We start from the raw sequence: 72,089 nt of genomic DNA, 5'->3' as shown, positions 1-72,089 counted from the left end.
CAAAAACATAAATATACTGTAGTTAAAATAGAAATTAATACTCCAAGCTGATTCTCGTGAACTTACGTTCAAAATGAATAGACTTGGTACCCGTTTATTTACCAAGTCATTCGTATCTTTACGAAGATATAGGTACGTCGATGATTTGTAACCGATGATCTTCGAAAATTTAAGGTGACACATGTTAACATTCTACAGATACTGTGGAAACTCATGGGTGTGATGTCTAGCCTGGATAACGTTGAAATCACGTGAAAATAAACGTGGCAAATGCATTAGATTTGATTACCCCATCCCCCCATACTTATGCGCTCTGACATGAACGCTGCTCCAATCCTGTTAGAGCCACCAGCGCGCCTTTCAATTCCTGATTGCACAAAGTCCACTCCGCACGAACTGCTCCGAAGCACTTCGCATATGGTTTAATGTTATCACTCAATACTATTTTTTTAACGCTCTGACGCAGAGTTTTAAAATAAAGTCTATCCTTACGTACAATGTCATTTAAAATAATGTTTATGTTTTTTCGCCCACCAGTACAAATTTTAATATGTAGATATTTAGTATGATGTTGAACGTAATCTCATAATTAGCAGGTGAGAAAATACGAGTTGTTGACAAACATTTTGTTATTAAATGCTTTTGTTAAAGACTTGAAGACCATGTTATTTTTTTTTAAGTTTATTCGTCATTACGTTTATTTGAGGGCAGTTTTTAAAATTTAAAACTCGATGCCTCCAATGCATTTATTGTTCTGACCCAAATACTTTCACTTAGCGTAATATCATACGTGTAAACAGGTGCGCAAGAATGTGTGATTATCATCATTTGCACGCCTTTTTAACACCAGTGATATTACAGTAAGTGAATAAAATATGTGTGGCAGAACAACAAATGCAAATGAGGCATCGAGTTAAAATTTTATAAATAGCCCTTTAAAAAAAACAAAACAAGATGAACAGACGAAAAAGAAAAATCTACATGCCGTGTAAAACTTCAGAAGTATGGAACGGGCTTGGATCGTTGCCACCCGACACACAAGCGCGACTTGTAAGCAGGAAAATCTGTTCCTGTGGGGCTTAACCTCACGCGGTTTTGGCAGATACTTAAACTTCTGTTTCATTCCCCATGATAGATTTTTTGCTAACGAAACATATTTACAAAGCATTATTTAGAAAGTAGAATACTAGGAAAAAAAAACGTATGGAACTATGACGCACTTATGCAGAATTTCAGGGATTTTTTTTACGAAAAGCGTCTAACGAGTAGGCTACAATACATAAAAGACTAAAGGGTCTATGAAGAATTCACGTGAAGTGTTCCCCATCGGGATCTAAAAATTAACTTAGGAAGTCACAACATAGAACACTCGCAAAAAATTAATATAATTTAGAACTGTCATAAGTAAGTACTATCATAACTAAAAAAACACAAGGTAGAACCAACATAACGTAGATGATCACATCTTAAAAATATTATAACTTATAAAACCTTACACTCAAAATATAACTTATAAGCACTTATAATAAGCTGTTATAACTTACAAACACTCACTGCCGAGCCATAGGCTACATATTATAAAATTCATAATCTATAAAATCATTAGTTATCATAACTTAGAAGTATCACAGTGCTTCTAGGCGGCATGTTGTCTAGTCGTCACAGCACGCCACGCCTGGCCTAGGAGACAGGGGGAAGAGCTGGCACTCGGGCCACTCTTGCACGCGGAGCTCACCCCGCTCGGACCCAAGGAGATTGGCGTGCGCCAGGAGCGAAGAAGCAGAAAATGCCGGGGCGAAGAGGAAGGAAAAAGGAGCTAGAAGGATGCGACCGAGCGGGAGGGAGAGGGGAACAACGCAAGAGGGAGGGACGAGAAAAGATCCGAAATCACGTTTCATTTTTCTGAATAATCTAGCAGTATTGCAAGCTGGCTGGTCGGGAGGAGTGATGCGCAGAGGGAGGAGGGCGTGAGCTTATCATAACTCGGAGGGAGCGGGGTGGGGGTGAAGGAGGGGTGGGAGGAAGACTCCGGGGCAAAGTGGGCGCTTAGCAGTCCGGGCCGGTCGCGGGCAATCTCCCGGAAAAATAGCTGCGGGGAGAGTCGGGAGCCGCCCCCGGGTCTTCCTTCCGCCCCGGGACACCCCCCATCCCCCCCCAGACATCGGCCTCCAAGGCGTTGCAGTCTCCGGGTGGATGCGCCCGAGTGCCTCGCGGGCGCTGAACCAGGAGTCCGTCGTCTGCCACCCCCGCGCGCCGTCCAGCACGGACGACTCCACGTCTCTGGTCTCCGGAACACCTCGATCAGCTCCCTCCGAAGGGGAGGTTCCTTACACCATCACGTGGTCCATCACCTCGCAGTCGAGTCCGCAGACCCTTCTGGACCGCACGTTCTCGGTCCATCAGCAAAGACTTTCTGAGGCCGAATACCAAAGATGTGTACACGTCAAAAAACTCTACCCCTTCCTGTAATCTAGGGACCTGCATGGTTCGCCTTATTATTCGGAAACCTCTAGAATGTACATATAGCATTAAATGTTTGCTTGGTATTTTACATTAAGCCACAGCTCCGAAGGACCAGAAACAAGAAAGAAAATACCCATTCTCACACGATCCAATCTGGACAGCAATTATGTGACAGTAGCTTGTGTACAAGTCCATAGCGTGGTACAAGAAAATAATACGAATTTTGTAGGTATCTATTTAAAGTTTAAACTTCATTCCCTAGATTCTTTTACAGTCATGAGAGTCTTATCTGTTCACATCACACAATTTTGAACTTGCTCTTGCTATAATTTCGAATAGTTACTGTTCGAATGTCTACAAGCCAAACATCTTAGGCGTACTTAAAAACGGAGTTACATTTGCTGGCAGGTCATTGGCCAACTGAAAAAAAAAGTAACTCTCAAATGTTCAACGAATTGAAATAAGTTTTTCCAGCTGTCAACTGCCAAATGATCGCTTCTTGGATTTTGAAAGGAACGGTATATTCCAAACTGGTATAAAATTGTAACGTGAAATGACAGCACATAGAAAGCTTGACCCCAACAGGTATGTACAAAGTTTACTTTTTGCCGACACCAAAATTCAACGTGGGATAATCGACATGCAGGCTAGATATCACAGTATACTCTGTTCACTCAGGCAGACGGTATTTGTTCGTTGGCCGCTGTGATGTTGGGAAATATTTAGTCACTTTGACTTGTTTACTGGTGGTATAACTCTTCAAATGCTACGCATGCGTTGTTTACTAAGATTCCTCTAGGGTGTGTTGAATAACATCAAGTCTGATACATACGATCTTAATAATACCCAAAACTTTAAGAGAATTAGTTGGTGGGGAGAGTCGGTTGTAACACTGTGAAATATATCCAATCTTAATGGTGTTTCCCACTAATCCTCCGTGACTGAAAACATAATCGGGCCGCCAGATCACGTGGTTGACACTGTCGGTGGCCGCGAGCTGAACAGCAGCAAGTCATAGCGAGGCCAGCTCCCGCAGCCCGTGACTCGCCACTCTAAACATTAAAATCGTTGACCCCCAGGCCACCCGGGGGGTGACGTCACTTGGCTCAACTGTCTGTCTCTCTCTCATCCCCCCTCGCGCGGCCAATCTGCAGTGGGTATCAGCGGCGGGACGCTTCAAACCCCCTTCCTTGCAGCGAGCGAGGCTGGAAAGAAGGAGGGGTCAAAGCCTCGCCCCCATTCGGGGCAAACCCTCCTCTCCCTCGACGCAGCATTTTCAAACTTGCGGAGCGCGGAGGGGGCGCTGCAATGGCGCGGAAGTTACGGCGACCGACGGCCCCCGGACTGCGCGGCAGATAAATTGGGCTTGTTTACCAGCGGAGAGCGGAGGGCGTGCGCCGTAACGAACTGTTATGGGCCGGTTCGGCTCCTCCTGGTAGCCGTGCTCGGCGGTAAGACGGCCCCTCCGCCTTTCTGCGCCCTCACTCGGGCGAACACTCGCCCGCGGAACAAGGAGGGAGACTGACTCTCTTACACTGTCTCGCGCGCATGTGACGCTATCTGTCGGCCGGGCCCATCACTAGAGACCGGAAAAAATTCGCGGATTCATTTCGCGATGGGCTGAAATTCAAACATGTGTACAATTCTGCTGGTTCTGCTATTGGCTCGCGGTTTAGCTGGAGCTATCCGGGCCAATGAGAGACTATCGACCAAAGAAGCGTCGAATCACAAGCTACCCAGTGGAGACGACTCACAATTTAGTAACCAATGAACACGCGTGTTTACTTGAGAAGTGCAGAGGATAATGGAGGCTGTCCTAGAGGTCATTGAATCCGCGAATTTTTCCGGTCCCTGCCAATTATACTACTTGCAAACCAAAACACGAGCAGGAGATTTAAATCCAAAGTGTTAGCCCTATAATTATAACTAGCAGAACCCAAGAGATGTTGTCCTGCCAGTGTTTAATAATTTACCTCTATATATCTAAAATTAATGGTTTTTATGTAATCTAGAATATATAGGTAGGCCTAACTCTTTTGAAATCGTATTCCATTTATTTTAAACTCACTCACCAAATACTTATCACAGTCACAATTGCTATTTGTTGTTACGAAGGATTAAGGACAGTAAATATCACAACATACCAATTTGCAAGGCGATCGGTTGAACGGAATAGAAGTCGACGCGCAGCAGCGCCACCTAGTGGCGAGTTATAGCAAAATATATATCTCGAAAATATTCTCCGTGTTGAAAAGTTTATGCATACCAATTTTTAATGGCGATCGGTTGAACGGTTTGGAAGTTGATGCGCTGCAGCGCCATCTAGCGGCGAGTTACCAAAAAATTGACAGCATAAAAACCTTCTCCATGAATAAACACTTCGATGTGCCAACTTTAATGGCAAACGGTGTCGGAGTTTATCGTTTCATACATACATACCAACATCCCATTATATATATAAACCAAATACAATATAGACTAAAACCAGACAACTCCAAGATTTTGGTGTGAAAACCTAGAGCTGTTTTTACGTCAACCGATAGATGGCAGACGATATGCCCAGTATCAACAATATAATACATATGGTACCAACATTATGACAAGGAAATAACTTTTTTTAACTCTAAAATATATATTTTTTAAAAAATTATACGGATTATTGGGAGGAAACAAACCTCCAGTGTTTCAATACAGATGTCGTCACTGAACAAATATGGCAGATTATGGGGATGTACAATAGACTACAGTAATATTTCAAACTAGTTTTTTTTTTTACCTGGAACGAAAAAAGTTGACTTACAAAATATTATGTTGATGTAATTGCAGCTATAATTATATATCCTTCCGCAAATCACTGTATTTACCACATAAAATAGAGTTTTCTCGTTCAGAAACACTAAGACTTTTCTAGACTAGTAAGGCAACATTTTATTGGAATATACAGCTTCATTCCGATGCTAGTTAATGAGATTTAGTTGCCGTTTCTCGCAAAACTGGTGGCATAACAGTCATGTAAATTTTACTTAGTAAATTTTTCTCCGTGCGTATATCATTGTTTTCCTAAAAGTGAAGATTTACTACGTTAGCAGAACTAATAATTTTACATCATGACACAGTATAACCAAACCGAACCAAGACCTTCACTTAACCAGTCAAATACTATCTGCGATTACATTAAACATCGTAGACTGTTTCCTTCCGGTGCACTTATATGATTTGTGTAAACGTAACCACATTCCAACATTTGAGTTGATGAACCACAGAGAAATCTTCCCGCCAACTGTGTACACGTTTATTTGTGCGATATAAGAACAAGTGGGGTTTTACATAAAACTTTATGGACATAGTGAACGCGGCCACCGAGAATAATTCTTAAAACGTATGATATGTGTCTAAAATTAATCATTTGTTTAGGCAATTATGTCTTTCCTAATAACGATAGTTTAGAAACTCTCAGGAAACGCGCTGATGTGGGGTGATTTGCCCGTAAGTTGGATTGTACCCCAGTCATCGCTCAACCATGGCGGGCTTGGGGCGAACTAGGCGAGGTGAAACTGCAGTGGCTCGCCACTGCCTTCTGCGGTATGGACACGGAGGGACAACGCAGCAGTCAGACTTAGACCCGGGCAGGAAATTACCCACGGAGGAAAAATTCCCAACCGGGCTGGGAATCGAATCCTTACACTATTCAACAAAGAATTAACGAGGAGTTCTTAATTTTAACTAGCGAGATCTTGGTAGAAACTTCGCTGGAGTCTTACTTCCATTTATGTGTTTCTTTGCAAGGAAACGTGAAACAGATAGGCTATATGTATTTTTCTGTAGACCTAACAATTTTCTCTAATGTTTTTTTAACATCCCAATATTATTCTTGGGGACTCTAAAAGTAATGGAATTTAAATTACTTTAGGAAGAGGATACTCGTTGCACAGTAAAATGAATGTTTTGCGATCTTTAATACTTATGGACATTACATAAGAACTAGGTGCTTCACACATGACCTTCAATTTAACATTTATTGTGGTTATTTTACCTTTACAAAGTCTTTCAACGTTGTTTTAAAGATTTCTTGTTACAGAAATGCAAGCACGATTCAGATTGGCTGGTTCCATCACAAAACCTACGTGTTATAAAACAAAACCTTAGTACATAATATTTGATGTAAACCAAAGTCATTCAACTTGTCAAGCAAAAATGGTTCCGTTAGTGAGGTGTTCGGTGTGTAGTCTCCAACATACAACATTATTCGAACAACTTTATTGGGACGTATTGGAAGCGAGAGCTTTGACAGCGTGGCGGGACACAATACACGTAAGTGGAGACGGATCACGTAAACGGAGACGTATCTCACGGAACAAAGAATCTACAATAGTACGCATACAGACACGGACCCACCTGGATTAACTCTTCCGTTTACGTTACTACGAGCGAACAATAGCATCCTAGTATTTGGTCGCGGTGGTAGACTTTTTTTTTTTTACGTTTTAAATACGTGAAAAATTGTTTCAAATACAAAAATAGCTATTTTTATATAATTACTTTATGGTTTATTTTTATTGAATATATAAATCCAGCCCGTGTTTTGTTTAAATTTGATTTAATTCTTCGTAACCTTGGAGTTCAATCTCATTGGTGGCCGTCTGTTTACGTTTCCGTGCATTGTTACGTTCCCGAATACTTGTAGAACGAGGCCTCGAGCGTTCCAGAACTGAGTCGTGTATTTCCAAATCTGGCCATCTCCCTCAGAACAATTTTGCGAGAAATCGAGGAAAACTGTTTACTCAATTTCATGGTGTGGCATTCAAGACGGTTTATTAAATGAATATGGCCGCTTTTGTAATTAACTGCTCCTTATTCACTGTGGGTTACCATGTAATTTGATTTTCTAGAACAAAACCATTTATTTTTATTTTGTGGAGATGGCCGGTTTTGTAAATACACGACTCAACTCGACTCGCGACACGAATGGCTTGTTTAGGAGGTTAGAAATGCAATGAAAATCTCCGGAACTGAACAAGCGGTCTCGCGCTGAACCGCTCGTGACGAACAACGTTGCCAAGTCTACCCTGGTAATGCGAGGCCCTACGTTACACGCATTCTCCGGAGGGATGTGTTGGTGGAGGGGTGGGCCATGACGGTGATGGAGGGAGGGAGGGAGGGAGGGCGAAGGGCTGCAAGGGTTTAGGGTCGGATATTTGAATACGCCGCGCCCCGGGCCCAACCGGAGGGATTAGCAACTGTTCGGTCCTTCGGCTACAGGGTGTGCGAGCACTCTCGGCTACAGGGTGTGCGAGAACTCTCGGCAGCCAGAAGGACCGTGCTGCGCAGTGGACGACCAGGCGCCGAGATACCGTTGTCTCGGCCCGTTCTACAATGAGCAGGAAACGGAGTCGGATCACGTAAACGGAGACGGATCTCATGGAACGGAATTTCTACAATAGCACGGAGACGGATCCGTACAGGTTAGCTCGGCAATGCTGAGCTCTTCCGTTTGTGTCCTAAATATGTTAAAAATGGTTTCAAGTACAAGAATATCTAGTGTTTTGTTTTTTGTTGTTTATTTTTATTATACTTGTAAATTCTGCCTGTGCTATGATCACGAAGCTTACTTTCTATATATATATATATATATTTAAAAAAAAATTACATTATTATTTCGCAACCTTGAAATACAATCTCATTGGTTGCCATTTGTTACGTTTCCGTGCACTGTGGAAGCAGCAGAGAGGCGCTATAGATATATTCCGGGAGATCCTTCTCAGTTTCTGTGCCATTGTCCAACGGGCTTTATACTTTTATATAGTCTTGTAGGTTATATGGCCAGAGAAAATATTTCTGAATGCTGCACTCGAGTGGGTTTCTGGAATGTCCAACAGATATCATGCAGTGTAATATTCAACGTTGGTGGTCGTTCAGCAGGCGCCATTTCATTGTCCGTTGATTTTTGTACTTTTAGGAAAGAAATATTTTAACCTCCTCATTTGTAGAAAAGGAAATGGAAGCGAATTGTTTTTAAGCCTTATTGAATGTTTGACCATTAAAATAAAAGGCCAATTAATAAAACATTCGTTATTTTTCCCAGTGCGTAGTTTTTGTTTCTGGCATTCACTACAATGTAGTTTGAGTATAAGCATGTGTTGCTACCTGCTTACAAGTTATGCAGTTCTCAAGCATGCAGTGTCTTGTAAAACGGCTATGCAGGATGTTGTGCAGATTTTTCCCCAGATGCCAAAAGGCTACCATTATTACAAAACCAAAATATGTTCATAATATGTAGTAGAATAAGGACAACAACATAATAGTTCTCTAAAACGGAGTATCCATCTCAAAACGTAAAGGGGATGGGATATATTTTTTTCGGACTCCCACCTTCAGTTGTAAGTAGGAGGGGGGAGGGGATATGTTTCCTCTCACACATGACACTTTTTCAAAGTATTGAAATACCAACAACCAACCTGTTATTTTTTTTTCAAACATTGGTTGATTGTATATTTTTTCTGTTATACTTTTCTTGCCATTTCGGAAGGGAGGTAGTTGTTTTCCCTGTGCCCCATTGATAATCAACTTGGTGTGTAAAAGGTCTACTTCATTAGCAGTGGTAGAATTATTAGTGTTCTAAATTATGATTTATGTACAACTGTTAAATGTGTTGCGGGAACAGTTCTCAGTTACGTCCAAAAGGAGGATTAGTTAAGCGGTTATGGCATTCGTCTCCCACCGAGGCGGACAGGGTTAGATTCCCCGGCCTAGTTAAAACTCGTACTTCTCGCCAGTGGGAAACATGGCGGATGTTGCCGTGAATCGGTGCATTCTCTCAGTGTGTTCCCACCGCATACTCGCCGCGCGTCCTTACTAGTGACCCCCATAAGATACGCCAATCCCTATGCATTTAGTCATTCAGAAATGTTTCCTCGAACCCAGCTAATAATTAATACTGAATATATATTATTTATTGTTATAATAATAATTTAAGTTTATTATATTAAACTGTATTATAGTTGGTATTATTCAAGATATAGCTGATCTACGAAAGTTCTTTACCGATTGCTTTGAAATTTTGACACAACGTTGTATTTGTATACGCGTGTGTTTTTATATACCTATGTCACGTCTGTGACTGGTAAAAAAAATATAGATAGGTAAAAACATATATATGTGTGTGTTTGTTTGTGTGCTCATCTTCTATATTTGTTAATATATATTTAGGAAGATATAGGCATAGAAAGATATATAGAGAGGAAGATATACCTATATATGTAGAGATATACAGAGATAGATTGAGGGATATATGTAGACATATAGGGAATGTAGAGAAATATAGATAGATATATGTAGAGATATACAGAGATAGATTGAGGGATATATGTAGACATATAGGGAATGTAGAGACATATAGATAGGGAGATAGATGGTGATATAAAAACCTAGACACATAGAGGGATAGAGTGATATTGAGAAATCTGGATAGAGATATAAATATATATAGATATGTATAGAAAGAGATAGTGAGATATTCTTTTTATATGTATACTTTAAACAATAAAAAAAAATAGTGCCTTTTCTTAGATTTCTTTTCACTTTAACCAAGCTAAGCCACAGCAACGCGTGGCCGGCACAGCTAGTAATATAATAAATACTTATTAGTACACAGAGGATAGACCTTTATTATGTAATTATTACCTAATATAATATCTTCGTATAGTATAAATAATTAATATTATATTTTTAATAAATATGTTGTTATTTTAATTAAATGTGAATTATAATAATTATCTATAATATATTTACAATATTTAAAAATCATTTGTATTAATTTAAATCATATTAATATATAAATAAGAGCCTGTAATAAAAGCCTGAAAGAATGACGTGTAGAGTATTTTTGTATCATAGAACCATTAAATTCACTGTTCACGCGAAAATAGTACTAATAAAAGGGTGCGTGGCCGCAATGTGCGAGTGAAACTACGCACTTCAATAATCCACTTGAACGACATTACAATATACTCAATAATAACTAAACTATAAAATACAGAACGGAGTTTTATACAAACAGGTTCACAACTGTTGCAAAAATGGTGACGAAAAACCTGCAAAAAAGAATCTTAACAGTTGCCAAACTCACAACTTTATTCTCAATTGTTTCTCCCTACACGGTCGGAACGGCCGATCCACGAGCGTTGCACTTTTCGTTACTCTCTGATGGGTCATCGCCTCGAATTCCGTGAAGAAGTTTCACTTACAAAATAGGAAATAAGTTAGAAAAAAGGTTGCTAGCTACACGAAGTAAGCGCAAGGTAGAATTAAGACATCGGAGATTCCCGCTGTGGACAGAAACAGGATCCTTTCTTACTGTTGAACAATATTTTTTTGTGTGTGGTCTAGGGAGGTGTCGCCGGGCCACAAAAGGGCGAGAAAGGGCGGCGGGGTCTCGGGACACTTCCGCCGACGCCAATTCCGGCCCGACACCTTGCCCCAAGAAGTGGGGCGCGCAACGCCCCTCCCCCCCCCCACAACCCCCCGCACACACCTTTTCCCTTTATCATCCCCCCCTCACATGGTCCTCGACCGTAATTGGGTCGGCGAGGAGGGGGAGGGGGGAGGTCGGAGGACCACCTCATCTGCATCTGCTCTCCTCCCATGACCCCCCTCCTCCTCCCCATCACGGAAGGGTTGCGCAGCTGCGAAGGGCGCGACTAGCGGCCGCCACGGGTCCCATCCCTCGGTCTGCTGGCGGCCTCGTCTTGCGTCCGCTCCGACACGACAGCCATGTGACGACTGCTGGGCTGCAGAGCAGACTTGTGAAGCACGTAGCCTATACGCATCTTCCTTTACGTCGGCGATTCGACTACAGCGCTATCGACGCGCTCTCGATGACCCCGGACCAGTTACAAACAAGGAGAAGTAACCACTAGAGACCTGTAAAATTCGCGGATTCATTTCGCGATAGGGTAGAGTCCAAATACTTTTGACATTATTTTGCTTCAGTGATCGGGCCACAGTTTACCTGAAGGACTCTGGGCCAATGGAAAATCTTTAACAGAAGAATCAGCGAATCACGATCATTCCAGTCAACAGGTGTTACGGGTCGGTAACCAATCAGCAGATGTAATTTGCACGAGTGCATGGAGGATCATGGAGTCTATCCTTTAGGGATTTTAAATCGCGAATTTCACAGGTCTCTAGTAATCAAGTGTAACCCGGAAAAGAGTGTGTGACCTTGTTGTCGGCCAATAAGCATATTAAAAAGACTTGACACAGGCAAGTTGTGTCTAGCCTGCAGCTAAATGGATCCGGGGAAAAAAAATCCTGGCTTGGCAAATAACATACAGACTAGAGTGCGAAAACAAAATTTTAAAAAAGTTATTTGGCCGATGAAAAAAAAAAATATTTTGTGGTGAAAAATAATTTTTTTAGAATAAAGAAAACCAAAAGCGCAACCAAAATTTTTTTGACACTATCAAGACACTTCGTGTACACTACAAACATAATATTGTTGTTAGTGGCTACATAACTGTTTCAAGTGAAAGCTTTTACACCCGGTAGAGTAATGTCAGTATCACTAGGTAACGGAAGTTAGTAGGTAAAGTTGGCGTGTGTAACGTACGTAAAACGAATATTGCTCGATGTGGCGAGGTTTAAAACAAAGTTTTCAATTGAAACATCATTACAGCAGATTACAGATGGCAGCGGTAGAGCGTGATTTCGTATTTTTCCGAAGCGTTTGTAAATGTTCACATACTTTCTCATTCTTAAACATACTTTTGCAGAGCACGATTTCGTTTACTCTCCAATATTTACGTAAACGTTACAAACTTTCTCATACGTTCTTTAAATGATTCATGCAGTGGGGAATTTTGATTTTATGCATTTTTTTGGACATACGCCATTGCAGTTTTGCACTGTTTTTAACGGAAAAATTTCCGAAAAAAAAAAAAAATATTCACAGAAAACAAGACTGTAACAGCCGATGTCGGACAAACGGAACCAACGATGAAACTAAACAAGTATTACGAACAACACAACGACGACAGCGCAGACGAACACTATCGTCGTTGTGTTATCCATAGAATTCGAAACAAAACTATTGGAAAGTTTTAAAAAAAAATTTCATCACTAATTGTGGTCGATTTAAAACATTATTCCTGTCATTAAAAAACCAATTGTTACGGCAAGTGTATATATTATTATTATTATATTATTTTTAAAAAATGACTAAAATATCGTTTAGTAATCATCAAATGATAAAATTAGTGACGGAACAAACGCGCATCGTGAGTAGCAATGCCGAGGAAACGAGACGAGAGACGACCAACTCCGCGGACAGAGACGGAGCCCGGACAGGGCAATTACCCGCCAGGTAGCGCAGGGTTGCCAATGCTCCGCGCGGGGCGGGGCGCGTCACGCCGTGCTCGGGCGGCCGTATTTCTCCCGCCGCAGTTGCCTGCCTGGCCGGAGAGGAGGGGTGGAGGGGAGGAGGGGGGAGTGGGGAGGGGACGTACGGACGCCGGGCGTCCCGCGGGAGCGCGCGGCGGGCAGCGGACCGGCCAGGGGTGGGGGAGCCCTCCTACAAAACGCCCAGGGAAATACATACGGAATAAGAGGAGGCGGGCTGGAAGAGGGACCGGCGGGGAACAAATATAGGAAACACTGGCGTCTTGAAGGGACGATGGGGCGGGATGAGATGAGGGCGGGAGAAGCGTCCCGGGGTGGGAAAAGAGGGAAAAAGGGCTGGGGGGGGGGGAATAAAAATATTTATTTCCTTCTCCTGCGGTCCGGTCCGGCTGCCGTCGGGAGGGTCGAAGCAGGAGGGCGGGGGAAGAGAGAAACGCCCGCAATATGGCGCGAGTCGGAAGGGACTGCAGATCGAAAACATATCATCCCGCTCGAAACAGTCAGTCGGTGGGGTCGTCCTGGCTTGGACCCAGAGGAATTCATAACTCCCCCGAGATTATTGCTAGACAAAGATAACATCCTTGAAATATTTCCAGCGAAATTACCTACAGAAAAAAAAAAAACAAACCACGATAACGGTTCAAAAAGGTGTAATGAAAGTTATAAACTGTACCAATACACATAGTAAATTTATTGCAAATTTTACTTTTTTCTAAAACAAATGCTGGAGTAATATTACATATTTTTGGGAACTATATTTACCATATATAATTTTTTATCCTCCCATGCATTAGCATTGTTTAGTTTTTTAATAAATGTCAACAGTGTAGCACTGGAGACACTATCTGTTTATTAGTTTACGTACAAATATGGAAATAATTAAGTCCAAAAAAAAAAATTAAGCCACTTATTAAATCGTCCAGACTTTCACAATACGGTACAATAAATGCGTTCAAATTCCAAAGCCAAAATTATTTTGATATACGTTTAGTCCTTTTACGTTTTAAATTATTCACAACAATTTTACTTACAAAATTAAAAAAAAATAACTGTAAAATAGTCTATATATTTCGTGGCTGTAAAAAAATTTGGGTACTTAAGAGGGATTAGGCTTCTCCATCTTGAAGTTTCAAATATTTCGGTAACGATTGCAGTAAAGCTTCCGTGCTAAATTGTTTGGTTGACATGACATATGAAGTTTGGCTACTTGTTGAAGTGAACACTTGTGAACAGGTATGATTATCAGACAGTTTTAGTCGCCCACGTAAAATAATAAGTTATTTCCTCGTGGCGCTTACTAACCAGAGTCTGTTAGTAAATACGTGGTTGCAGCAAGGCGCAGAAGCTCTGGGATAAACAGTTCAAAATTAGAATTGCAGTAAAAAGAAGGAAAAATCCAAGATAGCAGGTACTAATCAAGTTTGAAGTTCACAAATGTTTCAAAGAAACGTACTCAAAGTGACAGCGTTAATTCAAGACAGAGAAAGTCTCAAATCGTCTTCCTATATGAGTAGAAAAAACCGTCAATATTGATTCTAGAAAACCGCCGAGAATATCAGTTGAATATCACTGTTGGTAATGTTTTTCCTCTCGTAGATTTCCCTTCTAACTTATGGATGTAATACTAAAATATTAATGTGGAATCTCTTTCCCATGTTTATGAATAAATTTAAGTCAGGCAAGCCCGTGCTACAACGCGTGCAAAGGATTCTAGATTGCTGAAGAGTGGTCGGGGAGGGGGGGGGGGGAGGGGGGGGGATCATCGCTCGTGGAAAAAAAAAATCACGACACAAACCACCACGAACATAGGGTATGGTGCAGGAGAAATAATGAAAATTTTGGGAAGAGTATCGGGAAAAGTATATGCATTGGTGGTAGGCCTACCTCAGAGTTGACGTAAATCGAATTTTTCCATGTTGCAAAAAATCGGGGTTTTTGACGTCTCTCCACCGGGGGTATGTCAGTTTACAAACACCTTAGGGTTGGGGGGGGGGGGGGGCGACTGTGCCCAAATGCCTCGGGAGCACGTAAAAATGAACGTTCAAAGATTTTTTCGTAGTCCCAAAAATTCGTAGACTACGATCTTACCTTCTCCCGGGAAGGGGGAGGAGGGCGACATTCCTCCTAAGTCTTGGGCTTATGAAACAAACAACGTACACAAGGTGAGCCCTTAATGCACCCTATCGTCGAAAAATACATTCTCATTCCTCGTTTTCCGACATCAAAAACATGGCCCTTCGAGGGGTGTGAAGAAGGGAGGTGGGAATAGGATGGATCGGGGGGAGAGAAAGAATGGTAGATTTGTTTTTTCCTTGAACTTTAACAACACTCCTGCCAGTTTGTTTCGAAAGCCCTTGAATTTTTGATTTTTTTTTATGTCAAAAAATTCCCTTCTTGATTAATGAAATACACAGGACGAACGATTCACAGGGAAACTCGCCATTATTTATCGGGCAAATTTCGCAGGAAATGTTCAAGTTCATAATTACAAATACTACCTGCTTATGAACATTGCCAAAAAGAAAATATGAATTACAGATGCATTAAAATTTGGAATCAGCAGAAATAAAAATCCAAGATGGCGGATGAGAACGAGCCTCAAGTATAGTCGCCGCACGGTAATACTTTTATACTCATACTTTCATACTTTTAGGAAGCCCTGCTTCAAGCTGGGATCTATTTTCAAGGTGACTATGTATCCTTCGCCCAAATATCAACAATAACATTGCCATGTGGAAAACCATGTGACTACCACAGGTTGGGTAACTGTCAAATAGAGATGTAATTAATGGATAGTAAAATTACACTGCAATTTTTATAATTGGTTAAATGTCAGTAGGAAATGTCATAACACCATGTTTAATAATTCAAATATTAAATATAAAGAAATCTAAGCAAATTTTTATAGTTTAGAGTTTAAACCCAGCGTGGTGCTTTGTCTTCACATTATATCTATAAAAATTGATGTTAAGTTTTACTAAAGACATTTTGCTGCTTCGAGATTACTATATCACAAAGTGCTATGGTTGAAAGCATGAAAATTATGTCAGTATCATTTATAAAGAATTTAACTTTAAGAAATTATTCAGTATGAGGTAGCTATGTAAACTGTTAGTTTCCTAAAGCCGTGAGTGCCAGGCACATCACTGCCATTACATCGAGAGGTCATTTGTGAATAGAAAATAACAAGTTAGTAACACTTTTCTGGCACTACGAACCGAGTCAAGTATCGGTTAAAGGTTATGGCTAACCAACATGTTTTTTGTAATTAGAGGAATTATTTTCTATCAAGCAGAATAAATTTTAAATTCTAATTCTAAGTTATACATTAAACATTTCTGTAAGTGTGTATTTTTATGTGTCTATGTGGTTTGTCTCATATAAAAACTATATCACTTAAGTATGTACAATGCAGAAAAGAAATTGTTGCCATAAAAAACTTAACTTAAGAATCTGTAATAAAATAAATATATTAAATAAATCGAAACTCAGCAATAAATTATCACTACCATCAATATTATGTTATATCCTGTAATGAAACTAATGTTTAAGAATCATATATAAACACAGCAGAGAAATTACATATCACTAAACACGTTATCCAGAACACCTGTAATTAAAAAGCATACATTAGCACATTTACCCTGAGCATATGTAATTAAAAACATGAAATTTTAACTAACATACACTCATGACCCAACATGAATGTACATCGACATGACACTTTACAAAACACTTAAAACTCATTATAAATTATTACATGTTCATTACTCACGATCTGGTGCTCTGATCTTCGCTATACTCACATTGAACCTTAATCAGAGTCAGATATTACAATTCCCTCCAAGGACATTATAAAAAAAAATTAATCAGATTTTAAAATAATGCAAAAAAGGCTTACATATTATATCGTCCACTAGAATTGATACTGTAATAAAACTCATGAAGCTATCAGTATTTTTATCAAAAATCTACTAATAGTGTGTGTACTAGCCAAAAAGAATTAGCTACCAACTACATTGTAAAAATTCCTACCTACGCAAACTCAAATGGATCATTAAATGCAGCTTAGAAGCAATAATTTAAAAAAAAATTATCATACCGATTTTATAATCTCTAATGTTTACCAAACATACGGGTATTTTTCGCAAAACAAAAGATTATAATAATTTTCAGAAAGACTACACTAAAATGTAAACACAATTATACATTTTTTACTTGAATTAAATTAAAAATATACATTAATTGCTATTTTTTAGTCGGTGAACCTCCTCCTCCTTGATGTTGTGGGTTGAAAATGCTTACAAATGAAAGAAAACACTACGCATTGTTTACACAATTATGTTTACAGTATTTAATTGTAGGCCTATACTGACCTCTAGGGACCTATGTATTATTTAATGTGCTGTCTTGAACAGCCCTGCAACCTTTTCCACGGGTGCACAGCAGATAAATCCATTACCTAATATATAACTGAAAATATAAGAACGTGTCTCTTTGTAATTTGCCCGACATTCAAAACAAGAAAGCTGCGAGGAAGGTACTTTTACACTATTTTACAAACACGCCCCAACCTAACGGAACGTTTTCACGCACATACTTTCATAACGTGTTAATTAGTCACTTTTTCACGGTCGTGACGCCCAGATCTAGAAGAAATGCTGTCATTTCTGCGACATCACCCTGTTCCAGTTGACCTGTATTCATTAACATCGTAACTCTTCGTGCCACGTTGACAATATCTTGCTGTCTCTGATGACCGGTTGTCTCCTCCTTCTTTACATTCATTTTAATAACCTAACAAACCGTAATAACTAACACAAAGTTACACTGTAAAAGCAATAATTCACTACAAGTTACAATTAAGACAACCCTTTAAAATTAGAAAATTAATTAGTACACAAATACACTGGATGTTTTCGGAAAATCAGAAGTCGTTTTGAGCAAACAAGCGTTCAACATGGCTCGGGCCGACACACAGTTACGTAGGTGATTCATCCGCAACAGCTTGCAACGTCATCTGTAAACAAAATAACTTAACTTTCGTATATATTAAACAATATTACTCCAGGATCTGGAAATAAACATATCTGAAACATTTTAAGCAATATTTATCGTTATTTCAGCTGTTCAAAATTACATACTAAGGAACTATTTCTTCAAGTGTGTAGCCAACATACCGATAAATATCGTTGCCACGCGTGTTTAAAAACTTACATATAAAATTAACAAATACAAATTATTTCAGTATTCATACACACGTACGGAAACGTAATAGCTTGATAAATTATGTCGTCCTATTTTGTTTATTTATTTGTCAAACAAATTGCACAATAGTAAACCAAATATTCTTAGTTCCATTTTTCAACAGTTCTTCCCAAAAGTACGAACTTACCGTGCGGCGACTATAGACTGGACTTGGTCCGCTGTTCGACGGGCGAGTCGGCTGACCGGGCGGCGAGCAGAAGTTGGAGTGAGAGAGAGAGAATGAGAGAAGTGGCGGGATGAAGAAGACGGGAGGGAGACAGATAGATGGACGAGGCCTGAAGATGACGCGGAGGAAGTAACGTCGTAAAGCCGGTCAATTTAGCGCGGATCAGCCGGGGAGGAAAGGCGACCGCCCCCGATGTCCGAGGGAGGGTTTATATTGGATGCTGGCGGGCATCGTGGAAGAGATGGGCCTCCAAGGCGCGCCGAGTGTACACGAGGCTCCGAGCTGACCAAAAAATTGGATCAGCACTCGGCGACGGGAGGCGGTTCTCTGATGCGATCAGCACTTCCCCCCCGGGTCGGTGATGGAGTTACGCCCCACGCCCCACGCCCCACGCCCCTTCCCCCGGCCTCCTTGCCGCTCTCGCCGGAGCAGCAGGCGCCCTACAGCTCGGCTCGGCTCGGCTCGTCCCAGGCTGGCAGTGTGCACTCCAAGGGCCTCCCTTTCTACAATATACGTTTTCTGCAATTAGCGCTGTGCTTTTTTCCCCCCCTTTAATTTGATGTGTTGCCAAATACGCCCTATAGAGCACAAAAGATTTTTCACAACTTTGTAATGTTATGATTTTTTTTTTTAAATGTATCTGAAACGCTGTATTTCGTAAAGTAAAATTTGTAATGATGATTTTGTAAAAATAATTTCCTGTTATGTTACCCAAGAACATCGGCTGATAACATTACATTTTGATTTCAAAGGAGTCGTAATTTAAAGACGCCATCTTGGCTTCAACCGTTTCTTTTTTCAAAACGTTTTGAGCATAGCACATACATAATTTAATAAAATGTCTTGATATTTATACTGACTAACTGCTACAAATAGTTACTCCTGTGAAATAATAAATGGTGTTTAGCATTTAATTTTTTGTAAGAATGACAAAAAAGGTATAAATACTGTCAATATACATTGACTTATGTTTTAAAAAAATCCTTAAATTGTAAAATAAAAAAGGGGGTTGTCTGTAAAGTCGGTTCACGGACGATAATTTTACGTGATAACGTCATAAGAAAACATTAATGAAAAATTGCATTCTTTTTAATTTTCAAATATTATTTACAGTTTTTGAAATTTTAATTTAAATAATCTATTTGTTTAAATATAATCACGAACAATTAGTTAAAAAACCCGCCTTAACCTGTTTCATATTACAGAAGATTTTCTCGCACGGTGGTTGGCCGGTTCTTGCACGCTCGGCTCAGGCGGAACGTGGCAATTTTTCGTGCGTGCAGCCGGCGTTCATCAATTTATATGGCGTTATCACGTCAAAAATATTAAAAAAATTATAACTTAAATTGTTATTCAAAATCAGATGTTAATTATTGCAATACCAATCTGGCAACAGTGTGTGCCATTTACTCTGTACTGCAATCTCAGCGTGAGACAGACTTTATACCAAGTAAGGACTCAAGACTCAACGTAATATCATATTAGTATCCAATTTCTGGTTCACGCTGGTTGTCATACAAAAGAAAACTCCTCAGGAATGGAAAACCAAGTTGAATGGGTAAACATGCCGAGAACTACCCAACATCAGCTAATACTAAATGATACGTGCTTGGAAAATACAGAGAATTAACATGAAAATAATTGAAGTAAAGACGAACAAAATAGACTGACAATGACGAGACAGTTGCAAAGATAACAGCTTAGGGTCCCGCCTAGTCATGGGTTTATCTGTTTAATCGGGATGATAAGTGTGACACTCATTGGTGTTCCTAGCGCGGTATCACCTCTAAGCGCAAGGTTCTGAACGGGTGCACAGTCTTCTCGTCGTGCAAAGGCCAGCTATGATGTTTGTGTGGTAACCATTACATCAGATGGCGGAGAAATGAAGATAGAGATGCAATGCAAGGCCCGTGGGTGTTTTCAAGAATCTTTACCGGGCGTTTCATGTCTAAAAAAATAAACCTAATAAACGTGATTTAGTATTTTAAACTCTCATAAAAATACAGCTTAAAAAAGAAATACGGGAACAGCGCCCTCAGCGCGTTCTTCAATGCTTTTCGCGAACAGACACCATTCGGATATCTTGAGCAGTGTTCATATTGAGAGGTTTCTTCTTAAGCTTTGCGCACTGTATGGTGCACAAACGAGGACAAAACAGCAACGCACAGGCAAACCTAGCGATGAAACTTAAAACAGATAATCTGGAAGACACGACGACAACACAGTTGAACACAGTGGGCTTTCTATGACAGATCGATTGAGACGTTTCTGTAATTGGCATCTACTCCCGTCTTGAGGCACAAGCAAACCCAGTATGGATTTAGACCGCTTGAGCTAATCCGCGCAGTAGGAAATGTGTGGCCCCAAAAATAGAAATTTTATTTTTTATTTTCCAGCATAGTTTTCAAAATATTGAAAAATCATATTTGAGGTCAGTAAATGTTGGGAGCTCGTACACTGTTGTCAGTTTGTCACCTAAAATTTACGAGCACTAGTTACAAAAAAAAATCCTTTATGGGTTTTTCCCGTAGGTTTACGGGTGCAATATTTAGGGCCTACTTAGGTACTTTAAAAATGAATTCACTTTAATAATTTTGGAGCATAACTACTAATCCTTCAATTCAGCTAAATGTACAGTAAAAAAAGTTTATACTTTTTGTACAGTCAGGTTTATCCTGTTGACAATGGAACACAGAACACAAAAGCCGGAATCCTTTGTAGCTTATACGAAGATCCTGCTCTCTGAAACCACTAAGAACCCTTCGTTTATCCTTCGCTTGAAATTCTTTGAGTTGTAATACTGAAAAATATGTAAAGTAAAAAACAAAGATTACACTATGAACAGCAAACGTATAAACGTAATTTTTTTTTTGTATTATTTTTGAGTTCTGTGGCCTAACTGGTGGCGAGGAAAACAGTTAAATCTTTTTTTCTAAAATTAAAAGCTTCAAAAAGCTTAGGAAAATTAGTCGCTCCTAACAGGCCATTGTTACTCGTAAACTAACAACTGCTGGGGGTTATTGTCATTATTTCTAGAAATTGTGCAATTCCTTCTACTGAAAAACCAAAATAATTTGAAAACCACAAGCTTACCAAAGCTAAACAAAATAAAGTCTCTACTAGCTTGTACATACTTGCAGGTTTCCAAATTATTTATTGGTAAAACGAAAACAACATCATTATAATAAATAAAAATGGTTTTTGACATCATCAAACCCTGATCCCATTTCCTATGTATAAATATTTAATTATAATTTTAAACTGTACACAAAGCCAGCGTCCTACCATAACGACATTAAACAATGATATTCATGACAAGGCTTTACAACACAGAATAATGTCTTGGTTAACAATTTACCAAACATACATATAAATCCTCAACATTTTTATTTAAATATATTATACAAATGTCGTCGTGTGTCTTACGGAGTCCGACTAACTTTTCAAACGTTACATTAATGTCCGCAAAGAAATTGAGTTTTTCCTGGATTCATTGATTTCTCAACAAAAAATTAGGGGGAAAAAAAGGGGGGGGGGGATAACACGCGAGTCCTCAGGTGCTGCTCGGGTGTGGTTCCTATTTGACACGCGCGTCACGTCACAAATGTTTCCCCTCGACGCCATCAAAGAAAACTACGACGGGAAATTACCTTACAGCACCCACTTGCGTTTTCTAAGGCCACGAATATTATGAACAATAAATATAGTTTAAAAAACTAAAGAAACATGCTTTTAAAGATTATCAAACTAAAAAGTAAAAAATAATTTTAAAATTTAATTTATGACAATAGTATATAAGCAATACTAGTATAAATGAGAAAAAAGCTTGAGGCGCTTTGTGCCATATTTTTTGTATATTAAGCGCCCCATGCTTTTTTCTCATTTATACTAGTATTGCTTATATACTATTGTCATAAATTAAATTTTAAAATTATTTTTTACTTTTTAGTTTGATAATCTTTAAAAGCATGTTTCTTTAGTTTTTTAAACTATATTTATTTTTAACTTTTTAGTTTGATATTCTTTAAAAGCATGTTTTTTTTAGTTTTTTAAACTATATTTATGTATAATTATCATAGGGAAATGAGTTACCGACACTACCTATTACCATCTGAGATAACTATTTGGAGTTGCAACGTCACAAAGAAATGGTAAAGTCTCTACGAATCATTTACAGTTAGATGTATGGATATAATCTTAGAATTTACCGGAAAAAAAAAACATTTTTTTTTTTTTCGGCGTGGTTAAGCAAGCTGAAAGGCTAGCACAGAGGAAGGAACAATTGAAACTGGTAAAAGTATGTGCTTTGCAAGAAAAGAAAACTTAGTCGAAAGAGTTACAGACGGACAGACAAACATACAGGTGAAGCTAATATAAAGCATGTAACATGTAAAAAAAAGCCCGGATCTTCGTTGGGCCTAAAATGTAAGTGTGCGCGCGCGCTAACACACACACACACGCACACACACACACACACACACACACACACACACACAATGGCATTTGCAGTCGTGAAGCTAGCATTGGATGACTAGCAGTTTCGCGTTTCATATCACAAACCCATTATTTACTGGAAAAAATTAAGATTTTTTTAGGAACATTAATCACAGCTTGTAGTACAGGTTTATTGTTTTCATTTTGTGAATCGACGAACAGAGTTTAGGACATAACTCTGATCGCTTACTTGCTAAGGTCGACTTAAGTGTCTTATTGTCACTATTATGTCATCTGCGCACGCAAAATAATGTCATTTACTTCCAGAGGTTAATTACTAGAGCCTGTTTATTAATAAAATGACAACGTAATACATAAAGCGTGTAAATAAATGATGTATCCCATGTGTTATCAAAAATTCGAATACGTAATTCAAAATATAAATTATAGATTTCAACAGAATTACTATAAATGCTCCTCCATCGTGAACTAATGAACAACTCTACGTTATTGCGATAATTGGAATTATAGAGATCAATTATGTGTGTAGGTGTATAAATATATCGATAATTGATTGCGATATCTAGCTAATACAATTTTAGTTGTCTTTATCGGTACGTACAGCGCCATCGTCACTTGACTTCACCGACACCGATGTTACAACAGCACTGCAAATGGCAAATATCACTCACGTCTGCAAGTGTCGATACTACAGAGTATCGCATCGGTTTTATCGACGTATCGCACAGCCATCATTTTCACACGAGTCCGCGCCTGGCCGCTGGCGTCCGACAAGGCGCGACGGCGCGGCGTAGCGAGGGACGCCGGAGATTGATCTCGGCCATCGGCGATGTTCTTCATTATTGTCCGACGGGGCGTCCCGGCGCTGTACTTCACGCGCTCTCCCTTCAGACGCCCCCCTCTTCTCCCCCCACCTCTCGCCGTGTGGTGATGGACCATCCCCTCCCCCCCTCCCCGACGACTCGCCCTTTCCGGGCAATGCTTCTTTCCCCCACCCCCCCCCCCCCCGGGCCGCTGATCCGGCAGCGGACCCATGGCGCAGCGCGCGGGGGGAGGGGCCCCTCTGGGGGTTGTTATCAGGCGCCGCCAGCCCTCGACCTGACACCGCCGCACATGCATCTCGTGACCAAATGGACCGCGGCGCCCCTCCCTCCCTCCCGGGCAGGTTAATGCCCCTACTGCGCACGCGCACGAGCGCCTTGAGGCGCCGTTCGCTTCAGCTGCTCAAAGCCACCCGAAACTTCATTTGTGTCGAGGGCTCCGCCCACCAGGTGGGCAGAGCTTCAGAGAAGAACCACGCGACCGCTCAAGATATCAGAGTGGTGCATGTTTACGAAATGCACATGCGAACACGCCAATGCTTGAAAAATAAAAAAACCTGTATGCTTGGTTCTTGAAAGCACTCAACGGACTTGCGTTACACGTTTACCTTCATTCCTCCGCCACATAAATTTAATAATTACCACTCAAATATCATAGTTTCCCTAAGGCACGATTTAAAGTAAGAACTGTTGCTCATGTCACTCGTCTTAGAACTTACTTTCTTTACAGCATTAAAAAAATGCTCTAACCACTCAAGTTAACTAAAGTCTCTTTCTAAATAATTAAAATACTTATGTTTCATTGAAATATTCCTCACGCGTGTTCCACTATCTTAGGTTAGTTTAATTCATAGTCACAAGGAATAGCTCAAACCAAACTTCTATTGGACTTAACTCACAGAGACTATTAAAACCAATAGAAAAACGTAGTGTGACTACTATGCTCCAAAACAATGACAACTAGATATCATCATATGCTATTCCTAGTTCATCCGAACAAAACTTACGAAGACCTCAACGAAAAATTAAACAATTTGCTGATCACATACTATCTCTAGAGTGTTGACTAAAGACATCCAACGGTGAAAGGAAGAGGTTTTAATGCTGGATGGAATAAGATTTTCCTGTACTGTTGGGCTTGCCGTGACCTCTTATCTTGGGTGTGATAACGATATTATTGATCTGTGGATGTGTATTCGTGATTGCATGACTCAATCTGGCGCTGTAGCAAGACACTGTACTCGCTTTCCAGAAGGACCCGGGCTTGAATTTGGTCCTTTTGAAGTCATTCTGGAAACACATGTACTTGGATTATATCTTGATATAGACCATGGTTGATTGCTTTCCAAGTTTCTTTGAACTGTGTTGTCGAGTTTCTTTTTCTCTAATGAGTTCGGTGACGTTTAGAGATGTTTAGTCAATTATCGCGAAGAGTAAGCGATTGTGGCCACAGAGGAATGACTATCACGTGTCATTATTCTGGAATGGTAACAATTAAATTTGCCCTCTTATTTTTGAGTTCAAGTCTTTGCTCTCCGACTTATTCTTCGTGTTGGAAAAACAAGGAACGGAGGAAGAATCGATCTGAAATAGTCAAGACTCGTATATCCGAGTCTATACTGCATGCACGAGGAATCCATAACAATAGCAGGATTCTTAAACATAAACTTTGTGGACGTAAAACGTACAAAATATGTATAAAAATACCACACAAAGGTACGAAGGCTATTAAAAGAAGTAAATTTAGATAAATATATATAAAAAAAGTGTTATATATACATAAGGTGTCAAATTTGAATTAAATATGATTGCAATCTTTATTATGAATAATCATCTTTAATTTTGTTATGCAAGTCATCTAACCCAAAATATGTAATATATGTATAACTTATTTATTTGCAAGTAAAATGGTTTTAAAGGTCAATAAGATGTTACATTACGAAATCAAGAGGTCAAATTAGTAAATACCACCTGCTCTCACTTTCTGCGCCTTTAAAATCACCCTTCTAACAGGTGTACCAATTGGTGCTACCAAAGTGCAGAGGACAGAAGTTACAGAAATTAACGTCAAAATTTTGTTTTCGAAAAAAAAATGGTTTAACTGATTCGTCGATTCATAATAATTCTACAATTTGCGTACTTTTTAAAGTTTTTTTTTTACTAAATTTACTTGAGGAATCTAATGAAATATGTGCGCGCACTTTAATTTTTTTCCAAATAAATATAAAATTTTAATTAAACATGTGTATCTAAAAAAAATGTCGATTAAAAAAAGTAGGTGTTAATGGCTGTCGTATGTTTGTTTGGTAGGTAATGGCCAGAAACACTCTACATTCAACCGTCCGTCTGTTGTTCGACGGGAGCGCGGGACCCTCGCGGTGTTGCGACTCCAGCACTCGACGCGCGACGGGACCAGATGGGAGATACGAGGCTCGCGGTGTCGGGAGTCAAGCGAGCCCCCCTGCTGGGCGGGGCACTAGACCCTGCGAGCGAACAAACACGCTATCAGCCGCCGCGCATCTTCCAGCTCCGCCGAGCGCCGGGTCGCCGCTACCAACCCAACGTCCACGAATCCTCCCTCCAAGCCTCCGCGGCCGAATACGAAAAGCGCAGTCTCCTCTCATTCAACAGGCAGATTCTCCCACTCTCCTACTTCGCAGACGCCTTTCGAGTGGCTGTCAGCTGAAAGCTTGTTCCCACCCGCTTTCGGCAGAGATCTGGCAACAATGCGCAACATCTTCTCGGAGTGCGTGTGGGAAGGTGCCCTATCTCTTTTCGATTGTCTTTTGCCCGGTGTCCCGCCGAAAATACTACGATTGTTTGCTTATTGAAGATTAGTAAAACGTGTGTCACGATGGATACTGGACCTAAAATTGTAACTGAGAAAGCGGTTATTTTTAATTTGTCAAGGACATATAAAAAACGTAATCGAAAAAAAAGACGATTTTTTTAAACCTATATTAGGGCTATGTACGTTCCTAAAACGTCTTTTGAAAAACTATATTTATTTTAAAACGCTTAATCTCGATACAAATAAAACGGGTCTGCCACACTTCGAACATTGAATTTCGGAAACGAAATTTAATTTTCTAGGCCTCGTCAACATGATTCCTAAATTACTCCAAAACTTCTGCCATCGCTACATAATAGACGGTGTCTATGCAATCCTTTTGGGCGAAAAGATGTTGTACCCGAACCAGTTTAATTTCAAAACAGATTTTATAGAATATTCAAATTACCTACGGTTTAGCCACTTGGAAAACATGTTACTTAGATTTCAAAAGCATACACGATAACGTTATATGTTATCAAAATATGTATTTTAAAAATTCAACTGTTTCGTAGACTTTCAAGCATTGAGATGAGCTTCGGACAACACTCACCTTCAAGGGGTTGGCGTTGCTCACCCGGCAGTCCGCCAAGCATCGAGGGGCGTTCCTGACGAGCAGTTTCAATCAAAAAGATTTTCGGTTGAATAACCGTTGAAAGGCGCATCCCACGTGAGGGAGATCGCTTCGGCGTGCGGCTTACGCCCTGATAAGACACGGTGGCAAAAGGCGCATCCACCCCAAATCAAATAAGTGATAATGGGGGCTTGTAGCAATAACAATTGCGAGTTGCAAAAGCTGATATTGAGAGAAACCCTGCAGGTTGTAATTTATTCTGACTTCTCACAAATGACGCAGTGCATCTTCTTCATATTCAGTATTTTTAAAAGTTTAGAAATACAAACATCCGAACCTGTCAATATTTTTTCTCCAGATTATTTATAGGTAGTATTTTATTTTCTGTGTGTGTGTGCTTTTTTTTACTTCTCCTTCGTTGCCTTCCGTCTGAATATCCCTTTGAACAGTGGTTCGTGTGTGTTGCCAGACGTATCTATCAGAGAACAGATGCTTACAAAAAATTTCTTCCTCGGTATACCAAAAACCAGAACTTTATCCTCCTTGTAAAGAAAACGAAAAGGAATGAATAAGGGATTAAGGCGCCCGATACATTGGCACACATACGGTATGCAGAACTTCAGAAAAAAAAAATTACGTGATTTGGAAACTGCTTAAGATATCCGAGTACGGTATGTTTACAAAAGGATTTGAGAATACCCTGAAGGCGGATGAGTTGTTATGTTTCCGTATTTCGTTTTCAAACAGTATTCATAAAAGGATTTTCAGAATACGTTTCAGGCATGAAACAACCTGTACAGATTCTTGAAAGGACTCAAGGGACTTAAAATACAACTTAATTTTCACATCTCTGCCATATATTGTTATGGTAATTGCTCAAATCTCATAGTTGCTCTATGCACGACGAGAAGACTGCGCGTCAGTCCACAGCATTGCACTTAGAGACGTTACCGCGCTAGAAGCACCAGCGAGCGTCACACTTATCATCCCGCTTCACTAACACAGTACACCCCTGACTAGGCGCGCCCTTCAATCTCTCTTCGACGTCGGGATAGTAAGACAAGATGAATGGCGGTTATATGGCAATAGAAAATTGATGAAAATAAAGATTGAGGGGAAAAGAAAATAACCCTATAGAAAAACCACCTTCTCAGAGCATCCGTTATTAATGACCACAGATGCATGGACCCTTAAATATAGGTAATAAATAATACAGTTTGTCTCGGTGATTGTTAAACAACTACTTATATGTAGCTCAAAATTGTAACTCCCGAAACACTATCTTGCCAAATGCACTTCAGAACTTTCAATTAATTCTCATAGTTAAGGAAATAACACTTTAACCTCAAATTGAATATGTAGCAGAATGGAAGTAAAATAATATTATTTAATGATTCCTTGTGGGTACAATTATACGCACCACAAATGTTAAGAAAGAAAGTTATTATTAGAGATTTGCGAAATTCGCGTTATTTCTGGTGCCAGTATTAAATCCACTAAATTGTCTAAAATTGAATCGATGCCATGTGATATTGAATGCTTTCACATTTCAACTCCTTTTTGGAGCGTAAGTGACTTAGAATTATGTTTTCCTAGGTGCTTTTTTGTTTTGTTTTTATTTTTTGGGTTCGCAATAATACCCGGGAATTTATGCTTTGTGTTTTCCCAGTACCTCCAATAGTTGAAGTCATTTATAAACCGTTTACTGAATAGCTTTCCATTATTAACAGCGCACATTAAAAAGCATTATTAAAGAAAATAAAGTGAAATTGTTGAATATTCAATTATCTTTTCCAGGGTTTTAAAAAAAGTAATGCTTGAATGAATCATCAATCTTAATATATATAAATCCAGTGTCCTGATGTTTGTTTCCAGTGAACTCTTCACCAAGTCAACCGATTTCGATGAAAATTGGCATTTATGTGTAGTTTTTTCCAACTTGAGAGATATGATAGTTTTTTATTTCGATTAATGGTCTTAATAATTTATAATTAATAAACTGATTATCAATGTTGATTGGTGTTATTAATCGTAAGTTTCATAAGTCTCAAACAGATGGCGCCTTAAATCAGTTTTTTTTTTACAGATAACTGTTGTACTGTATGACATAAATATCTCATAGATGGCGCTACGTTTCAATTCAAATTTTATTTTTCTCCATGTTGTGCACATTTTCGTTTATCAATGTACAACGTAACCTCGTTTTTTTATTATTTTTGATTTTATTCTTACGTGTTTACAATTATTGATATCTATCTTCAGCTGTCAATCTACAGATATAATAATAAAAATAATAATATTAGCTAGAGAATTATAGTTAATCAAATTTTATTTCATGTTGAAAATTTTGTAAGTATTAATTAATTCTACCTTTCCTGCAAATTTTATAATCTAAGTTTATAAAAATTACAAAAATATCTATGTATTAAGTGCTTGCTTTTTATTTTCTCATTTTGATTCAATTTTTACTAACTTAATTATTATTTTCAGTAAAATGCCACCAAAAAAATCGAATCTCACTCAGCCACAGCAACGCGTGGCCGGGTCAGCTAGTTAAAATATAAAATTATAAGCTAATTTGAGTAAGAAATACTCAGCCACAGACAAGTGTTGCACAAGTTACAATATATTTCTTGCAGTATTACAAACTATTCCAAAGGAATGTTTTGTAAAAGTAAAGCTATTTTTTTTGTAATCGGTTTTTCAAACGCTCCGAATCGATTCCCCGCCGGTGAATCGGTTTGGACAGCTGATGATCGCGGACGAGAGCTCTCGCCTGCTAACTAGCCCTTTATTGGCGGCGCCGGGACCGCCTTCCCAGCCCGGGGAGCCGACCGCCCTTTGTTGCCCTTCTCCGGCGCGAACTCTAACCCCGCACTGCACCCTCGACACTCGTGAATTACCCGAAATTGCTAGTTTTCTTTTCGGATGATGTGATCGGCGGAAAGGCTAAAAAAAAAAACCAGTCACTCCCAGCCTCCCTTCCCGACAATTCTCCACCCCGTATCGTTTATTTTACGTTGGAAAAGATCGCCTATAGAGGATGGGGGATGTGCATTTTTTGGGGTAAAACTGGTTGATTCGGAAGGGCGATACGCAGGAGGGGATGAAGGCATCCCCCCTCACCCCAAATCCCGTACGAGGGGCCACGGGGTGCTACCCCCGGCGTGAAATTCTTCCGGAGTCGCCTGATCCGGCCCGACTAGCGCTTTTGATCCACGACTACCTGCACCAAGCTACTTCAGGGCGGGGTGTGGAGTGGGGGAGAGGGTTGGTAGGATGGGTGCCTACTGCCTTCAGACACCTGCCGGCGTGTGAAAGGGTTCCTTCGCTCTGCCATCCTCTGGTGCCCTCAGCCTCCCTTCGGTGAGGCAAGGACTGCGCTCAACGGATACACACACATACACACACACACGTGCGCGCGCTTAGTAAAATTCTTAACACTGATAGACAACGCACAGCTTAAATCGGTGGCTCTAGAAGCATTGCATTTTGCATAGTAGCTCCTTACATAACGTAGGTGGTAAGCGCCCAAGAAAGTACTTTAGAAAATTCATCCCCTAAGGGGGTCGAATAGGGGACGAATGTATGTATGGATGTTTGTCAATTTTTTTTTAAAGTTAGAAGTATGGAATTTGGTGTTTAGCCTTATGTTTGTAATTAAAAGTCAGCAGTATCAGCTTTTTTGGTGATACATCAAAAATGAGGATCGAATATTTTTCCATGGGGCACACGGGTTAGTGTATTTATAAATGATAAAAATAATTCTAACGTTGCTAAATACATCCGTGCCTGACGTGATATTAGACACTTCCAGCAAAGACATTTTTCATTTCAAACTAACAAACGAAGAATACAAGTTACGAAATACCCAAGTTTACTTGAATTTGAAAAGGAACACAACAAGCATCGGGTTTGAGTCTAAACAAAAAAAAAAAAAATCCACAAATCAAAAGATAAATCTACAACAAAACACTTCTTCCATACACTAGCATTTTCACCTTATTTCCAATGGAGCATAGAATCTGTAAGCTGTAATTCTGCGTAGTTTATACGAGAATCTGGTTATCTGGAGCAACAGAGAACATTTCGTTTATTCACAGAGAGGTTTTCGTTGATAAAATAATACGTAAATTTACTGTAATTTGTAACAGTGGGGTAAAAGCAAGTGTAAATTTCCTACCGATATTTTTATGGGCTGAAAAAAATCTATATAAATAAAAATGTAAACGTTCGTTCGTTCAAAATCTTAAAAATCCGAAAGTTCTCCTCAGATTTTTTTTTAAATGTTGACACAACGATGCATTCAGTACGCGCGTATTTTCGTTTACCTGTGTCACACCTGTAACAGATAAACATTTAGATAAAAATATAAATATAAATATATAAATATAAATAAATAAAAATATAAATATAAATAGGTATGTATTATAAAAATTTCCATTGCTATGTAGTGACATATATAGATGTGTCTATAGACGAGAGCTATATATATGTATATAGAGAGATATAAAAAGATAAGAGGTAGATATATATATATACACATTCAGAGAGAGACAGAGATAGAATTAAAGAGAGATGGAGAGATGCCTTGTATATGAGTACGTATTTCAAACAAATTAAACAAAATTTCTGAGGTATTGAAAAACATGCCGGGCATTGGCCAGTAGTTGCATAAATTAAACTGACAATATAAAAACCAGGAATCCAACCGTAAAAATTCTGAGATTGAAAGTCATGATCGGTGCCGGATGAAAGAATGTGCCGAGCTAGAGAATCCCTTATTAAATCACAATAATAAGTGGTAATCATAGCAGCTTGGTTAGTTATCTGCAGTGGAGAACCACGAGCGCAGGAGCGGAGGTGATGCGTCCTGGCCTGGCCGGGGTCAGAGGTCAGGGCGGGCCGCGGTCACCTCGGCCGGCCCGCGCAGACTCCCGAACTGGTACACCGGGTCCTCGTCTCTCGCGCGTGGGGAACTAGTTCTGGGGCCACCAGTCCCGAGGGGGGAAGGGGGCTATCCATTGAGGCGGTCCGTTGTCCAGCATCCCGCTAAGTGGCGTAAACCCGACCGCATCTGTATTCAAAGGAGAGGATACAAACTGGTTGGAGTCATCCCTCTCTTCTTTCTACCCTCGTGCCACGAGACCGCGAGATGAACAAGGGTGACTCACGTGGCGAGCGCCCGAGCTGAAAACTAGATCACCCGCCGAGACCGGAGTCAACCCCAGGTCCGGCCGGAGGTCAAGCTACTGTCTTTGTGCCCCGTGGACCGGCAGATGAGCTGAAGAACTGGATCACCTGACTCCTCCGGTGCGGCCGCGACCTTCCCCGAGGTTAAACAACCTTCCACGAACTAGATCACTCGCCGCCCCTTCTCTCCTAGCGGCACAGCATCATCCCCAGGTCCGGCCGGTGGTCAAGCTACTGTCTTTGTGCCCCGTGGACCGGCGGATGAGCTGAAGAACTGGATCACCTGACTCCTCCGGTGCGGCCGCGACCTTCCCCGAGGTTAAACAACCTTCCACGAACTAGATCACTCGCCGCCCCTTCTCTCCTAGCGGCACAGCATCATCCCCAGGTCCGGCTGGAGGTCAAGTTGCTGTCTTTGTGCCCCGTGGACCGGCGGATGAGCTGAAGAACTGGATCACCTGACTCCTCCCGTGCGGCCGCGACCTCCCCGGAGGTTAAACAAGCTTCCACGAACTAGATCACTCGCCGCCCCTTGTCTCCTAGCGGCACAGCATCATCCCCAGGTCCGGCTGGAGGTCAAGCGGCTGTCTTTGTGCTCCGTGGACCGGCGGATGAGCTGAAGAACTGGATCACCTGACTCCTCCCGTGCGGCCGCGACCTCCCCGGAGGTTAAACAAGCTTCCACGAACTAGATCACTCGCCGCCCCTTGTCTCCTAGCGGCACAGCATCATCCCCAGGTCCGGCTGGAGGTCAAGTTGCTGTCTTTGTGCTCCGTGGACCGGCAGATGAGCTGAAGAACTGGATCACCTGACTCCTCCCGTGCGGCCGCGACTTTCCCGGAGGTTAAACAAGCTTCCACGAACTAGATCACTCGCCGCCCCTTGTCTCCTAGCGGCACAGCATCATCCCCAGGTCCGGCCGGAGGTCAAGCGGCTGTCTTTGTGCTCCGTGGACCGGCAGATGAGCTGAAGAACTGGATCACCTGACTCCTCCCGTGCGGCCGCGACCTTCCCGGAGGTTAAACAAGCTTCTGCGAACTAGATCACTCGCCGCCCCTTGTCTCCTAGCGGCACAGCATCATCCCCAGGTCCGGCTGGAGGTCAAGCGGCTGTCTTTGTGCTCCGTGGACCGGCGGATGAGCTGAAGAACTGGATCACCTGACTCCTCCCGTGCGGCCGCGACCTTCCCGGAGGTTAAACAAGCTTCCACGAACTAGATCACTCGCCGCCCCTTCTCTCCTAGCGGCACAGCATCATCCCCAGGTCCGGCTGGAGGTCAAGCGGCTGTCTTTGTGCTCCGTGGACCGGCAGATGAGCTCAAGAACTGGATCACCTGACTACTCCCGTGCGGCCGCGACCTCCCCGGAGGTTAAACAAGCTTCCACGAACTAGATCACTCGCCGCCCCTTGTCTCCTAGCGGCACAGCATCATCCCCAGGTCCGGCCGGAGGTCAAGCGGCTGTCTTTGTGCCCCGTGGACCGGCGGATGAGCTGAAGAACTGGATCACCTGACTCCTCCCGTGCGGCCGCGACCTTCCCCGAGGTTAAACAAGCTTCCACGAACTAGATCACTCGCCGCCCCTTGTCTCCTAGCGGCACAGCATCATCCCCAGGTCCGGCCGGAGGTCAAGCGGCTGTCTTTGTGCCCCGTGGACCGGCGGATGAGCTGAAGAACTGGATCACCTGACTCCTCCCGTGCGGCCGCGACCTTCCCCGAGGTTAAACAAGCTTCCACGAACTAGATCACTCGCCGCCCCTTCTCTCCTAGCGGCACAGCATCATCCCCAGGTCCGGCTGGAGGTCAAGTTGCTGTCTTTGTGCCCCGTGGACCGGCGGATGAGCTGAAGAACTGGATCACCTGACTCCTCCCGTGCGGCCGCGACCTTCCCCGAGGTTAAACAAGCTTCCACGAACTAGATCACTCGCCGCCCCTTGTCTCCTAGCGGCACAGCATCATCCCCAGGTCCGGCCGGAGGTCAAGCGGCTGTCTTTGTGCCCCGTGGACCGGCGGATGAGCTGAAGAACTGGATCACCTGACTCCTCCCGTGCGGCCGCGACCTTCCCCGAGGTTAAACAAGCTTCCACGAACTAGATCACTCGCCGCCCCTTGTCTCCTAGCGGCACAGCATCATCCCCAGGTCCGGCCGGAGGTCAAGCGGCTGTCTTTGTGCCCCGTGGACCGGCGGATGAGCTGAAGAACTGGATCACCTGACTCCTCCCGTGCGGCCGCGACCTTCCCCGAGGTTAAACAAGCTTCCACGAACTAGATCACTCGCCACCCCTTGTCTCCTAGCGGCACAGCATCATCCCCAGGTCCGGCCGGAGGTCAAGTTGCTGTCTTTGTGCCCCGTGGACCGGCGGATGAGCTGAAGAACTGGATCACCTGACTCCTCCCGTGCGGCCGCGACCTTCCCGGAAATTAAACAAGCTTCCGCGAACTAGATCACTCGCCGCCCCTTCTCTTCTAGCGGCACAGCATCATCCCCGGGTCCGGCTGGAGGTCAAGTTGCTGTCTTTGTGCCCCGTGGACCGGCGGATGAGCTGAAGAACTGGATCACCTGACTCCTCCCGTGCGGCCGCGACCTTCCCGGAGGTTAAACAAGCTTCCGCGAACTAGATCACTCGCCGCCCCTTCTCTTCTAGCGGCACAGCATCATCCCCGGGTCCAGCTGGAGGTCATGTTGCTGTCTTTGTGCCCCGTGGACCGGCGGATGAGCTGAAGAACTGGATCACCTGACTCCTCCCGTGCGGCCGCGACCTTCCCCGAGGTTAAACAAGCTTCCGCGAACTAGATCACTCGCCGCCCCTTCTCTTCTAGCGGCACAGCATCATCTCCAAGGTCCGGCTGGAGGTCAAGCTACTGTCTTTGTGCCCCGTGGACCGGCGGATGAGCTGAAGAACTGGATCACCTGACTCCTCCCGTGCGGCCACGACCTTCCCCGAGGTTAAACAAGCTTCCGCGAACTAGATCACTCGCCGCCCCTTCTCTTCTAGCGGCACAGCATCATCTCCAAGGTCCGGCTGGAGGTCAAGCTACTGTCTTTGTGCCCCGTGGACCGGCGGATGAGCTGAAGAACTGGATCACCTGACTCCTCCCGTGCGGCCGCGACCTTCCCCGAGGTTAAACAAGCTTCCGCGAACTAGATCACTCGCCGCCCCTTCTCTTCTAGCGGCACAGCATCATCCCCGGGTCCGGCTGGAGGTCAAGTTGCTGTCTTTGTGCTCCGTGGACCGGCGGATGAGCTGAAGAACTGGATCACCTGACTCCTCCCGTGCGGCCGCGACCTTCCCCGAGGTTAAACAAGCTTCCGCGAACTAGATCACTCGCCGCCCCTTCTCTTCTAGCGGCACAGCATCATCCCCGGGTCCGGCTGGAGGTCAAGTTGCTGTCTTTGTGCCCCGTGGACCGGCGGATGAGCTGAAGAACTGGATCACCTGACTCCTCCCGTGCGGCCGCGACCTTCCCCGAGGTTAAACAAGCTTCCGCGAACTAGATCACTCGCCGCCCCTTCTCTTCTAGCGGCACAGCATCATCTCCAAGGTCCGGCTGGAGGTCAAGCTACTGTCTTTGTGCCCCGTGGACCGGCGGATGAGCTGAAGAACTGGATCACCTGACTCCTCCCGTGCGGCCGCGACCTTCCCCGAGGTTAAACAAGCTTCCACGAACTAGATCACTCGCCGTCCCTTCTCTCCTAGCGGCACAGCATCAGCCCCAGGTCCGGCTGGAGGTCAAGCGGCTGTCTTTGTGCTCCGTGGACCGGCAGATGAGCTGAAGAACTGGATCACCTGACTCCTCCCGTGCGGCCGCGACCTTCCCCGAGGTTAAACAAGCTTCCGCGAACTAGATCACTCGCCGCCCCTTCTCTTCTAGCGGCACAGCATCATCCCCAGGTCCGGCCGGAGGTCAAGTTGCTGTCTTTGTGCTCCGTGGACCGGCGGATGAGCTGAAGAACTGGATCACCTGACTCCTCCCGTGCGGCCGCGACCTTCCCCGAGGTTAAACAAGCTTCCACGAACTAGATCACTCGCCGCCCCTTGTCACCTAGCGGCACAGCATCAGCCCCAGGTCCGGCTGGAGGTCAAGCGGCTGTCTTTGTGCTCCGTGGACCGGCAGATGAGCTGAAGAACTGGATCACCTGACTCCTCCCGTGCGGCCGCGACCTCCCCGAGGTTAAACAAGCTTCCACGAACTAGATCACTCGCCGTCCCTTCTCTCCTAGCGGCACAGCATCAGCCCCAGGTCCGGCTGGAGGTCAAGCGGCTGTCTTTGTGCTCCGTGGACCGGCAGATGAGCTGAAGAACTGGATCACCTGACTCCTCCCGTGCGGCCGCGACCTTCCCCGAGGTTAAACAAGCTTCCACGAACTAGATCACTCGCCGTCCCTTCTCTCCTAGCGGCACAGCATCAGCCCCAGGTCCGGCTGGAGGTCAAGCGGCTGTCTTTGTGCCCCGTGGACCGGCGGATGAGCTGAAGAACTGGATCACCTGACTCCTCCCGTGCGGCCGCGACCTCCCCGAGGTTAAACAAGCTTCCACGAACTAGATCACTCGCCGTCCCTTCTCTCCTAGCGGCACAGCATCAGCCCCAGGTCCGGCTGGAGGTCAAGCGGCTGTCTTTGTGCTCCGTGGACCGGCAGATGAGCTGAAGAACTGGATCACCTGACTCCTCCCGTGCGGCCGCGACCTCCCCGAGGTTAAACAAGCTTCCACGAACTAGATCACTCGCCGTCCCTTCTCTCCTAGCGGCACAGCATCATCCCCAGGTCCGGCTGGAGGTCAAGCGGCTGTCTTTGTGCTCCGTGGACCGGCAGATGAGCTGAAGAACTGGATCACCTGACTCCTCCCGTGCGGCCGCGACCTCCCCGAGGTTAAACAAGCTTCCACGAACTAGATCACTCGCCGTCCCTTCTCTCCTAGCGGCACAGCATCATCCCCAGGTCCGGCTGGAGGTCAAGCGGCTGTCTTTGTGCTCCGTGGACCGGCGGATGAGCTGAAGAACTGGATCACCTGACTCCTCCCGTGCGGCCGCGACCTCCCCGAGGTTAAACAAGCTTCCACGAACTAGATCACTCGCCGTCTCTTCTCTCCTAGCGGCACAGCATCAGCCCCAGGTCCGGCTGGAGGTCAAGCGGCTGTCTTTGTGCTCCGTGGACCGGCGGATGAGCTGAAGAACTGGATCACCTGACTCCTCCCGTGCGGCCACGACCTTCCCGGAGGTTAAACAAGCTTCCACGAACTAGATCACCCGCCGCCCCTTCTTTCCTATTGACGCAGCATTCCTTCCCTTGTGCTCGCGCCGACCTCCGACCCCAGAGAGCGGTGCCTCAGGAGGTCAGGACACCCGCCCATCGCGGAGACGACCTCATCACTCGCCAGCGCCTGGCCTTCCTCCAGAACGGGTCAAGCGCCTCTTTGGCTCGCAGACAGAATCATCCGAGGCGCTTCAAGTCTGTGACTAGGGAGCATGTGTCTTTTTTTAATTTTCTCCAACAAATCTGACCGCGCTTACGATTGTTCGCTTGTAATTTGGCGGTCGTCTACGAGATAACCCACTGCCGTATTGGGCCCGGCCGTTCAGGACGCGTTTGCTTCCACAATGGATGGCTGTGAAGGGTGTGCTGACAGTAGACCCGTATCTTGAGTAATATAACCAACCACAAAACACAGACATTGCTAAAATGTTTTAGCACAGTTGGTGTGGAAATCTTTTCGCAAAATAATATATAGCCCTATCTAGAGGCTTCACTACACAAATACTTCTTGGTTACCAGAAAGAAGTTCGAAACAGTCTATTCTGGCCTATTCTGCGGCAGGAGGTGCTTCAGGATGTCTTAACATAAATAGTTGTTACGTTATTTATGTGAGTATATAGATTTCGTTCAATTACTCAACACTACGAGTAAATTTGGAAAATCCATATGTGTTAGGCATTTCGTGATAAATACTGCCTGTAAAAACTAGTCAAGCACTAGGCGTCAACCCCCTAAATTGGGTTATTGCATTTTCATACGTCTTTTTTTATTAATTCAATGTATTTTTTATAAATCTTTCGCTATAAACATCTCAAATTACTTTTTTTTTAAGTTTTAAATTTCAATGATCTTCACGTTATCGGATATTTGTTAAAGTTACAGGTAAATTATCGTGATTTAAGATTTTTGTCTGACTTATTGTATCGTGGTCGTTTAGAAGTTAATAATTTTCTATTCCTTTTATTACTACAGTTTATCTTCTCCGTCGTTTAAATGTTTCCCCGCACAGATCTGGAATCAGCAAAGAACTGAAAGTCGAACAAGGGACAGGCCATGTGTAGGGCCATACAGATTTCGCGAAAAAATTTCGAGACTAGATGAAAGTTAAAACACTTTAGCATCGCTCGTGTTTCGTGATTGGGCGAGTTTCTCCCAGGAACATGTCGATTGTGATAACACCAACCACCGCGATTCAGCGCGGAAGTCAAGGGATCCCGAGTGGCCCGGTCAATCAAGGCAACGACTTCCTCTCGCTAGACGGCCGCCAATCACAAGGAAGAAACCACAGGTGCGCGTATACCTTGTTGAAGTCTAATATGCGTTCAGATCTTTTCGCGAAAAATGCCTGCCCCTAGCCACATGTAATCAGTAGAGACCTGCAAAATTCGCGGATTCATTTGGTGATAGGCTAGAATTCAAACACATATATCTCTTAGATAATTTTGCTATTGGCTTACTGTTCATCTGGACGAATCTCAACCAGTTATAAATCCTCAACCAAAGAAGGATCGAATCACAGACAAACCAGCTGAGACGACTTACAAGTCGGCAGCCAATGAACTTGCGTTATTTGCCCGAGTGTACAGGGGTATTGACAGTCTATCCTGAAGACGATCGAAACCGCGAATTTTGCAGGTCTCTAGTAATCAGAAGTCGGCGACGGGGGTCCCGCGAGGTGCCGGATGACCGACGAGTCGCAGTCACGTGGCGAGGGTCGCGGGCTCCGTTGTCGGCCGAGCAGCTCGCCAAGTCCCGTTCCGTCGCGTCGCCGACAAACGAGGATGAACGAGGCGCAGGGAGGCCGTTATAAGCCTTCCCATTCCAACATATGGAAAAATTAATAATTCGAAAGCAAACGGCGGAAAAAAAAAACTAAGTTATATTGCTTCACCACGAAATAAAACAATTCTGCGTACGCACGCTTCTGCACGATAGCCGAGTTCGGATGCACGATGACTTTGGACGCGAGTTGTGGGTTCGAGTCGCTGATAAGGTTTCTTAATGTTTAAATATAATTTAAAAAAAACACACATCGTAGAAAACAAGTCAACAGAGGAGAGGGCAACTTTTTTTCATTTTTTTTCAAATGAACACGTAAATGAAAATTTAGGGCTGATCACTCGCGTCACATCAGTGCAGCGATCCTGATTGGGTTTTCTCGGGGGAACTTCCGTCTGCTCGTTCGTTCCGTCCAGTGCTCCGTCCTATTGGACGTCGACGAGAGGCTAGTCGAGCACGTTGGGAGGGAGGGAGGGAGGGAGGGAGGGAGGGAGGGAGGGAGGGAGGGAGGGAGGGGACGGCGGTGCCGGGCAGCGGGCGCGCGCGAGGGGAGGATGATTCCCCGGTTGTCGTCGGGGGCGGCTGCGCCATGAATAAGTGAGCCCCCTGCGCGCCATTCATCCCCCGCTACCCGCGCCGGCTACATATTGACCGGGCCCTGGAGGCCGGGAGGTGAGGGATCCTCCGTCGCCGGCGACCGTCCCTTCCGTCCGGCCCCGAAGACTTGCCGCCTTCAATATTTCAGTCGCAATTTTCCCGCCGAACCCGCGCCTCGGTCGTCGTCCTTGGCCTTCGTCGCCATCAGCCCCTCCCCCCTCCCCATTTTCCAGGGAACCCATCATGACACCTCCTCCTCGAAGAACACATGCTCCCTCCTACACACTCGCCCCAGGCCACAGATATCCCCGTCTACGATTCCATCTCCTACGTCTTATCCCTGGTGTGGACATACCAGGAGCTATGCATATTCTGTTTTATTCCTTTGTCCATTATCGCCTCTACGTTCTTAATAATAATGCTTGTTTTCTACTGGGGCTACAAGGTGTTTCTTGAAGTGAAACTTCCTTGCTTAATTAAGAGGGCTACAGTTTTCGAGCGTTACGGAAATTCCAATCGCATTAAGGGAATAGGTAGGTAAGTTATAGGAGAACCGGGAAGGGAGAGGTAGAAATGACGCAGCAAACTTGCACACTCGCAAACTTACATACTCGCATACTTCATCTGCATACTTGTATACTTGCACACTTGCACACTTGAATAGGTACTTGTATAATTTACACTTGCACACTTGCCTACTCTCACACTTTCATACTTGCGCAATGGCCTAATTTTGGGCTTGCATACTTAAATATATGTATATTTTTTATTTGCAACCTCAGCCTAAGAGAATTCTGTTTCCTATAACTAATAATATAATAGGCAAGAAGTTTCACTTCTGTCGAGCGTGGAGTCCACGCACAATTTTTATTATAATAAAATTTATCGTCTATATGTGTATGCAATTCTAATTTTGATTTTTAATAACGTATTGTATCTGTTAGTAAATGTACGAAAGGCTACCAAAATATTATAGTTAGAATGGACATCGTAATCATAAATTACTTCGATGACCAAGAGAGTCCCTAAATTGGTGTTACACTTGCACTCAGCTTATAGAAAACTATAGTCGGTTATTTCCCGAATATTTTATTGTGGCAGCTTTCCCTACTGTAGGTAACCGTTCTTGCCGAAGTTCTCTTGTCGTTACTTAATGCTATTTAACGATCGAGTACTTAAGAATAAACAGTGAGTACTCTTTATTGTTAAGTACTTTATCGTAACATAGTATTGCTGGTTACACCGTCAGAACTTAACGGTTAAAATATAGCTAAGTCCAGGTTATTTCTGCCAGTTTAGCTGAAAATAAAAATTTACTTCAATATGTTCATAAGCAGCTTACAGTTAGCTCAAAATATTAAGAAAGAGGACTTTTATAAACTTGATAATTAAAACTTCTTGCTTACAAGTAAGAAAGTTTCATATTTGAATTGATTTTGCTTTTTATAATGAGACTCATTTTAATAATTCCCTTTGGGATTTAAAAATAAAATAGAAATTAATTTAATACGCACAAATATCTTTATACCGTTTTTCACTATATAAAACATTATTCGTAATTTTATTTGTCTTTTAATAAGTTATTTTACTACGTGTTAAAACACTTTTTAATTAGTTCAATTTTACTACGATTTATTTAATAAAATGGTTTCAATCTTTGCGTGATATTAAAATGTGGAAATATGATAATTTCCAAGCAGCAAAAATGTTATCCCTTATAATTTTTTCTTATAGCATCTACAACTAAACAATGAATATTTTACTATAAAATTAATTATTTAATTATTAGGTGCTATCATTTACTATTTTTACTATAACTACTATTTTTCTGCAATCAAGAAGAATCTCAGTTGAAGGCCCTGAATCAATATTGTTTCTTATAAATTTATCTGTGGTTCATGCATTGTACAAACAATTTGTGTAAATATGTGTAAAATATTTGTGTAAAATATGAAAAGACTGCCTTGGTGGAAATCTGTGGTTATTTGTATTTAATATTTGCTCATTTAATTTTTATACTTTCAATTACATAGATGAATCTAGTGGATTTTGATTTACCTGAATGAAAATATTCACTGTTATTTCAACCATGGTCAGCGTCTCGATAGTTATTTTTGCAACTTCATTTGAGTAAGTTTATTCAGTGGAAGACACACAACAACCACGCGAGTAAGAGAAATGAAGGAAAGTCTTGAGATTTTATAATTGTTTCTAAATAAAGGGGGAAAATGCGTTTAAGCGGCTAATTAAAGTAATCGAAACCTTAGTTGATTAAGTGACATCAACTGTCATGCAAGTAATAAGCACTGCTAACCAGTAAATTTCCCTGCAATATTGTTTAGGGAGAGTTTTGGAATCAGCGGAATTTTACTGTATGTAATCAACAGTGAAACATCGCTCATGTGGATAAATGTTTTACTTTATCTTTATTTTAATTTCAGGATACGACACGTTTTTCAATCTCGACGCCAAACCCACGAACCCCGAGGTTTTGGGCTATGGATAAAATGGAGGCGTGTTCTGACAAAAATGAATAGTCAGAATACCTCAGATTTGTTCGTCAGAACATAGTGATTTAAGTACATGCGTGTTCTGATATCAGTTTGCTTATGTACACCAGTGAAGATGAAAGCCATAGACGGTGCATATTTCCATGAAAGTCCGATATTAAAGTATTTATAAACGAGTAGTGAAAAAAAACCTGAATATGCAAGAGACGATAAAGGAGAGTATCAAATTATCTTTCAAGATATGTTAATTCAACCAATTTTTTTTTTTTTGCAAATCCCACATGTATTTGTTTTAAAACACAAGACTATTTAATTTTTCTACATCCATTGTTATGACCTATTGATAACCTACAAGCACGTGGATGTCAACAACTAAATGCGAAAAATCAAACAGGTTTGTGAGACGAACTAGTCCTAACGTGTTCGTTCGTAATCTGCAGAGGCGGTTACAGGAAGAGTGAACACTTCCACTTCATTCGCATCGCTTGATTTCTCGGACGAACTCGTCATAACCTCCAGTTGCAGTCACGTGCGTACTTCCTGGTGGAAGGCGCCTACTGTCGAGTCACCCTGTGGCATCCGACCATCCCACTTTCTCACCGGCACATCCGACGCGAAAGCACACACACACACACACACACGCACACAACCAAGAAATAATAAAAAAAAAATTGTGCCGTGTCATGGGTCTCGCTTTCATTCAAATTTTGTCCTGTGATCCTGTGAAAGGAAACAGACCTTCAGGCTCACAAAAAAAAAAAGAGGGTGGGATGGGGTGGAAGAGGGTTGAAGTAGGACGCCAAGACTATTTTTTTTTCAAACCCCTCTCCGATCGCAATAACAATAGTAAAAAAAAATTATGATCAGGGGATTGCGAGAGGGGAAAGAGGGGGCGAGAGGATTTCCTTCCCAAGGTCATTAAACAACAGTTGTAAGGGATGTAAAACGGTTTTTTTTTGTCGGGAGGGGCATAGCGGACGGCCGGGGACCTCAGGTAGCCGGCGACGCGAGGCTGGGAAAAGGGTTCGTCTCCCGCGAAGAGGAGAAGAAGGGGGGGGGGGGGGTGGCGGAGGGAAGGGTTTGGGCGAGCAGGCACCAGGGGCAGATCTACCCGCGGAGGTAAAGGGGTTGCAGTTGTATCTCTGTACCCCTTTCCCTACCAGGTGACGAGCTGATTCATATTGTAATGAGCCAGACGCCCGACGGCTCCTACGGCGGAGAGGGTCCTCGCTGGGGTACTGCTTCCTGTTCCGGGTCTCAGGTAGCCGCGGCCGCGAGCGATGCCCGCGAGCGAGCGACCAGAGCCGCGAGCGCGCGCGATGTGCGTCGAGCGCAGCGGACGGGCAGCCAGCTCGGTTCCTCTGCTGTCCGCACACGCGCCAATCATCGACGAGGTTAACTAACAAATCGACGACATCTTAACAGTTTTCCAGTTCAACTTACTCTGGTTCAAGTCCCGACGATCGAGGAGTGTCGTATCTATACCCAAACTGTATAACATTTCCTCCTTCTATTAGCAAAGACTGTATCTCGTAGGGTTTCTGTGGTGAATAATAGAACCCGGTTTTTTTTGCCCGTAATTTTTTCACGGATGTTTTTCGGGCGGTTTGACAAGCAAAAAAATACACATCCACCTGTTCCTAGTTAAGTCACCGACTTTGATCCACCGACCCTTCCGGTAACCACGCAATGGTGTGGCAGCAGACGGCGTTCCTCGCGCGTCATCGGCGATGCTTCACGACGCGCGGACTGCGGCGATGTCGCCCCGAGGAGACCAGGAGGTCGTGCCGGGGGTCTCCCCGGCCGCCGCCACGACACACGACGTGACACCCCTCCGGAGTCGGCCGAACGAGTGGGTGTCGTCTGGCCACACCACTCCGCCTAGGTATGGATCACCTTACAACGTCAATTTTTGTGATTGGAACAGAAATATTCACGAACTAGCTGCAATGCCCGGGCTGAACACAGGGTGTAGTTAGTAATTGTCTTCTTAATTTGAATGTCAAGTGTGAAAATTAATTTATATCACTTTCAGATCCCGACAGACGTTGTTCTGTCAGTTTATAGTTCTTTACCTGGTCTGTATGTAATTTAGACTTTATAAAGCAATGTAGAATATAAAAAATCTGAAATAAGAGATTACTAAGATTCATGTAAGATTGCAGATATTTGTAATTTTATTATCACTACAAAATAGTAATACTGGGTTCGGATCCTCACCCGGGGATTTTATGCTCTGTGTTGTCCCAAGTATACCTCCAACAGTTAAAAGTTATTCGTAAACCCTTTCAAATATTTACTGCGCACATTAATAAGCATAATAAAGCAAAATAATGTCCAAATATCTTCCACGGTTTAAATAAATAAGGCTTTAATATAACCTCAATTAAAATATAGAAAATTTTGCGCTAATTTTTGTAATAAATTATTAAGTATTACCTCGAAAAACATATTTAATATATGCAAAAATAACCATAGCCATCTGTGTCACACAGTTTAAATATTTTTCTTGTAGTATTAAAAACTATTTCTTGCCAACTGTGTTCCAAAGGAATATTTTGTTAAAGTACAGAATTTTTAAATGTTTAAAGTGCACGGCAGCTAGTCTCAATACTTTCGAATCACTTGCATATTTGTCAAGTATATTTTACAATATATAACTTGTTCTACGATAGCTACCGTCGGTTGGAACGGGTTTACTGAATACACTGCAATTGAATTTTGTACAGTTTTTGACAGGAATGATTTAGAAGTGGATTTCTAAATATTAATATTAGGTGGAATGTATCTTAGCTTAAAGTATTGTATATTAATTTTTTGTTAAAACTAATTGTCACTAATTTTATGCTAGGCACTTTATTTTTTAAAAGAAAAAAAAAACTGGTATGTATACATAGCTCAAACTTTGTTTGACTAACAGCGTATAATGTTCACTCACTCAATATACTTTCATTGCATGGGATTTTATAGTTGGGTGTTGAATGCATATTAACTTCTATAGTCTAATTTTTAAAATTTTTCTCAGAGTATGTTGAATTATCAAAATTAAATATGTAACATGGCGGAAGTGACCAAGAGGTTTGTAGATGCATTATTGACCCTTATTTCAACACGCAAATATAGTTTAAAAAGAATATTGCTGTGTTTTTATTATTTAAAATATTAATTACACATATTTGAAATTTAGTATTAAAACTAAAATGTGTTTTAGTTATCTGAATAATTACTTGTTTATTTTTGTGCAAAGAAAATTAGAAAATCGAATTATTCATTTAGCTTCTGACAACGGAACAATTTAACATAACTGATGATGGGCCAAGGGTTGAAAATCACTGGTCAGTGAAGATTAGAACCGGTACCCATTACTTAGCGCACTTATTTACTTCTAGTACTTAATTACTGCTTTGTAGTTTGAGGTGTTACTTTATTTGGTTGCCAATTAAATAACAGAACAATTAGGCTACGGTGTTTAATAATTTTAGTTGCACTTATCCACCCAGGGCACATAGTTTTCAAATGAAAACCAACTAGAATCAATTTTATAAGCAATTATTTTCGTATACTATTTTCTATGCCCATATTTAGCGTTTAGAAACAGCTTTCTTTTCTTAAATGCACACTTCGCATGCAATATATTTGCTACATAATGCCAGTAATGTTTCTCTAGACTACTTGAGTAGTTTTCTCTGCTCTCACAATCGACTTCAAAATTTACTTGAATTGTTTAAATCTATTATATTCATCGTTCTTGTTTAAGTTTTTAATTATTCGGAATTTAAAAAAAATGCTTTAGAATACACACATTTTCGTAGTGAATCTCAAATTATAAATATAAAATTTAATTTTTAGTCCCATTACTGATTTTTTAAAGTTTTATATAGAAAAATATATCTTAATATTATTATTCGAATAACATATTTCCTGAGTACTCTAATGAAACATTTAGCAGCCTTCAATTTTTTTTATGCATTTATCGTGAATATTTAATTTTAACTAGCTACCCTAGAAAATTCGTTTGCGTGGAAATAATAACTTACAAGTTTAATCAGATATAAAAAAATGGAAATTTTTTATTAATTGGTACACTAAAGTTAGTGTTACAATGAAGCTTCAAGAGCAAGCACAATCAGGGGAATCACTAAGTCGGAATATGCTACCTATAACTGATAAACCTAGTACTTACTTACTCATAAGTTGACAATAACACTGCAATAATCTAAAAAATTACTTTAAACTAATTAAAAATAATAAAACCAAACAATAATTTACTTTATTGCATGATATTTATTTATAAAACTTAAAAATTTATAGTAATTTAATTTTTTTAACTATTGAATTTATTATAAAAATAATCAATTTAAACTTTTTTGTTACTTTATAATATAACAGAAGTAATTAAACTTGGTATTAAATTCTGGTATAGTATTAACCTCCCATCTTCAAAACCGTTTGAGATGTCACAATGAAACAAATAATTTTGGGGTTATTTTCTAAAACCTGTGTAAATTTCAGGTCAATAGTATCAGCAGTTTTTGCTTTAAATAATTTAGTACAGACATACAAAAATAATTAGTTTTATATTTGGTTTATATTTATCTAATATGCGAACCGAAAAACATTGAATACGTAATAATTAATAAGTATATCACAGCCAACACCTGAATTTTTTAAAAATTGTATTGACATTTAAATTTTAGAAAAAAAATAGTTTAGTTGAGGATTAAAAGTGCTTAAGAATTTTGTTTACTATGTTTTAATTGATCATTTCAATTGGCCATCGCCATAAACCTGAAGTCCTAAAACCGTAACGGATGTTCAACAAACAATAACGTTGAATCTTCCACGAACTATTAAACGTTATTGTTTGTTGAATGAATACCAACGGATGTGTGTTGATTTGAAATTAATTTGTGTTCGTTGAAAGTAAGATAAACCTCTGAAAAGAAAAAAAAATATAGACGCCTTTATTTTGCTGCAGTTAAACTTATTTCTGCCTGCTCTCATTTACTTGCTTTTCAAGCAATATCGCGTTGTTTCAAAATATTGTTGTTGTTGTTGTTGTTGTTGTTTGTTTTAAAGGTCTTAATTATACTATAGACATCATATCTTTTTTCTAAAAAATAAAAACTAGATTATTAGCAGGAGTTATAACTCAATAAAGTCAACTAAGTTGTACAGTGTAAAACTGTTGTACGAAACAGTTGCGAAGTACTTAGTAAACCAAATTCACAATGGAATGGAACACATTTTCGATAGTACGTAGTCTCATTCACACGCCAACACTAAAATGGTTTATGTTTTTATCTTAAATTTGTGTTCAGGTCGTATTCTAATATTCTGCAAACATATTAATTTCAGCTTACCTTTCTTTGGGGAGGCATGGGGCAGTTTCTGTCTCTCATCATGGGAAATCCTTAAGGCTCCGTTTTAATCCGCTATTTGTGGTTATTACTTTGCATTGCATTATTTTTTTATTTACTACAATACCTACGAATGTTCCGCTATCAAGGAAATTAATTTTGTGTTACATAGAAATGTAGCCAAACACCTTTATTCTTCTTCTTTGTAGCTGCTATTTGTAAAAATTAGGGGAAATATTCACGATAAAAATTTTCACTGGCTAATTGCGTTGTGGCCATTTTGGGTAAATAAAAACACACATACAAAATTGTTTATTATTTTTTTTCTTCGAAATTTTTCTTCATGAACAGGTAGGTATCTGCAATTAGCGGAACACCCGAAATTCAAGAAAGCTGTCGCAACCAAGCGGGTCAAACTTGAAGGATTGTTTGTCATTTTTTCAAACAAAAATACTTAGACTCAGAAAGCATATCTGGACAAGTCAAGCTGTTAACAGAATACGTAGAGGTGGCAGTTGAATGAATATCTGACTTAGTTGACGTTTACTATTAACAGATTTACTTACGTAGATCTGGTTTGTGTCCCAAGTCCTTTGTTTGAGAAAAATGCCTTACACGGCTGTAGTTTTAAACATTCAAATTATGAACTGCAATGATGCATCTGACGCCAGCAGCTGACTGCGAATTATTCGTGACAAATGAAATTGGTTTGTTGATTGATGTCATTATATTATATTGAATACAATAAACAGCGAAATTCAAAGAATGCAATTTAATGACATTCAAAAGTATTTTAATATAACAATGTAGGCAAAAAAGCTTTATACAAAAAATGTCACACAGTTAAACAGAGACCACATAGATGAAAATGTGAAATGCTTAGAATAAAACAAATTCAATCATTTTTTGTTAGCTTATTGGAAAAATAATTTTAATAACGTGATTGTTTTAAAAAATGTCAACTGTATAGGTGGTTTTCAGTTGTTAAAAATTTTTCTACGCGATTTAAAGCGTATAATTATGTATTAGACATACTAATAATTTAAACACAGATGTTTTAAAAAGACTAAGTTACCATATTGGATTAATTTAACGTAACGTGAGATCAAAACATTTAAAATTACTGAAATATTGTGTCATTCTTTAATTATTTGGCAAGATTTTCCCTGTCACCTAAAATAATTTTTCAGGATTTTTTATTTTTGTGGAAAATTTTATGTTAAAAATATCATTATGAGCACGAATTTTTTTCTCAATATTACGTTTTTTTAAACTTCAAGTTTTAAAAAAAACATATTTGTTTACCTTTCTTACGATAAAGGAAATTTAATTCTGAGACCAATAGCTCAAGTTTGGCTAACCTTGAATTGGCTGAAAATATCGACTAAAATCTTTTTTAAATTGTTTGTGATTTGGCTGATCATGCGACGTTAAACTAAAACTTGAAAATTAAACTGGTGCTTCGTTACTTAGTGAAAGAAAAAAAAACATTTTTGCACTATCATACAAATTATGAATAAGCTACTACTTCAAAGAGTTGGCTTACGGCTTAGAGATATTTTAAACAAACCTTTAAAAATACCCATATTCACCTGCAATAAATTCTAAATATTGCTTGTTAAATAATCTTTTGAGTTTTTTGCGCTTTAGTTCTAAAACTTTATAATGTTTAAATTTGGTCGTAGATTTGCGTAGTCAGAGTCGGTAGTAACTTCTAGGTCTCTGGGTTGAAGCCAAGGCTGCAGAAATAATATTGTGCTCTACGTTTCGGCATGCCACGTTGCAGCCATCTTCGAATTCATCTGGTGGACGTGATCTCAAACCAGACACCAAAATGTAGTTAATTTTTGTTATAGTGACAGCTCAAATTAATTAAAGAGATTTTCCTGAAAATGTTATTACAGAATCCTGCCTGCATTTGATGTAGGGCCAAAAATTATCTCACCAGACCCTACAGAACGTGATTTTTTTAGAAGTAAAAAAAATTTGTCGCGAGTTGGAATAAAAACCTTTACACTGTGTTCATGATTGGACCGCAGTTATTTGGACACGTCCTTCTACGACCGTGAGCCAACGATGCCCAGCTAGGAGGAAGTTAGCGAATCTCTCTAAGAAATCAACTAATGCGAAAGCAAACATGTGTTCAGCACATCTATGATCTTAAATTCTACCCTGAGACCAGATGAATCCGCGAAATTTTCCGGTCTCTATTTATTTTCGAGCTGTATGAGTTCACGTGTTAGCATTCTTTCGAGCTTCTGCGGGACGTTACAATTTTATTAAATAATCTTTGGTAGCTGTATATAGAGGAAGTTTGAGTCGGAACATAAATATGCAAGAACGCTATCCGTGATACATTTTTATGAAAAGCTTTCAATTAATTAATAGTAAGGACATGAAGACGCTTGACGTGTGGGACCGAGCCTTAAGTTTAAGTAGATTCGGTGATTTTGTTTACTGATTGAGATTCAGATTGTACCGAGAGTGGCCTTGCGTCACCACGTTTCGCTTCCGTGACGTCGCGTCGCTCGTCGAGCGGCGGAGACTTGGGCCGCTGTTGCGCAGAGGCGCGGCGCAGCGAACAGAGCGCGGATTGCTACCTGCGCGCGGACGAGGCAGGCACAGAGTGGATGTCGGAAAGTAGAGCAGTATTACTGGTCTCTTGCCTGCCCGCTGCCGCGCCGTGCTGGCGACAGGCCCCAGGCTCGACCCGGTGTGAGTCCGCCAGAGGTACAGTCTGTGTTGTGAAACTCGTCTTCGGTCTCTCATGCCAAGTTGATTTTTTTGAAGTGACAACGTCTAATAAATCGATGAACGCCGGCTGCACGCACGAAAAAGGATGACTCATTATCCCGTTACTCACCTTGTCCCGTTACGCTCATTGTACGCTTGCGCCGCATCTATCTCTCTTCCACTCGATTGGAACAACCATCGATTTGACTTTTTCGAGGCACATTAAACTTGGAACACTCCCATTCGTTTCCTACTTTTCATATTATCGTCCTATACTTAACAGAATAACACAGATTGGAATAAGTTAAATAGCAAACATGTTTAAACGTTATGTTAAAATAATCTCTTCGTTAAAGTAATAAACATATTTGAATTAATGAGTACAAATTAAAGTAAATTTATCAATTAAATAGTAGATTTCATTTCACTCCTTCTTTGTATCTATACAAAATAGTGATAATTCAATAAAAATGATTCAAATTTATTCATAAAAGTATGCAATCATTTCATCAATGTTTTGTTATGACGTTGTCACGTTAAACTATCGTACGTAAACCGACTTTACAGACAACCAATTTTTTTGCTTTTCATTTATTTGAAATCACTGCCATTTAAAAGTTATTTTTTAAATCGTAACTTCATACCTCCCTTTCATTTTTTGTTCTGCCAAAAACGTTTTCAACGGATATTCCCTTAATGTTATACCATGGGTGAAAAAAAAAGGCGCGCAAGTCATCGTAATTACCATCAATAGTGCGAATTTTCACACCCGTGATATTACACTAAGTGAACGAACGCCTGTTAAAAATACCTGGGCAGAACAGAAAATGCTTGGGAGGTACCGAGCTAATATTTTATAAATAGTTCTAGAGAAAAACCCGTAAAGATGAAAAACAAAACGAAAAAAAAATCGACATACGTGTTGTAGAACCACCGATGCCCATTCCCCCAACTGTCACGTGAAAGCGACGCGGAACGTGTTTTGCGGACACTGGCCACCACGTAAAGTCGATTACGGACACTGCAGAAAGAACAGCAGTGGCATTACGGGCACAATTACACGTCAGGTAGGCCAAGCTTTTTGAGAAACGTTTGGAAAAATTTTCGTATTCGCGACAAATTACGTGAACGGACTACAACTTTCCTCATGCAGCCGGGATGTGGTGTTGGGGCGAGGTAAGGTTAACGTAATATGCAGTTATATAAAAAAAAATTAACTAAAGCCACAATTATGAAAATATCTTGGCCATAAATCTGTTAGAAAAATATATATTTTTCAACAATAATAGTGCTTTCCAATAATATTAGGTTACAACGCAGAAGTTCAAATACAACATAAATTTTTTCACACAAATTCCCGAAATATAACACGTAATTATGTGATTTAAATTTTTTCTTGTTACACTGTATGTCATAAAAAATCCTCTCTACGTTACTGAGGACGGGAACAGATCTCAGTTCCCGAAACGTCCCAACTGTTGCCTTAGGAGGCCTTCTGTGTTCGTCTGTGCTGTCCAGAATATTTGTTTTCTCACATGGCTGGGTTTTTCCTGTGCGTCTCTGTGTTGTCGTTGTGTTGTCGTTGTGTTGTCCACATTGTATGTTTGGTGTCATCGTCCGGCTCGTCTGTTTGTCGCTGTGCTGTCCAAGGTCGTTTTTTGTCTTTATTTGCTGTTATTTTTTGCTCCTGTCTCGTCGTTACTCAACTGTGCCCGTTTGTGCTGTTATAATTTTTTGACTAATTAATTCCATGGAACTTTCTGAGCTTTATGTGTTTTTAATTTTTTGACATCTGCTGGTTTTAGATTGTTTTTCTGTGTGTCTGCACATGTTCATTTTTTTTTTGTATATTAATGGTTTTGTACGATATTGAGGTTTCTTATGAAATACGGTGAAACCAGCAATGGCATACGTCCAAATGAAAATCTTGAATCAATCTTCATCATTGTAAGAATCATTCATTACATTGTTATGTTTAAGAAACGTACATAAATGTTTTTTTTTAAATATTTTGTGCATGTTTGAATGTTGCCTTATAAGATATAAAAAAACTGGCTCAGTTCTATATCTGGTTGGAATAAAAAGATGAATTTTGTTAGCCACCATATTTCGTTCAGTTTACGGTAAGTTTTGCTATCTCGTCAATACATTTATTCGGCTCTGTTTAAATAAGATTTTTTTAAGGTAAGATGGTAAACCATTGATATCATTTTATGGAGACTCTCGTTTGAAAATTTACGATGAACGCGTGTCGCTATGCAATTGGAATATTATTATTTTTTCTAAAATCACCCACGAACATGGCTTTTGCTGGTTTATTGTTTTTCCAAGCGGTGGCAAGATGTTTTATAAATAGTATAGCATTATTACCAATTATATTATAATTAAATGTTAGCTAGGCTTCAGGGTTTCTAGTCGTATCAAGGTTGACAAAGTTATCTCCAACTGTTAGGTCAGCATTCCAGTCACCATCTCTAGGAAAGCAGCAATGAGGTTAACATTAACATTGCTACGTAGCTACTCTGAGAGAAATTATTACTCACCCAAAAACAAATCATTTGTTTACATATTATGACCAAACAATAGAATCAATTAAATTAAATTTGTTGTAGTAAAGAAGAGTATTTTGACCCAGCGAATTGGTTTCGTGAAATCAAATTCATAGGGCTATATTTTTTTCTTCAGAGAAGCTTATTCAGATTTTTTTGAACGTCAAAATTAAGTTTAGAGAACAATCATATTTACTGCGTTTTTCTCGAAGAAGAAGATTCTTGCCGCCAACTACGGAACTATTTATTTCATATATTAGGCCTTCACCGTTTAAAATTTTTTCCCGTACATATACGAAGAACACTAACTAAAAATTACCCAGTAATATTTATGAGTTTACAAATATCTTCGTAAATGTACTGAATGAACTACCTACACCGCAATTTTTTTTTGTAAATGGAAGAGACAGTTATTTGTAAATTACTAAATTTACATAAAACCAACTGTATAGCTTACAAAATAGTGTTCGCAGTAATACTGCGTTCTGATTCTTACCCAGGCAATATTAACCATAGGCATGCGTTCCATAAAAGTTAGAATATTTTTCTCTTAGTATTACAAATATTTTGTGGCAACTGGATTAGAATCTTCTGTAAAAGTACCTACAGTTTTTATTTTCTGCGTGGCTCTGAATATGAATACACAAGTATCCCTTGGGGTAATAACACAACCTTTAAACACTTACCAGATTCACAGACAAAAAAAACTCTGTCATTCTATATACACGTTTACCTTTTTTAAACAGAAAACATGAGTCGTTATTTGGAAACCGGTGTGCATTCCATGAAGCTCCAGCTGTCTGGAACTACGAAGGTCACTTCCTTTAGCTTGTTTCAGGTGTTGTATAGCTGTATTTGAATATTTACTAACCTGTGATCAAGTTGAGATACACATTTAAATTGATTTTCCACGATGTATCAGTTGTTTTTCCCACATAATAAGGATACGATTTGGACATATTCTTGTATTCTACGCGTGAGGATTACGATTTCCAGTTATAACCGAACTGTCAAATCAATATATCGTAAACACAGATACGTTTTTTGTTCATAAAACGAATTTCAACACTTTGGTAAACTTATTAAAAATAAAGTATGTTTAGATGCAGAACATTTATTGTATATTCTTAAATAAAAAGTACTTTTTTCGATAAAAAGTAGATAAATTTACTGTTATTTCTTATGGAGAAGGAAAAAATCGCACCCACTAACTGTTCTGGTTCACATTGTGTCGCAGATTTACTTGCCTTCACTGGAAGACGATTGCCGCTGCCAGTTGCGTTGGACAGAGAGGAACATCCCACATAAGGTAAGTGTGAGGGCCAATTATTTGAATAAGTCACAAAAAAAAGGACAAACTTTCAAGTAACAATGAATTTTAAAGGTAAAATAAACCATCTGTCAAAACGTTACCATGACCTCAATGCCCCACTCATGCTAGTTGACGGCGTGAACTCGATTATAACGAATTTCACACTCGCTTTAAAGCAACATATTGTCGTCGAACCCTAAGTGGCATACGCTCAAATTAAAAAAGACATTTTTTAGTCGTTATGTATTCTCTCTCTGAATAATACTAAAAGTTATACTATTGAATAAAATGACCGCCTGCCTGACACTAGTTGGTGATTTTGACGAACACCAAGTGTGATTGTTAACAATAAATATAAATTCACATCACTATCATTGAATTGTAATTTTTTTTGTTTTGCAAGTGTTTTAAAGAAGAAATAAAAATTTCTTGGTTTCCAAGAGAAAGCCAAAACAATTATTTTTTTTGAGACTCAATCTCTGTTCTGCTTACTGGATGAATAAAAACTTACCTTGAACCTATTTCTGTATTCTTTTTTTTTTCAATTTTATTTTGTGGCGTCTGGTTTTAACTTTGTTGAATTTGTTGAAATTGGTTGTAAAAACACTAGAATTTCAGTTACGTTCTAAATTACACATGTAAAATTTTCGACAAATCTAAACTGCATGAAAAAATTTATACGACAGAAATATTGTCTTCATATACCTGAAAGAATTATATAAATAATCGAGCTATTATTTGACCCCCATACACTATATAGACGATTAAATAAAATAAAAATATATTTTTTTTTTCGGTAAGCTGATTTGAATAAAAATGTCATATTTTGAGAGACCCGAAGAAGTTTAGTGTCCGTATTGCAAAACATGATCGTGACAATCCTGTGAATGCCTGCGAACCGGTCATCACTGGCTGCCTTCAACTTGCCGCCGGTTCTCTGCGCGCTGGTCATCCCGCGACGAGTGAGGTTACCGGCGGTGAGTTCGCACAAGAGAAGACAACCCGGGACAAGTACAGTTGTTTACTGTCTGACGGGTCGTTACCACAACGCCGAACGTAACAATAACGCCGAATACCGTAACGCCGAATGCCAAATTGACCGCAACGCCGACAGCTAGAAAACTGCTGTGTACCACAACGCCGAAATACAGTAACGCCGAAAAATGTTGCTGCGGGGGGGGGGGGGGGGGGCACAGGAGCGAAATGAAAAACAACTGAATGAATTTGTGTGCTAACCATACCTAACCTAACCTTTGTGACAGTCCTGCAATGACATTTTTCAGGGTTAATGTATTTCGGCGTTGTGGTACACAGCAGTTTTCTAGCTGTCGGCGTTGTGGTCAATTTTGTATTTCGGCGTTATGGTTTTCGGCGTTATTGTAAGTTTGGCGTTGTGGTATTTCGGCGTTGTGGTGCGTCCCCCTGTCTGACCTGCTGCCTCATTACAGTGCTGACAGACTTCGTCAGCCACTTGATTGGCCGTCAATTTAACCAATATTTCACCCTTTCCAAGTTGGATTTAAGTAACAGCTAAATAAATTTATTAAAAAATTATACACTTCAGTTAATCTTTTTTTTTTCAGTTTTATTTCCTCTTGATTATTACTCTTGCTTCTTTTTGAGTTTTATTTATTAGCAGGCGAGTTTAGTTTCTCAACATTTTGCCTAATTTGCTTGTATTACATTCAAACTATCAATTAATAGTAAATAACTACCACATTTTTTTAATGATGCATCATACTTAGGGTGATGATTGAACTGTGCGAAGGCAGAAGTTACATTTCGCACTTCCATACATTGCCCTCCCAAACTCATGGCATGAAATCAGTCTGCTAAAATATAAATAATAATCTTTAAAAGAGAGCGTTGAAAGTTCATTTTGCGCAACAATAATAAAAATAACAAATAAAATCATAAATTGGTGTTTAGAATATAAATTTCTTTAGAAATATAACGATATTTACCCTCGCACTTCCAGAAATGTTACAACGTCCCTGGTATGTACATCACATGGAAGATTTTTATTCCGACAGGTTTAGCTGCTCTTATTTTCGCATTTGCTGTATGAGAGTGGAAATTTCGAGTCCTTGACTGTGGAATGATACGTTAGCATTTGCAATGCGAAATTTCAGAAATGTTCAGTAACTACTTTATCTTCGTTTCATCGCATTTGTAAACTACACTTGACTTGTGTTTAAGATATATGTACCTACGTTCGATGTTTGTAAGCGATCGAAATCGTAATCGAAACTTTTTTAAAAGAAGTTACGTATACCTCGTATGTTCTCACGCATAGTTCGGAGGGAGAGTGGAAGGAAATATGCCGGTTGTGTGGTCGGACCAGGGAGCCGCTAGAGGCAGAGGTGCAGGCGTCGAGGGACGCAGCGGTAATTGATTCCACGTCGTCGCTAATGCCGTCGTAATGGATCGTCGTCGGGGGTGTTCGCGAGCGGAGAGCCTCACCAGAGGAACGACGAGGAGATAGAGAGAGGGAGAGAGAGAGAGAGAGAGAGGGAGAGAGAGTTTTTTGGGTGTGTGTGGAGAAGGGCGGACGCTGCGGCTGAGAAAAAATGCCTCCACATGATTCATGCCCTTTCACACCCCTCGACGCGCATAAAAATAACGCGCCTTGTTTTCTGGCGCTGGTCTTTTTCACCCCCTACCCGATCCCACCCCTCGCGTACTGCGGCAAATGGCGACCGCGCAAGAAGGGAAAAGGGGGCCGGACATCAATTAATCATGGCAGCGAGGGGGGGTGAGCTGCGAATCCCTGCCACTGGCTACGACGCCCAATCGAAAATGTCAATAAAACTCCCCGGGGGTAGGTGGCGAGGGAGGGTTGAGCGGGCAGGGGCCATGTTGGATATCGGGCGAGCCTAGGGTCCGCACACTGCAAATGAGATCCGTAAAAAAAAAAAGGAAGTAGGGGGTGGTTTCGTTGGAGGGTGGAGCAGGAAAATGGAAAAGGTGGGGGTGGCTGGGGATGGACTTCATTAGCGGAGGGTGGACGGCCAAAGGGGTTGGCGAAGGAGAGAGGGGGTGAAGCGCAGGCGCTGGTTAGGAAAGAGGGAGAAAGTTACGTCGGGGGTCCGGAGTTTGAGAACTCTTCAGGGTTTACCCATCTCCTCGGCCGGGTTCTTAAACTTTACTTCAGGGACTGGGCTTGAAAGACACGCTAATGAAACTTCCTCCAAGACTCCTTCTGTCCCTCTTCTCAACCCCCTACCCGCCCCTCCCTTCCGAGACGGCACTTTCTCAGACTTTCCCCGCGGGACGGCCCCGCGGACATAAACAGCACAACACCACCGCTGACCTCCGCGCGCTGCAGTCTCCCTCTAGAGACCCCGGGACCAGAGTGGCCCTCCTCAGACTGTGCACTCAGCCAGTCCGCTCATCAGAGCGTAACGGCAAATGCAACGCTCAGGAATGGGCCATATCTCAGGCGGAGAGGGAAAGGAAATAGGGAATAGCGAATAAAGTAGAGAGTCGTGCGGGTTTTCGTCGGATGTTTGTTACAATTATTGTGAACCTCCATTTTGGACTTCATTCTTTAATTTTATTAGTTAAATTAAATTACTTAATAATTTGTTTTATCATCCGAGTAGATTTTTCAAGTGTGAAGTTTCTCTAGTAACAAACCTGGTGGCTATTTTCCATATTTTAAAAATTTGTTTTAACGGCCAGGAACCAGGTTTTAATTTCAGGCCGAATTTCCAAACCGTGTTTGAACGTTTATGTAAGTTTAAGTTGCAAAATCTATCGATTATTTTCTTCTCGACATTTCGGAAAACCTTTGTATTCCATGCCATCACAGGTTCAAAAATAAAATAAATAACTCTTTCTTCTTTTTTTTTTGCTTTGGATAATTTATAAATGATTGCAATATCATTTTCAATATTAATTATTAAAGTTTTTTTGAGGTTATTGCATTACGAGATTGAAAAATGAGGAACAATGTAGAAGGGAAATCAAATACACACTGGTAGATCTTTTTCAAGGCTATTGACGCTTGGAAAACAATATTTTCGGTACCTTTAAAGTACGTAGGTTATTAAGATTCAATTTTGTAAAAAAATATATATTTTTAAAGATTTTTTTCTCTCATTGTATGTAGGTGTATTTTTAAAACTTTAGTGAGTGAAAAGTATTGAAAAAGGCCATTTTTTCTATTGACTTAAAAAACCACCACTTACAGTGTTTTTAATTATTATATTACATTTAGAACTTGTGTACTAGTTTATATTTTTACAACACATAATTATTTTTTGTGGGTGGCCGACATATGTTACATTCATGCCACTACAAGAAGGTAAAAACTATATCTCTGAAGTTCCGAAGAAAGCAAAATTTTATAATTCTACACTGGTATTCCATTCTTATCACGAAATGTCACTTGATTGAACATAGATAAGAAGGAACAGCAACATTTTCTTTTTTTTGCTGCGAAACTGTCCAATAATGAAGAATTTTCGACGGGAAAGGAGTTTATGCACCTATCGGTTGTTGTTTTTTTGGATGAAGATGAGGGAAAATTCGGTATATAGGAAGAGGTTCAAAAGTATCGGAACGACGGGGGATCGAGTTCGCGGTCTGCACACGTCCACCCGGAGTGAGTGTGTGAGTGAGTGAGTGAGTGAGTGAGTGAGTGAGTGTGTGTGTGTGTGTGTTGGTGTGTGTGTGAAGAGAGAGAGAGGAAGGAGGGTAGGGGCTGAATGGGGGTTATCAGATGTTGAAATAAAAAAAATGGTACCAACTCGCGAGCCCTAGCCGCCACTTGACTCGCGATCTGATAGCACTGGCGATCAACTAGCCCGGGGGTCTGCCTGTCTCTCTGTCGGCCGGCTGCTCTCTTCGTTACGACCACCTCGACGGCTCACTTGGGGGGGGGGGGGGGGGGTAGGGATTTTTGAAGGAGGGGATGAAAATGTCTGACTAGAGTGCTTGGCTCTTAACGATTCATATGGAATTTCCACTCATGGAATTTCGTAAGTATTGTCTCAAACACGCAAATTCTTCATTCGACTTGGATTTATAGTTCTGATTCTCGTATTTGGTATCCATCCTTTATCATCTGTTGCCTCTATTCAGATGTCGGCCGCGAAGCAAGCATAAGCAATCCTAAGAAAGCACATTAACGGGCTCTGTGTGACTAGTAACGAGGGTTTATTCCGATACGTTCTGGAGTGGTGACCCCGGCGGAATTGCTGAAAGACTAAGCTTAAATCATGTGTCGCTAATTCACAGATGTTCATGAAGAAATATTTCAAAGAAAAAAAAATTGGGTTATAGTAGCTGCACGTGTGTGTGTTGACCCATCTGTCGGGAGCCAGCAAGTTAACTTACAGATAGGTAGGGACCGGAAAAATTCGTGGGTTCAATGACCTGTAGGATGAACTCCATAGCTATACGTACTCTCGGTCAAATGTCACCCACCCATTGCCTGCTGTCTTGTGAGACGCCCCAACGTAGCAGCCTGTGATTCGATAAAGCGTTGGTTGGGTGTTTCTCATTGGCCCAGAGTCATCCAGATGAGTTGTGAGCCAATAGCAGAGGCAGTACTGTGGTATAACTATTTGTATTTTAGCCTATCGCGAAAGGAATTCACGAATTTTTCCGGTCTCTACTTGTGGCGAGTAATATCAACGGAAATATTGCAGACAAATATTGTTATCATGAATATTTGCCAAACCTTTTTTATACAAAAGGCAAATATAATGTGACATGTATCTGGTAAACATAATTTGCTACAAAGCACAAAATTAAATGCGTATATAATAGAAGATCTGCAGAAATTGGCCTGGATAAAAATCGTTATATGAAAAGGCAATAAAACCAACATATTAGTAAATTCATAGGCTTTTCACACAAAAAGAATTTTTTTGTACTTTTACGAAAGATTCCTTTGGAAACCAGTGACCAAGAAATAGTATGCTATACTTCAAGAAAAATATTGTACATTTTTACAAAACTTTTCTACGGTTATTTTTTTTATAAATGAAATACGTTTATGAAAACAATACTGAATGTTTCTTGTCGCACTTACGAAATTTTTAAATTTTTATTTACGTTTAATACAAGTTTAAATTTTTTAAACGATGAAAAAGATGATCGAGTATTCAAAAGTATGCTTTATTTTGTTTATTATGCTTATTCAAGTGCGAAGTTAATACTTAACGTTTTCCGGAGAACTTTTTATAAATTAATAACTTAAACCAATGAACTTGGACAAAACAAAGCATAAAATGCCCGGGTAAGAATCTTAACCCAAGTATTACTGGGAAAAATTTTCGTAGCGATACAGTTGCTTTCATGTAAATGTACAAATTTACAAATATCTATAATTTTACATGATTATTTCAGTTCCATTTACAAAACCAATTACAGTGCAACGTAGAATTCTTCTAAATATAACGAAGCTTTCTTTGTAGTCCCAGATGGATAGCTCTTCCATATAAACTACGGCATTTTCAGATTTCTGAGTTCTGTTTTCGGCAGTAAAAAAAAAAAAAATCAAACTGGCATCTGGAAGGAAGGAATTTTTTTCCCCGAAGATTTGACTGGTGTTTGGACGTTTAGCTATGAAATATTCCAAAATGATGATTAACCTAAAGTACTTATAACTTTTCGGAAATATATTCAACGATTCGAAAATTTCTGGATAATATATGTAACAAGTTTTTTTTTGTAAATTCAATGTAAAAACTATAACAGCGGAGCCGGGCTGCCGAACGGAAATGGCGCGCCGAGCTTCGGAAAGACACACCCGATTTGAAGAACGGCTCAGTTTATCAGACTGGCATCGTTTTACTCAATGCTGTTAAGAATTGGCAATTCTGTTTGAGAATAATTACGTCTTTGAGCGTCCCTTCTGAAGAGTGGAAGTGGCTGAAAAAATGTGTTTGGACTAATTATCAGGCATGTAACAACCGGTGCAGATTCTCGAAAAAATCACAGGGACTTGCATTGTCTTCGTTACTGCGAAACGGAAAAAAAAAACCTGTGCGTTAAGGGCGACAACTGGCACGCAAACAGCATATATTTTCACCCTTTCGCGCAAGGCAATGAATTAACTGGCATGTATTCTTTCCGTGGAAATCTTTGAGTGATGAGGACAATAGCAGTGACTCTACTAGTCTTCATTTTTGTGGTAATAAACACCAAGGATTTTTTTATAAACGTTCCTCTGTTGCTTCATGTATTTTTTGAATCCACTGGAATCATGAATACCTAAAACTTTGCGAAGAAAATCATGCTAAACATGTTCAATAAAACAAATCACAGGCAAAACGATAACAAGACTGGCATTTCGACATAGATTGTTTGTTAAAAGCTATTTGTAAATAGACACTCAGAAATCCTGAGCAATTTTGGAATGACACGAGTTATTCTGGAGGTCTGCAAGCCACTACACTGTAAAACCTTTTTTTGTACTTGTACGGCAAAACTCTTAGAGATAGCAGTACCGTCATACGAATTACATTGTAGCATTACATTATGTTATTCTCATTTTCTCAAGTAATTTTTAAGTTACGATTTTTTCTTGTTATGACCATTAAAGTGTTATCACGTGTATTCCATGATAGTTTACGCTATTTTCAATTAGCACACCAACACACTTGGTACACCCCCCTATAGTCACAGATATGACTACGTACGAGATAATGGCGTCAGATGCGGGTTAGCCATCTCGACGAAATCAACGAAAAAGTGAGCTATGCGCATGCGCGGAATTGGGGCAACAGAATAAAAATTGAAAGGACACCAAAATCCTTTCCCTAAAAATAAGTGACTGGCACTTGCACTAGAAATATGGTTAGGGCACAGGTGTAGCATATTCAACATCTAAACCCTTATTTATGGGTCTTGGAATACTGGCCCCAGGCGCCGGGCGCTTCTGCAACCAGTCACACACGCCTGTTAACCCGAACAGCCAGTTGGTAAAGGTAGATAGATGGCTGTCGCACCATTATGCGGCGAAACCTACAAGATTTCACCGGGGAAGTCTGAGCTGCACGCACAAACTTAGTTTGCAGGTCCAACACACAAAAAAAGTTAAAAACGTATGTACGATTCATAGTTTAAAATTCTTCCCAATTCAAATTGGAGCTGAATAATTAGTTTATTGCGAATAATAGAGCAAGAATTTTAGACTAACTGATGTACCCATGCTTCTCTACAAGAGTCTACAGGCAGAACATCCTCGCACTGCCCATCATAGGTACGTACTCCACCTCGTGGGTACACTACTGCTTCGCCTCGAATGAAATAAAAATATATATTTGAAAATAATTTTATGAAACAAAAACAATGGTTAGCATTAAGATTAACGGGAAAAATGTAAACCAAAGAAGTCAAGTTAGACTCATTTGTTGTTAGATGAGAGATAAGTAGCATAAAGAGCTAAATAATCTAATAAAAAAATTAAATCGAATATTTAAAATATTACTTTGGAGAATATATGTACCAATTATCATTAATGTAGGCCTTTTAGTTTCCGTGCCACAGAACGACAGACAGATAAACTGTCACTTTTATTAATATGAATGGAAAACCAAGTGTCTTGAAAATGTTTGAGTAAAACAAAAACTTGTCAGTTTCGTAAAATGGTTTCCCTGAAATAACTTATTCTCCATAAATATTTGTGAGGTGGTCGTACCACAATTATTTTAATGAAATAATTATTACAACTGGGACAAGTTTAGTTGTGTTTGTTTAAATTTTTTCATTTAAACATTATCCATACATTCCATCTTGAATACCTAATTGTAATAAACCAGTTGTTCAACTTCAAATTTTAACCCGTTTACCAGCCTTATTCTTTCGAGGTGAATATGCAGGCGAAGTTTGTTGATGAAATCCCGACCCTGTTTAATGGTGACTCGTGCTTTTAAATAGGAAAAAAACGCCGGAGCTTAGAATCGTTACCTTCAACCCTTGCCTAGGAGGGAACGCGACAAATTAGTTGGGGCATGCATCTTTCACGATAAATTTTGGGAGATTATCTGTGCGGTAAAAATTGTTGCGTCGTCCGTGTTTCGTGATTGGCTGAGTTTCTTTAATGTTTGTACATGTCTACTGCAGGCACACGGATCACGGCCATTCGCGCGGAAACGAACGCGCCTAGAATTGGCCGGCCAAATAGGGCGATGGCTTTACTTCCAGACGGCCGCAAATAACAAGTAAGAAACTGCCGGTGTGGGCATACTCTTTTGCAGTCTAATGAGCGGTCGGGTCTTTACGCGAAAAAAAATACACGCCCCTTCAAATTAGCAACCATGCGTACTGGGAACGCTCGGTTAGTCTTTTGCGCTCTATTGGCGATACCTAGAGACAGACATTTTTTCGCGAATAAAATCTGATCGCTCATTGGACTGCAGTAAGGTATTCCCCTCGCCAGCGATTGTTTCCTTGTAACTGGCGGACGTCTGCAAGAAAAGACACTACCCTATTTTGCCGGACCACTCACGTCACATTTGCTTCCGCATTGGATGCCTGCGATTGGTGTGCTGACTCTAGACGTCCACCTGAAATAATAATCAGCCAACCAAGATCCACAAACAATGCTACAAAGTTTTAACGCACACCTTGTCCGGAAATATTTCCGCGATAAAAATGCCTAAATGGCCCTGGCGATATTTTCTTTCACTGTAAATTTAACTTTTCATATAGGACTAGTTTACGTGAAACCCCGCAGATGCTTGTGGGCAGGTTGCCTTGCATTGCCGTATCTGTCCCTCCCATGCCACGCCACCGCTGATGACGTCGTCAAACGAGCGACACGCGCTCGCGATGCGGCCCCTGGGGTCGCGATGTTCACCGGGAGCAGGGACTTCAGCCACGCTCTCCTGGACTCCGAAGGCGTTCCTTGTCCGGAGGTCCCAAGTGGTCCCCCAGAACCTGTTGCTCCTCGTGAGCTGGGCGGCTGCTATCCACTCGTTCGCCGGCGTCCCTCCTCGGAACTGGCTGGTGCCGCCTCTCCCCTGGTCCAGCCGCTGGTTGACACGCGCTGTCTCGGGCCTGCTCGACGTCCGCTATGTCGCGACTGCTTCCGACTCGTTACAGGGCTTGGATCTTCGTCTCCTGGCGTTCCTGCGAAACTCGTCGCGTCGTCCGAGGCCAAGTTATGCTTGTGGCACCTCTTTACACGTTCTGACGTCACAGGGCGTTTTCTAGCGCCGATTCCTTCCCCGTCGGACAGCGATACCAAGCTGCCCGCTGACGGTCACTGTGCTCTGGTCTTACGTCTTTACGTCACTACGTAATCTTAACGTTTCTCGTTCCTCGGCGTCTGACCGATCCGTGTTAACGTCTGCGTAAATCTTCCAATTTATCTTTCGCTTCCGTTTGAACCGCGCTTTGTTAATTCTAGTTCTGTCTCTCTCGTTCGGGTGTCTTGTCTCACTTTTTTTCTGCAGTGACTCTTGAGTCGGCGAGTTCTGTCGTCTTCTGCTACCGCAGCTCTATTGATACAGCTGGCCAGCGGACGGTTGTGCCCCAATGCGTCGCAACCAATCAGAACGTCTTATTAAAAAATATCTGCATTACAGATATTTGTGTGGCTGGTTGTATAGATCGTGGGCGTTTCGCCGGCTGCTACCTATGCTGGTTGCCTAACCATCAGGGATGCCGCTCGTTCGCCACTGGCTACATGTGTAGTGCTGCTGGTCACACCACGACATTATAACGAAAGATAGAGATTTAAGACGGGATATTTTTTGCTTAAGTTCAATAAATTGTGTCTTCTTTTACAGTATTTTTTTCCTTATTGGCTCCGGTCAGCGAAAGAAGATGTATCCACTCTTAACTCAGCCAATGACACATACTGCAATATAGGATGACCTTCCTTTGCAGGTAAAATAATGACTTACAATTAGTTAAATTATTGGGAATAAGACGCAGTTTATTGAAGACTAGACATTTTCATTTTAGTGGTAATGCACCATCACTAATAAATAGGGACACCTGTATTTCGCGAATACATTTCGTGTCAAGGTATGTCAGAAAACACTGTAGCTTTTTCTTAGAGAACTGGCGAATCGTGTGCGTGCAACAGTACGGTATCCACATTCCCATTGGCCCCGTCAAGTGCGGGAAAACACCTCTCGCCTACCACAGCCAATAACTGCAAGAAAAAAACTACGGTGTTTTGCGATGTACCTAGACACGAAATGTATTCGCGAAATACAGGTGTCCCTACTAATAAATACATTTATCAAATTATATTTTTATAAAGACCGCGCAAGTATGTTTACAAGAAAGCAACCGACCTTGAAAGCCCTCCACCCCCACCAGCAGGTGGCAGAAATCACACACACACACACACACACACACACGACGCACCCGTTCGTAACAACTTCTCGTGTGCTGGCAGATAGGCGATTATTCCACCCCGCGGAGCAAAAACACCCCCGCATCTTGGGGTCCAAACTTACGGTCCCTCCAGCTTCCCTCTGGAAGTAAAGTAAAGACCTTCCACCCTATTCCCTCCACTCTCCCCCCTCCTCCATCATCGTCTTTTCTGCCGACTCTCCATTAGCCCCGCTCGTTAATTCTTAATCTTTTGTCCGCGCACGTTTCTTGGTCGGCCCCCCCCCCCTCCTCCCTCCCCTTCCCAAGGCGCGAGTCCTGCAAGATCTTGAACCCCCTCCCTCTCTCTCGCCCTTATTCCCTGCGCTACCACCTTCATACCCTTTTATGCTCCCACATCCGCCGGCCTCGTGGCTCGTGTCTGGGTCGTTGTTTCAACCGAGTCGCCTCGCAGCTTCCCGACGGCAGCTCGCCGGCCAGGAAGGTCAGAGCCACGCGACGGTGCGCGTCAAAGACTCAGGTCTGTAGGGTTCCACCGTGGCGGTGGTGGCGGCGGCAGTGGCGTATACAGTATTTGTGTATGGGGGGTGTTAAGAAGACTGCCCCCCCCCCCGTATTAAAGCGGGGTCCTCCCCCGGTAAAATTTGGATTTTAAGGTGTAGAATAGTGCTATTTTAGCAGTTTTCGGTTCTTAAATTCAAATATTGTAATGGTAAAATTTTTATTAATTTTAATATGAAATTTGTTTGAGTGATGAATAAGAAATTAATAAAATATTTGGTGCTAAGGGGGGGGGGGTTGAACCCCTTACCACCCCCCCCCCCCTGGCTACGCCCCTGGGTGGCGGGGCATGGAATCTACAAGCCCTAAGAGTTGGTGCACGCGGGGACAACCGACAAAAGGCTGTCTACAACCTACACTTTAAGAAATTACGGAACATAACCTCAAATAAACGAATTGTTATTCGTAATAATTCAACTGCGTAGGATTCCAACCTTTTTTCTTCTCTTCTGTGTTCCGTATTTCAACAGGTTAAGAAGGCGCGTGGAAGGACGAAGCGTGTCTCTGCTGGCGACTTTACCAGTGTTGGAAGGTTCTGCTGGTATTCCAGAATAATTATTTAAAGTACGTATTTTTAAATAAATACCGTTGTACCGACGTGATGCGGTGGCCAGAGCATACGGAATCATCTTCGTGCACCGTGGTGCGTCACAGGCAGGGTACGGAGTATGACCGACCCAACGCCACAAACAACAGGTCAGTTTGATCACGCTTGTAACGCGCCAAAATAACTAGCTTTTCTTCTCGTAGCAAAATTTGTAGTTTCGAGCTCAAATTTTTGTTCTGGAAGTGATTTTATTCCATACTATCTGTGCCTGTGAATTCGTTCGAATGGACAGAAGTAGTATAGGATAGCCGGTCCAACGGCAGGCGCAGGCGCGTGGATTGTGATTGTCGGTCCGCCATCTTGGGTTTGACGTCACGGCGGCCATCTTGGACGAGCGTAACGTGACACTTTTTCGTGCGTGCAGCCGGCATAACGGGACACAGCGTAACGGGACACAGCGTAACGGGACAAGTAGATCACGGCGGCCATATTGGATCCTCCATTTTGGATGACGTCATTTTGTTTTCTAGAAAATTCCGACATTGGGTTGTACGCCATTTTGAATTATGACGTCATCGTTGCAATTTTCGTTATGGTCGCCATCTTGAAATTTAGACGCCATCTTGAAAATCTGCAATTTTTATGTTAGAAAATCGTGAAAATTTTTAAAAATCATTAAAAAATTTAAATAATCGAATTAAATAAAAATCTTAAAAACCACTGTTGCAGTTATCGTTATGGTCGCCATCTTGGTTTATATAAATGTTGCATATTTCGTTACACCCGCCATCTTGGTTGAGTACTATACCATTCTTACACTTTACGTTACGACCACCATATTGGATCCTATTAATGTTGCAATTATCGTTATGGTCGCCATCTTGAAATTTAGTCACCATCTTGAAATTTAGACGCCATCTTGGAAATCCGTAATTTTTATGTTAGAAAATCGGGAAAAATTCCAAAATTCATCAAGAAATTAACTTAATAGAATTCCGATTGATTATATCGATTACCGTCCTCGGTTCGAACCCGGTGAGGGCAAAAAATAAAAAAATCAGATCCTTCCACCACAGAAGCCACCTACAGATTGACCTACCTCCACCAACAACAAGGTATTTACCATCAGCTGGTATGACATCATGTCCGCCATCTTGTCTTCGTCCGCTGGAGTCCACCATCTTGTTTTCGTCTTCTAGAGTGTGCTGACATCATGTTAATATATTGTTCTGTTCTCCATACCTTTAACCTTGTATATTAACATTAAACTTTGACCTTGACCTTGAAATTTGACCTTGACCTTGAAATTTGACTTTGTCCTTGAAATTTGACTTTGTCCTTGAAATTTGACTTTGTCCTTGTCGGCCATCATGGATCCGACATTTTATGTTCATTACATGATACCAGGAGCCACCACCTGCCGGAGTACGACATCTTGTGTGTGTACTTGTATTATAGAGGACATTCCCATCTGGATAGTTTTATTCTAACCCGCTACAGTGCAGTAATCATTTATTATGGAGGTGCTCCCCGCCATCTTGAAATTCGACCACCATCTTGAAATCATGTAATAATGTAGCTAGAAAAGCGGGAAAAAAATCCAAAATTAATTAAATAAATTTGTAATCCATATAATGATTGATTGGATCGACTAAGGTCCTTGGTTCGATCCCTGGCCGATACAAAACATCTTTAATTTAAAAAAAAATACTAAAAAAGTGTTAGTTTAAGAAAATAAAAACACCACAAGTTCTTTTTAAAAAAATGTTAATATAAATTAAAAATGAAACGAAACGTATACACACATTACACACAGGAAACGGAACGTACACACAGTACACACAGGAAAAAACGTACACACAGTACACACAGGAAACGAAACGTATACACACATTACACACAGGAAACGGAACGTACACACAGTACACACAGGAAACGGAACGTACACACAGTACACACAGGAAACGAAACGTATACACACAGTACACACAGGAAACGAAACGTATACACACATTACACACAGGAAACGGAACGTACACACAGTACACACAGGAAACGGAACGTACACACAGTACACACAGGAAACGGAACGTACACACAGTACACACAGGAAACGGAACGTACACACAGTACACACAGGAAACGGAACGTACACACAGGAAACGAAACGTATACACACAGTACACACAGGAAACGGAACGTACACACAGTACACACAGGAAACGAAACGTACACACAGTACACACAGGAAACGAAATGTATACACACATTACACACAGGAAACGGAACGTACACACAGTACACACAGGAAACGAAACGTATACACGCAGTACACACAGGAAACGGAATGATCACACATACAGTAGCGGAAACACACACGCTTAGTTGGAAATCAGAATACAAGAAATAAAACATACTTTAAAATATATAATAATTTATTTATTTTTCAATAGTACACACATAAAAGTTAAACAATTTATTAGTCCATCATTTTTACAAAGTATTGTGGATCTACTGAATATCGGCTTGGTTGTATTCTCACTTTTCACGGTGTTGTTACTTCCATTAGTTTCAGTCTTCACGAAGCCATCAGCATCCTTCAATTTATGTTCTTCAACATGATCGATCGATCTAATACCATCTCGCTCAGGTCAAGGAAAAATTATTGTTGTATTCTTTAGTCTAGTGGATCCATCGATGTGATCTATGACGTAAGTAGGCTTGACTTTACATGTTCTACCATGTCTTTTTAATCCCTCAATTCGTGTTAACAACCTGATACATCGATTACAGCTTAACATTTTGCGTAGTGGGTTTTTAACACAATCATTCTTCTCATACCGTTCAGCATTCTTTATCAAGGTAAACACCTTGCTACAGTATCTGCAGTGATGTTGTTTTGATACAGCTACATACATCGAAGGCTCCAAAAGGCTCCAATTGCTCCAACAGCTTTTTGTTTCATCAGCGCCAATGATATTTGGCTAGAATGCTACGAGTCTAAGAGACTATGAGGTCTCAAGGCTACGAGTCTAAAATGATCTAGCTGGTTATGACTTATACATGGCTGCGGCGAGTCTGCATGGCTAAAATACCGCGTGGCTACGTAAAAACATGACTATGAAGCTACAAGGATACAAGTCTACTTGGCTCCAAATAAATGCAAGACGACATGGCTACAAGAAAACTTGGATACAAAGCTTCAATTCTACGAGTCTACAAGACTCCACCAACTACCTTCGAGTGTTTAAAGCTCCAACTGCTCCATCAGCATTATGTTATAAGATTACAAGGCTACTTGCTTACGTAGCTACAATTCTATGAAGTCCCAAGACATCATGACTACACGACTACGAGCCATGAGGTTACGAGACTACACGCCTACGAATCTTAAAGTTTACGAGACTGCAAGGCTACAGAGCTACGAAGCTTCTAGAACACAAGTTTATGTGACTGCGAGGATACAGGACTTCAATTCTTAATGAGTTCTTGACTACGAAGCTACTCGTCTACAAGGCTCCAATTACCGTATCTTTCTTCGACGGAATTTTCTCTTTTGCTCCAACTGCACCATCAGCTTTATGTTATAAGATTACAAGGCTACTTGCTTACGTAGCTTCAAGTCTACGAGGCTCCAATGCATCTTGACTGCGAGACTACGAGACTATACGATTGCAAATCCTCAAGGTTACGTGATCTCGAGGCTATAGGTCTATGAAGCTTACAGAACGCATGGTTACGAGACTTCCTGACTAATTGGCCGCATGGCTACGAAACTTCATGTCTCTAACTGACTAAAATAGCACCATTCAGTGGTGAGAGTTAATTTATCTCATGCAAAGGTACTTGTTGCAAGTAGTTCCGCTTTTCAACAACATATATCGCCACATGTTGCTTACAGATAAATAAAATTTATTTCTTTTATGTAGGATGCAGGATGCTCACTAACGCCCGCAAAAGAAGCACGGCTTCGGAAGTCACCAAGGAGAAGGAAATTCGTCTTGTACGTTAGTGCTTCACAGATGTCTCATGGTATATTACTAGACTGAGTAATATATTTTTTTTTATTTCCACCTCATTAAAAAATATTGCAAGTGACGATTTAGTAGCCGAAAATCACTAATTAAATGTAACTTTGAATAAAATGACATGTCTCATTAAGAGTAAAACTCCTTCATGGAGAGATCGGTTTCTCAGAAATAACCAGAAGCACTTGGAGAAACCACAGGAATGATCGCAAGCACACGGAAAAAACCTTCATAATATTGACAAGAATAATCAGGAGCACACGGAAAAAACCTTCATAATATTGACAAGAATAATCAGGAGCACACGGAGAAAAACCATCATAATATTGACAAGAATTATCGGTAGCACACGGAGAAAAACAATCATAATATTGACAAGAATTATCGGGAGCACACGGAGAAAAACCATCATTATTTTGATAAGAATAATCAGGAGCACACGGAGAAAAACCATCATTATTTTGATAAGAATAATCAGGAGCACACGGAGAAAAACCATCATAACGTTGACAAGTATAATTAGGAGCACACGGAGAAAACCGACATAATTTTGACAAGAATTATCGGGCGCACACGGAGAAAACCACCACACATTTTCTTTGATATCATAAAATTAAAAAAAAATTAAAAATAAAAATAAATTAATAAAAAATTTAAAACAAAAAAAAATCTACAAAAAAATACATAAAATTCTGGCTTGTACTAAAACTCTATCTTTGCTCAACAATGATAAGTTTACAAGCTAGCAGAATCTATTTATGTATTTTTTTTGTAGATTTTTTTTGTTTTAAATTTTTTATTAATTTATTTTTATTTTTATTTTTTTTTTTAATTTTATGATATCAAAGAAAATGTGTGGTGGTTTTCTCCGTGTGCGCCCGATAATTCTTGTCAATATTATGTCGGTTTTCTCCGTGTGCTTCTAATTATACTTGTCAATATTATGATGGTTTTTCTCCGTGTGCTCCTGATTATTCTTATCAAAATAATGATGGTTTTTCTCCGTGTGCTCCTGATTATTCTTATCAAAATAATGATGGTTTTTCTCCGTGTGCTCCCGATAATTCTTGTCAATATTACGATTGTTTTTCTCCGTGTGCTACCGATAATTCTTGTCAATATTATGATGGTTTTTCTCCGTGTGCTCCTGATTATTCTTGTCAATATTATGAAGGTTTTTTCCGTGTGCTCCTGATTATTCTTGTCAATATTATGAAGGTTTTTTTCCGTGTGCTTGCGATCATTCCTGTGGTTTCTCCAAGTGCTTCTGGTTATTTCTGAGAAACCGATCTCTCCATGAAGGAGTTTTACTCTTAATGAGACATGTCATTTTATTCAAAGTTACATTTAATTAGTGATTTTCGGCTACTAAATCGTCACTTGCAATAT

Source organism: Bacillus rossius, chromosome 6 (genome assembly GCF_032445375.1).
Source record: "Bacillus rossius redtenbacheri isolate Brsri chromosome 6, Brsri_v3, whole genome shotgun sequence".
Lineage (NCBI taxonomy): Eukaryota > Metazoa > Arthropoda > Insecta > Phasmatodea > Bacillidae > Bacillus > Bacillus rossius.
This window is presented reverse-complemented; position numbering follows the sequence as displayed.